The sequence below is a fragment of the Mesoplodon densirostris genome, chromosome 3, assembly GCF_025265405.1.
Source record: "Mesoplodon densirostris isolate mMesDen1 chromosome 3, mMesDen1 primary haplotype, whole genome shotgun sequence".
In the NCBI taxonomy this organism is placed as follows: domain Eukaryota; kingdom Metazoa; phylum Chordata; class Mammalia; order Artiodactyla; family Ziphiidae; genus Mesoplodon; species Mesoplodon densirostris.
This window is the reverse complement of record NC_082663.1, coordinates 156,295,887-156,367,975: the sequence shown is the minus strand read 5'-3', so window position 1 is coordinate 156,367,975 and position 72,089 is coordinate 156,295,887. Positions and strand designations below refer to the sequence as shown.

The following is a 72,089-nucleotide window of genomic DNA, read 5'->3' as shown; positions in this document are numbered from 1 at the left end:
ACATTTCAGTTAAATTCCCTTTTTAATTAAGCCATTCTGAGCTGGGGTCCTGTCACATTGCTATTTGAAAGTATAAGGATCCAAAGGCAACTAGAAAGGTGGAATCTAATGAGATGATGCTCAATGAAGGTAAAAGAGACACCCTGCTCTGGGGACCATGATTCTTCCATGATCTCTGGAAGGGGATTTGGAGGCCACAGTGAGATATGGCTGTTGAAAAAGCCAAGGGGGCCTATGGCTGTTATTGGGGTGAGGAGGGGGAGAAGAGCTGCCTAGGCACACCTGATGGGTATAAGGCACCACACATGTTTTCAGGTACACTGATCTCCTTGGTCCTCGGAGTGGCTGGGCCAGTTCCCTCCAGCCCAAGCAGCCTCTTCCACTTACTGCAGGGTGATGTGGAGGTGTCCTCATTTTTTGTGTATGCCACGATGTGGAAAGAGCTGGAAAGCAGGACCCTACAGTGCCATCACCAGTGAGGAGGCCACTCCAGTCAGTCACTTTGGGATCAGAACAGCATGCACTTAAGGGTTAAAGACCACAAACTACAAAGCATGGGACTGAGCCAGAGAGAACCCCAAATGCATCAACCTTGCCTTTGACTACTATGGCTAGATGCAGGGCTGGAGAGCAGGACCCTGAGAGAAACAGAAATTTTGCAGCTGGAGAGTGTTCCCAAAGTGTGGAGCAGTGAGGGGGGCATGGTCATGAAAACTGCAGCAGGACAATGGATGACTTCCCCCTCCCTCCACCCCCACCCTGTCCTCCTCTAGGGTAACATTCTAGGGCACCTATCTGACACTGTTAGTTGCTCCCCAATAGCCATTCCTAAGCTCCCTTCCTCACAAAGCTACAATTTTGTTCCACTGGCAACATGCCCCGACTCAGAGGATTCACCAAGCTTGGCCAAAGTCTCCTGTGGCAACCCCATCACCCATGACAGGATGATGGTGATCACTGGCCCTGGTTCTGGCTGGTGGCTATAAAGGAAAGTTCCCTAACTCAAATAAAAAAGAAAGCCTCTCGAGAAGATAGCTTTTTCCTGCCCTCTTCCCTTCTACATTGGCTATTCTTGTGTGAAGACATGTGCTTGGAGCTGCAGCAGCCATCTTGTGACCACGAGGAAAGACCAAGGGAATGGCAGCATTGTGTCTGTGTTGAGGCGTCAGGAGGACCTAGATCCGTTTGCGGTGCCCTTCGACCGGCCTGAGACCCAGAGTCAGTTCCCCTTGATTGCCCAGCACCCCCAGGCCACTCCCGGGGCTCATAATACACCAGAAATACATCTACACGTGGAACAACTCCTACAGAACACCTACTGAACGCTGGCAGAAGACCTCAGACCTCCCAAAAGGCAAGAAACTCCCCACGTACCTGGGTAGGCAAAAGAAAAAAGAATAAACAGAGACAAAAGAATAGGGACGGGACCTGCACCAGTGGGAGGGATCTGTGAAGGAGGAAAAGTTTCCACACACTAGGAAGCCCCTTCACAGGCAGAGACTGCGGGTGGTGGAGGGGGGAAGCTTTGGGGCCATGGAGGAGAGCACAGCAACAGGGGTGGGGAGGGCAAAGCGGAGAGATTCCCGCACAGAGGATCGGTGCTGATCAGCACTCACCAGCCCGAGAGGCTTGTCTGCTCACCCGCCGGGGCAAGCGGAGCTGGGAGCTGAGGCTCTGGCTTTGGTTGGAGCGCAGGGAGAGGACTGGGGTTGGCGGCGTGAACACAGGCTGCAGGAGGTTAGTGCACCATGGCTAGCTGGGAGGGAGGCCGGGGAAAAGTCTGGACCTGCCGAAGAGGCAAGAGACTTTTTCTTCCCTCTTTGTTTCCTGGTGAGTGAGGAGATGGGATTAAAAGTGCTGCTTAAAGGAGCTCCAAAGACGGGCGCGAGTCATGGCTAACAGCGTGGACCACAGAGATGGGCATGAGATGTTAAGGCCGCTGCTGCCACCACCAAGAAGCCTGTGAGCGAGCACAGGGCACTATCCACACCTCCCCTCCTGGGAGCCTAGGCAGCCTGCCACTGCCAGGGTCCTGGGATCCAGGGACAACTTACCCGGGAGAGCGCACGGCGCGCCTCAGGCTGGTGCAACGTCTTGCTGGCCTCTGCCACCGCAGGCTCACTCCGCATCTGCACCCCTCCCTTCCCTGGCCTGAGTGAACCAGAGCCCCCCAAGCAGCTGCTCCTTTAACCCCATCCTGTCTGAGCGAAGAACAGACGCCCTCTGTCGACCTACACACAGAAGCGGGGCCAAATCCAAAGCTGAGCCCTGGGAGCTGTGAGAACAAAGAAGACAAAGGGAAATCTCTCCCAGCAGCCTCAGGAGAAGCGGATTAAAACTCCACAATCAACTTGATGTACCCTGCATCTGTGGAATACATGAATAGACAACGAGTCATCCCAAATTGAGGAGGTGGACTTTGAGAGCAAGATTTATTATTTTTTCCCCTTTTCCTCTTTTTGTGAGTGTGTATGTGTATGCTTCTGTGCGAGATTTTGTCTGTATAGCTTTGCTTTCACCATTTGTCCTAGGGTTCTATCTGCCCTTTTTTTTTACTTAAAAATTATCTTTTTCTTAATAATTATTTTTATTTTAATAACTCTATTTTATTTTATCTTATTTTGTTTTATGTTATCCTTTCTTTCTTCCTTCCTTCCTCTTTTCTTTCTTCCTTCCTTTCTTCCTTCCTTCCTTTCTTTCTTTCTTTCTTTCTCTCTTTCTCTCTTTCTTCCTACTTTTTCTCCCTTTTATTCTGAGCCATGTAGATGAAAGGCTCTTGGTTCTGCAGCCAGGAGTAAGTGCTGTGCCTCTGAGGTGGTACAGCCAACTTTACGACAGTGGTCCACAAGAGATTTCCCAGCTCCACATAATATCAAATGGCGAAAATATCCCAGAGATCTCCATCTCAAAACCAGCACCCACCTTCACACAACGACCAGCAAGCTACAGTGCTGGACACCCTATGCCAAACAACTAGAAAGACAGGAACACAACCCCACCCATTAGCAGAGAGGCTGCCTAAAATCATAATAACTCCACAGACAACCCAAAACACACCACCAGACATGGACCTGCCCACCAGAAAGACAAGATACAGCCTCATCCACCAGAACACAGGCACTAGTCCCCTCCACCAGGAAGCTTACACAACCCACTGAACGAACTTTAGCCACTGGGGACAGACACCAAAAACAACGGGAAGTACGAACCTGCAGCCTGAAAAAAGGAGGCCCCAAACACAGTAAGATAAGCAAACTGAGAAGACAGAAAAACACACAGCAGATGAAGGAGCAAGATAAAAACCCACCAGACCTAACAAATGAAGAAATAATAGGCAGTCTACCTGAAAAATAATTCAGAATAATGATAGTAAATATGACCCAAAATCCTGGAAACAGAATAGAGAAAATGCAAGAAGCATTTAACAAGGACCTAGAAGAACTAAAGATGAAACAAGCAATGATGAACAATAAAATAAATGAAAATAAAAATACTCTAGATGGGATCAAGAGTGGAATAACTGAGGCAGAAGAACGGATAAGTGAGGTGGAAGATAAAATAGTGGAATTAACTACTTCAAAGCAGAACAAAGAAAAAAGAATGAAAAGAACTGAGGACAGTGTCAGAGACCTCTGGGACAACATTAAAGGCACCAACATCCAAATTTTAGGGGTTCCAGAAGAAGAAGAGAAAAAGAAAGAGACTGAGAAAATATTTGAAGAGATTATAGTTGAAAACTTCCCTATTATGGGAAAGGAAATAGTTAATCAAGTCCAGGAGGCACAGAGAGTCCCATACAGGATAAATCCAAGGAGAAACATGCCAAGACATATATTAATCAAACTGTCAAAAATTACATACAAAGAAAACATATTAAAAGCAGCAAGGGGAAAACAACAAATAACACACAAGGGAATCCCCATTAGGTTAACAGCTGATCTTTCAGCAGAAACTCTGCAAGCCAGAAGGGACTGGCAGGACATAATTAAAGTGATGAAGGAGAAAAAACTACAAACAAGATTACTCTACCCAGCAAGGATCTCATTCAGATTTGATGAAGAAATTAAAACCTTTACAGACAAGCAAAAGCTGAGAGAGTTCAACACCACCAAACCAGCTTCACAACAAATGCTAAAGGATCTTCTCTAGGCAAGAAACACAAGAGAAGGAAAAGACCTATAATAACAAACACAAAACAATTAAGAAAATGGGAATAGGAACATACATATCAATAATTACCTTAAATGTAAATGGATTAAATGCTCCCACCAAAAGACACAGACTGGCTGAATGGATACAAAAACATGACCCATATATATGCTGTCCACAGGAGACCCACTTCAGACCCAGAGACACATACAGACTGAAAGTGAGAGAATGGAAAAAGATATTCCATGCAAATGGAAATCAAAAGAAAGCTGGAGTAGCAATTCTCATATCAGACAAAATAGACTTTAAAATAAAGACTATTAGAAGACACAAAGAAGGACACTACATAATGATCAAGGGATCGATCCAAGAAGAAGATATAACAATTGTAAATATTTATGCACCCAACATAGGAGCACCTCAATACATAAGGCAAATACTAACAGCCATAAAAGGGGAAGTCAACAGTAACACATTCATAGTAGGGGACTTTAACACCCCACTTTCACCAATGGACAGATCATCCAAAATGAAAATAAATAAGGAAACACAAGCTTTAAATGATACATTAAACAAGATGGACTTAATTGATATTTATAGGACATTCCATCCAAAAACAACAGAATATACATTTTTCTCAAGTGCTCATGGAACACACTCCAGGATAGATCATATCTTGGGTCACAAATCAAGCCTTGGTAAATTTAAGAAAATTGAAATTGTATCAAGTATCTTTTCCAACCACAATGCTATAAGACTAGATATCAATTACAGGAAAAGATCTGTAAAAAATACAAACACATGGAGGCTAAACAATACACTACTTAATAACGAAGTGATCACTGAAGAAGTCAAAGAGGAAATCAAAAAATACCTAGAAACAAATGACAATGGAGACACGACGACCCAAAACTTATGGGATGCAGCAAAAGCAGTTCTAAGAGGGAAGTTTATAGCAATACAATCCTACCTTAAGAAACAGGAAACATCTTGAATAAACAACCGAAACTTGAACCTAAAACAATTAGAGAAAGAAGAAAAAAAAAACCCAAAGTTATCAGAAGGAAAGAAATCATAAAGATCAGATCAGAAATAAATGAAAAAGAAATGAAGGAAACGATAGCAAAGATCAATAAAACTAAAAGCTGGTTCTTTGAGAAGATAAACAAAATTAATAATCCATTAGCCAGACTCATTAAGAAAAAAAGGGAGAGGACTCAAATCAATAGAATTAGAAATGAAAAAGAGAAGTAAGAACGGACAGTGCAGAAATACAAAAGATCGTGAGAGATTACTACAAGCAACTCTATGCCAATAAAATGGACAACCTGGAAGAAATGGACAAATTCTTAGAAATGCACAACATGCTAAGACTGAATCAGGAAGAAATAGAAAATATGAACAGACCAATCACAAGCACAGAGATTGAAACTGTGGTTAAAATCCTCCAACAAACAAAAGCCCAGGACCAGATGGCTTCACAGTGGAATTCTATCAAACATTTACAGAAGAGGTAACACTGATCCTTCTCAAACTCTTTCAAAATATAGCAGACGGAGGACCACTCCCAAACTCATTCTACGAGGCCACAATCACCCTGATACCAAAACCAGACAAGGATATCACAAAGAAAGAAATTTACAGGCCAATATCACTGATGAACATAGATGCAAAAATCCTCCACAAAATACTAGCAGACAGAATCCAACAGCATATTAAAAGGATCATACACCATGATCAAGTGGGGTTTATTCCAGGAATGCAAGGATTCTTCAATATATGCAAATCAATCAACATGATAAACCATATTAACAAATTGAAGGAGAACACTGTATGATCATCTCAGTAGATGCAGAGAAAGCATTTGACAAAACTCAACACCTATTTATGATAATAACCCTGCAGAAAGTAGGCATAGAGGGAACTTTCCTCAATATAATAAAGGGCATATATGACAAATCCACAGCCAACATCATCCTCAATGGTGAAAAACTGAAAGCAGTTCCACTAAGATCAGGAACAAGACAAGGTTGCCCATACTCACCGCTCTTATTCAACATAGTTTTGGAAGTTTTAGCCACAGCAATCAGAGAAGAAAAGGAAATAAAAGGAATCCAAATCAGAAAACAAGAAGTAAAGCTGTCACTGTTTGCAGATGACATGATACTATACATAGAGAATCCTAAAGATGCTATCAGAAAACTACTAGAGCTAATCAATGAATTTGGTAAAGTAGCAGGATACAAAATTAATGCACAGAAATCTCTGGCATTCCTGTACCCTAATGATGAAAAATCTGAAAGTGAAATCAAGAAAACACTCCCAATTACCACTGCAACAAAAAGAATAAAATATCTAGGAATAAAACTACCTAAGGAGACAAAAGACCTGTAAGCAGAAAATTATAAGACTGATGAAAGAAATTAAAGATGATACAAATAGATGGAGAGATATACGATGTTCTTGGATTGGAAGAATCAACATTGTGAAAATGACTCTTTTACCCAAAGCAATCTACAGATTCAATGCAATCCCTATCAAACTACCACTGGCATTTTTCACAGAACTAGAACAAAAAATTTCACAATTTGTGTGGAAACACAAAAGACCCCGAATAGCCAAAGCAATCTTGAGAAAGAAAAAGGAACTGGAGGAACCAGGCTCCCTGACTTCAGACTATACTACAAAGCTACAGTAATCAAGACAGTATGGTACTGGCACAAAAACAGAAATCTAGATCAATGGAACAGGATAGAATGCCCAGAGATAAACACACGCACATATGGTCACCTTATCTGTGGTAAAGGAGGCAGGAATGTACAGTGGAGAAAGGACAGCCTCTTCAATAATTGGTGCTGCGAAAACTGGACAGGTACATGTAAAAGTATGAGATTAGATCACTCCCTAACACCATACAGTAAAATAAGCTCAAAATGGATTAAAGACCTAAATGTAAGGCCAGAAACTATCAAACTCTTAGAGGAAAACATAGGCAGAATATTCTATGACATAAATCACAGCAAGATCCTTTTTGACCCACCTCATAGAGAAATGGATATAAAAACAAAAATAAACAAATGTGACCTAATGAAACTTCAAAGCTTTTGCGCAGCAAAGGAAACCATAAACAAGACCAAAAGACAACCCTCAGAATGGGAGAAAATATTTGCAAATGAAGCAACTGACAAAGGATTAGTCTCCAAAATTTACCAGCAGCTCATGCAACACAATCCAAAAATGGGCAAAAGACCTAAATAGACATTTCTCCAAGGAAGATATACAGACTGCCAACAAACACATGAAAGAATGCTCAACATCATTAATCATTAGAGAAATGCAAATCAAAACTACAATGAGATATCATCTCACACCAGTCAGAATGGCCATCATCAAAACATCTAGAAACAATAAATGCTGGAGAGGGTGTGCAGAAAAGGGAACACTCTTGCACAGCTGGTGGGAATGTAATTTGGTACAGCCACTATGGAGAACAGTATGGAGTTTCCTTTAAAAACTACAAATAGAACTACCATATGACCCAGCCATCCCACTACTGCGCATATACCCTGAGAAAACCATAATTCAAAGAGAGTCATGTACCAAAATGTTCACTGAAGTTCTATTTACAATAGCCCAGAGATGGAAGCAACCTAAGTGTCCATCATCAGAGGAATGGATAAAGAAGATGTGGCACATATTTACAATGGAATATTACTCAGCCATAAAAAGAAGTGAAATTGAGTTATTTGTTGTGAGGTGGATGGACCTAGAGTCTGTCATACAGAGTGAAGTAAGTCAGAAAGAGAAAGACAAATACTGTATGCTAACACATATATATGGAATTTAAGAAAAAACATGTCATGAAGTACCTAGGGGTAAGAGGGGAATAAAGACACAGACCTACTAGAGAATGGACTTGAGGATATGGGGAGGGGGAAGGGTAAGCTGTAACAAAATGAGAGAGTGGCATGGACATATATGCACTACCAAATGTAAAATAGATAGCTAGTGGGAAGCAGCCGCATGGCACAGAGAGATAAGCTCGGTGCTTTGTGACCACCTGGATGGGTGGGATCGGGAGGGAGATGCAAGAGGGAGGAGATATGGGAACATATGTATATGTATAACTGATTCACTTTGTTATAAAGCAGAAACTAGCACACCATTGTAAAGCAATTATACTCCAATAAAGATGTTAAGAAAAAAGAAATTAAATGTAAAGTTGTGAGAGGAAAAAAAAACAAAAAAAATAAAAATAAAGTGACAGGGTAAACAAAACCAAACCAAAAAAAAAAAAAAGAGAGAATGGCAGAGAATGACCTGGCACCCAGTCATGGCCCAGTCATGGAACTAACCCAGGATCTGCAGGCTGACTTCCAGGATTCTCAGGTTATGCAAGATAATTCAATGACTGTACTGTTTAAGGAATCACACTTGGGGATTTTGGTACTGACCATCAAAGACTTACTGACCACCACTTTCCTCTACATTACCTTATTTGCTCATCAGTACACAGGTAGTTGCGACCATCGTATTAGGGAAGAGGAAGCTGGAGCTCAGGAAGTTGAAGAGGTTAGATGCCAGGGCTAGTAAATAGTGGGACTGAAACTCCATTTATCATCTACCCCTCTCTGCCTGCTGGTATAAATTCATTCAGCTTTCAGATCCCCGAACTTCAGGAGCAATGTTGCAAATCTTCAAAGCTAATGTGTAAAAGTCCAATTCAACAATTCCAAAATATATTTGTGAAAGGAATGTCCCAAAAGTTGGCTCATTCTAAATGTGCTGCTATTATTATAAAGTTCTCCTAAACTTCTGCAAAAAAAAAACAAGAAAAAAAAAGAGTGGAGAGATAAAGTGAGCATGCCAGGAAGTAACTATAAACTTCTTTGGTTTGGGAGCCAGGAAATGTCAAGGAAACAAATGTAGCTATGATTTATACTCCATCTCCAATTGTGCCATGGGATTCAAAAATTGGCATTTTTATTAAAGCATACACCTTAGAGCAGTCCTGATAAGTGAAAAGCTTCTACAGAGGCCAAAAAAAGCTACATTTGATTCTGGGTTTTATGGTAACTTAACCAATATATATAGTTGATGGTAGGGAAGGAAAGGCCTTGAATTTTACCCTGAGTCTCTGGGTTTTTCTTGTTTTCAAACTGATTGGTCTGGAGAATGGAAGACCAACAGCCAACAATAAATCCATTGTAAACTGAAAATAGTTTCCTCTGAATACAACAAAATATTTCATTAATTCTTGCATTAAAATTTTTGCTGTAGTATAGCAGCTATTTTATTTACTTTAAAATTTAAACTTTTGTAATACTGTAACTACAGGTATAACTAATGGGGGGGTTGATTACCGAGGCAAGCTCTTTAAAGCACTTTAAATGCATAATATCATATGCTTGTTTTGCATTTATATTTTTGGGTCATACTGAAGATGCTACTGTTAATGACGCTTGCTCAAAAATCTTGCTTTTATTTTCTGAAAACCATTTATTTATTTTGTACCATGGGAAGGGTCTTTAATAATGATGAGTTATCATGAATATTCTTTTTTTGTAGCTTCTATATCTACCTTATCAGGCACATCAGCCAGTCCCAAATAAGTTATTTCACAGTTCTATTCCCAAGGAAACAAAGACAGTGGGTCCCATATTAACAGTGGCTTCTGTTGGCTTATTTTTTCCTTATTTTTTCTGACATTAAAGTTGTGTATGGTTGGTAAGGATTTCTATTCTCTGAAAAAAAGCTTGTTGGTAAAAGGACAAGCTGCAGGCATCCTCACATACACAACTACTTCAGCACAGGCTGAAAGGATGCTTCACTGAGAACAAATTAGAACTGAAAAACATGTTCAAGTACAAAGGTTCTTTCTTTAAGAGATTTTCAGTTCATTATTTATTTGTCCTTCATATCGAAGAGTTTTTCTAAATGATCTTCACATCTATTTAAACCCAATTACCAACACCCACTATGCACCTCCCATGAGTCCCCTCATCTCAGCCAGGGACTCTCAGGATCACTGGCCAGGCCATGCACATTTCCCATCCAGTGACATTTGTAGGAAGAATGGCTAGGAGCAGGAACAGACTGGTGCCCTGGGAAAGAGATACCTTTTCAGAGGGACACTCAAACAGCCAGAAGCTGAACCCCAACTGCATTCATAGTGTGGCATCTCAGATGCTCCAAGTAGAGACTCCTCAACACCAAATTTGGTTAGCTAGTAGCACGAAGTGTTAAGATGTGTCCTATGCTAATGGTATAGCCTGCAGAATGGTATAGCGAATTTCAAGTGGAAATCCAAGGATTTCAAATTTTCCCTTCCCCTTACTAATGAAGAGGAAAGAAGTGCGGGGGGGGGGGCGGGGGGAGAGTGGTTTGGAGAGAGAGAGAGAGAAACAGAGAGGGAGAGAGAGGGGGAATACTCTGCCCAGTAATTCCTTGGAAGCAGGATGAAGCCTCCTATGATCTGCATAGTTCAGGACTTGAAAATCTCAGCAGTGGCTGCTTTCCCAGGACTCCCCTCCCTATTAATGGACACAATTTGCAAGTTCCTTCTAAAAGGTTTTACTGGGATTTCTGACTTACTCAATCAAAGCTTGCAGTTTATTTTTTATTAAGTAAAAGGGGCCCCGCATTCAAAAGAACAGCCACAGTTATAGCACTAACAGGGAGAAATTTTACTGGTCCTCCATAAATCAATTCAACATCCTTGTCTCTAAGGATTTGCCAAAAGGTAATGGGCTGCAATTATGAAAACATCACCAGGAGTTGCCAGCAGGGCTCCAGAGAGATTTCTAAAGTCTGCAGGCACTTTCAAGAGGAACATAGGAAATCATTCCATGAAGCAGCAATTTTGCCCAAAACCAAATTAGAAGAGATGTGATACTGGCTTAAATTAAAGTGACTAAGAAATAGGTATGGTGAACACAAAGGCATGGTACAGTCTTCTCCCATTCACCTTAAAGAATCCAAATTAACTCAAAAATGGATACACAGCTACAGTAATAAAGATCACATCTGGGCACAGCTCAGGGGAAATGGTAGTAACAGCCCTGCCCATCCTCTCCTCTACCTTGAAACACTGTGGTGCTATTCATACTACAGTTGAGGATGCCCCTTTGGGGAGTATGCTTGCGACCTTGGGGTAGCTGCCTTTCCTAGGAAGAAGAGGATGGCTCAGGCAAGGGAGGCCAGCACAAACAGGGGCACTCTGGCCAGTCTACCACCACTGTTCTATGGGGAGGTGCCCTGCTGGAGGTTTTGATCAGCATGATGGGTGAGAGATTTGAAGTCCCAAATGTGGCTCCTGCTTTGAAGACACATAGCAGCAACCTTAACAGAAGTGTCAGAGAGTCTCATATGATGCTTCCAGCAAGGAAACTCAGCATCTGCTGTGTCCACAATGCCCAGGTGGCATCGCCTAGGTGGCGTCGACCGAATCCAGAGTCTGTATTTTTTGGCCCGGACTGTTTTTTATTCCCCTCACCCTGCCAAGCTGATGTTGGCACCCCCTCAGGTCTGGGTTGCCCTGGGTGAGCGCTGAGCCCAAGCAACCCCAGGCACAGCACAGCATCTCCAAGATGGACCTGTTCTAAAACACTTTCCTGAGGGGCCGTAGGGTGGACAGGGCAGGTTGGATTGACCATGTCCCTCCAAGGGCCCCGGCCAGGTTCTGACTGAGGTTTCCTGCCACCAGGAAACCTCCGTTCTGCTCGGGGCCCCACACCTCTGCAGGTATATCAGCGTTGGGAACAGTAGCTGCTACCAGTGACAGAAGTCACCACACACTTCCCGCAAGAGCTTCTTCATTATCCCGGCACAGGTAGGAAGGCAGGCCCTTAATGCAGGCGGGAAGCCACCGGTCCGAGCGCACACACACGTGGAGACTCGCCCCCAGATCTGTTATTTCAAAGCCCGCAGTCTTTCCTCTTCCTCCCCGCTGCTCATCCCCGAAACAGCCCTTCTAGGTTGTTTTTCACGCAGGCCGACCCTGAGGCTGGAGCGGGAACAGCAGGACCCCTCGGCCGCCAGCACCCCAGCCTCCCTCCCCACCCCACCCCACCCCCGACCCCACGCAGGCTGCTCGGTCGGACTCGGGCGCTCATGGCTGGCCGGCGGCCGCTCCTCACCGCGACGGCTCCCGGTGCACGGACAATCCCAGCCCCATGCTCGGCGACTTACCTCGCGCAGCAGGTGCTCCAGTTGCGGCTCGGCCCAGGCGACCAGGGTGTCCGGCGACCACGCGCGCCACAGCAGCTCCCGCTCTTCCTTGAGCGCCGCCACCCGGCCCTGCAGCGCGGCAGCCTGGACACCCAGCAGCAGGCAGGCGACCACCGAGCCGGCAGAGAGCAGCAAGCACAGCGCGCTCACCGCCCAGGCCCCGACTCCCATCGCGGGGAGCCCCGCACCGCCGCCGCCCGTCCAGTAGACCTTCCGCGCGTCGCCGCTGGCGCCTTGGCCTGGACTCATGGTGTGCTCATCGCGGGTTGACTCTCAGAGAGGACGGTGCACAGAGCCGGGGTCGCTGGCTGAGCGTGCTGGAGAGCCCGAGGCACGAGGTCGGCCCGGCACGGGGCTTGGCCTCCGGGCAGCAGCAGCCCGCGGCGCACGCCCCCTTCCCTGCCGCCAACTCCTCCACAGCGGCCACTTTGGGCAGGTTCCTCTATACAAATAGACCCTGCCAGAAAAGGGGCCGGGACCCACCCAGGGGAGGAGCGGCCAGGCCAGCACCGCGCGGCAAGGGGGCGGGGGCAGAAATGGAGCTGGCTCCTCGGAGCCCCACAGCGCGTACCTGGCTGACCCCGCGCGCAGCACGCACCTCCGCCCTCACCTGGACGCCGGGCTGCACCCACTCCCGCGCATGCACCTCTGCGACTCTGCAGCCCGAGTTCCAGCTGCGATCCCAAGAGGTCTGTGGTGCACCCAGAGACTCAGAGCGCCTTCTGCAGCCTACCCCTGGCTGTGGCATCATTCATTTGTTGGGAAAATTCCCCTCGACTTGTGAATTAACCTGACACTTTGAAGTGTCAGAAGTTTTGAAGTACGAAACTTCAAACCCTGTGGAAAACTTAGTGAATCCTTTCTAGATGGTGCCCTAGCGCCGCTTGGTGGTGGAAAGCGACCTCTTGTGCATTCATATTTACAGGTGCAGTCAGGGTCGGGATTGAGCCTAGTGGAAGGATGCCTCTTAGAATATTTAATACTCTCACCATTTATTATGTGCCAGACATGTGGTGCTGGAAAGAAATTGTAAGACCTTGTTCCTGACCTAGAGAAGTCTTTCATTTGAGAAAATTTAGGCTTTAACAAATGCAAAAGATAGGGGGAAAGAACTCCAACTTTTGATGAGCTGATGGCTTAATTCTGTAGTGGAAACACAACCTGGCCAAAAATAATCATCTAGTATGCACCACATTTAACCTATACTGCGATTCTGATGCGAATGTACACCCCAGGGGTAAAGTAGGAAAGCCTGAATGAGAATCAAATGGCCGGAACTGTCTTTTTCAAGAAAGGGGGGCAAGGCTGGAAGTCAAGCACATTCTCTGCTGGCTCAGATTCCTACCAGGCATATTGTATCCTAAAATGGGTCCCACATAACTCTCCCACTAACTCCAGTAATAATCAAATAAAAACAACAGACTTGCTTGGACCTTTGTAATTTGGGCAAATCCACAGCCGTTTTTGAAAACAAGACCTGTTATATCTTCCCACTCTCTGGGTATCTTTGGATTTATTAGCGTCTTTGGATAGGTTACTTATCTCTTAACGCTGTTGAGGACCTTCAGCTGACATATTCCTCCCTAATTCCTGAATTTGGAGGGGAAAGTTACCTCCAAGATTGGAATAAAACAAATGGTTGGCATCTCACCTCTGCAAATTTGTAGCTGTGACCTTAGGTAACTTGGGGTCACAGTTAAGTGGTTATACAGAGATAGGTCTTGCTAAGATCTAGCGTAAGCCCAATAAATTGTCTGAAAAGTACTTGCTCAGCAAACTGGATTGTCTTCTTTGAAAAGAGGCCAACACCATGTTACAAGTTGGCACATCATTCTTGCTACAAACACATAGTTAAATTGCCCATCACCTGTAAAGTATTGTTCACCATATTCCAGAAGCTTCTGTGTATTAAACAAGCCAAGCTCCTTGGTCTCTTTGGCTTCTGCCCTTGCCTACAGCCTCACTATCTGGAATATCCTGCTCTCAGATCTTTGAGCAAGATCCTCCTTCAGGTCAAGGTCCTCAGGTCCTTAAACCTCACTATCTCCAAAAGACCTACCCAGACTGTCCAATCTAAGGAGGCTTCACTCGCAGTCCTCAGAAGGATTACTCAGGAAGATCATTTATCACTGTTTGAAGTTACCTTTTTATTAACAAGACAAAGTTATCCATTTGTCTTGTTCACCCCTGTTTTCTCAAAGAGCAGTACAGGATCTGGCAAATATTTGTCAAGTGAATTAAGGAAAGGCGAAAATATGTTTACTGTCTACAGCTTAATTTAAAAGACAAGGCAGAAAATACTCTATTTTGTAAGCTGGGGTCCTGGAAGGAACAGATGGCATCCTCAGACTGAAGACAGTCTGATTGTAGAGACTGTCTACATGGTGGGGCAGATAAAGTGAAGCCAACAGGGGATGTTGAAGAAGCACTCTGGAGTATAAACAGTGGGAGGCCATTACCATCTCTAGCTACAAGGGGGAGAAGAAGGAACTATGTAGGAACCCTGTGAATGCTCGGAGCTAAACAAAGGTCAGCTCAACAGGATCTGTGGCCTTTGGTCAAGGGATTCCACCTCTGCAAAACCATGGCTTGGAAGGTAAGGAGCTGGGGGATAATCTCTCTCTCCTCTTACTCTCTGATCTGCTGGGCCTCCCACTGACCAAACCTACAGGGCAAGGGAGCCCAGATGATGCAATGCAAAGAAGTCAGCCTCCTAAGGGCAGAGAGCTGAGTCAGAGTGGTGGAGAGCAGATCTGGGGGGTGGGCAGGAATCCACTGCATTCCCTAAGATGCATATAGATTACCAAGGTCAATCTACCTACTGCTGCCTCTGAAATGGCTAACCTGTCAGCGATAGGCACTAGTCCTCAGGGAGACCAACTGGCTACTTGGTGGCAAATCAACTACTTTGGACTCCCTTCATCCCAGAAGGGCCAGCAATTTGTCCCTCACAGGGGTGGATAGCTATATTAGGTATGGGCTTGTCCTCCCTGTTTGCAGAGCCTCAGGCAGCACCACTATCCATACAGATTCCCCATTCCACAGGTCGTGGAGTCCTATATAACAGAGCATCTGACCAGGGAACCCACTTTACAGCAGAGGAAGAGGGGGAGTGAGCCCATGACCATGGAATGCACTGGTTGTATTACATCCTGCACCAGCCAGAAGCAGCCAGCCTCACAGAACACTGGAACTGTCTTTTGAAGGCACAGGTGAAGCACCAACTCAGAGTGTTCAGAGACAATATGTTAAAAGGCTGCAGTGCCATCTTTCAGGATGTGGAATACGCATTAAATGAGGGACCTCGGGCTTCCCTCCTGGTGCAGTGGTTGAGTGTCTGCCTGCCGATGCAGTGGACACGGGATCATTCCCCGCTCTGGGAAGATCCCAAATGCCGCAGAGTGGCTGGGCCCCTGAGCCATGGCTGCTGAGCCTGCGCATCTGGAGCCTGTGCTCCACAATGGGAGAGGCCAAAGCAGTGAGAGGCCTGCGTACCACAAAAAAAAGAGGGACCTCTACATGACACTTTTTTTCCAATAATGCATGGGTCCAGGAACCAAGGGGTAGAAGCAAGAGTAGCTCCACTCACCATCACGTCCCGTGACTCACTGGGGGATTTTGTGCTTGCTGTCCTCACAAAGCTGGGCCCTGCAGGATTGGAGTTCCTACTTCTCAAGAGTGTTATACTTGCAAGGCCACAGAGCAAGGGTCCATTCAACTACAAGCTATGGCTGCCCCCCAGGGCACTTTGAACTCTGTGTCCAGGGACCTGAAGTCTAAGAGTCACCATTTTGGCAGGAGTAACTGACCCTCAACAGTAGGTAGAGGAGGCTGCTTTTATACAGTGGGGACAGGGAGGAATATGCCAGGCACCTTCTGGCACTCCTTTGCCCATCCTAACTGTAAATAGCAAGTGCAGCAACCCAGCCTGATAATTGTCAAGGGCTCAGACTCTTCAGAATAAAAGGGCATTATAAAATATTTTATTAAAAAGGGATTACTTGGGTCAGATAGGGTTGATAACCACTGTATAAGATTATAAATAATGTTGATAATGAAGAGGTTCAGATATATTCAAAATGCTCTGTTTAAGAAGGCAGGGGTACTTAAACTTTTTTTTTTAAATTTCCAACAAAAATGGTTCAAATTAAGATTTAAGTTTTAAAAGGATAAGTTTCAATTACATGAGGAAATTGTTACTTAGAAAAGGCAGTATGATATTGTGGAAAAAGCATCAGGTATTGATGTATAATGCCTAAATTCCAGTTCTGGTTCCACTAATAGCTCACAGCTACTTACTATTTCAGACCCCCAGTTTTCTAGTTTGCAAAATGGATATACCAACAGGGACTAGACTTACTCTATCTGAAACTAGAAAACTACACAAACTATATGAAACGGCAGTTTTCAAGATACTGGACATCAGGCAATGAGGGACAGTGACCCTTGGGAGATGGGGGAAAAATGAAGTGAGCCCAAGGATTGTCCCACCTTACTCTATGGAGAGATGTTTTCAGGCCACAGTGCAGGAAGGGGGACCCAGGCAGAGCCACCCTAAGGTGAAGGAGCTGCAAGTCCAAAGAAGCTGAGGCAGTTAGAATTTGCAGGGTAGAGGACTGGAGAGCAGAGCTGCACACAGAAAGAGAACTCTCCGCCTGAGATCATCACATTTGTGAGGAAACTACTGGGGCCAGGACAGAACCACTCAAAAGGATTAGACTCTAATTAGAGAGGAAGCAATCCCCACAGCCCACAGGCCAGGGATAGCTCTTCTTCCCACCAGCCAGCATGGAAAACCTTATAATTCAGAGGGCATTGGGTAGAGTACTCAAAAGATTTTGCATCAATAGTGAGCATAAACTAGCCCTAGACTAAATGCTGCTCTGGTCCTGCCTAATAAAGCTTAAACCCCAAACCTGAAAAGATCAAAATGATTCAAGTAATTTAATCATGTTCCATAATAAAGTTCAAGTGAATATAAAAATACCCAATAACCAACAAGGTAAAACAAAAAGCCAAAATTACCAGGCACACAAAACAGCAAGAAAATATGACCCATGATAGGAGTAAAAGCAATCAATCAAAACCACCTCAGAATTGAAAGAGATGATAGCATTAGCAGATAAGGATATTAAAGGTTATACCTGTATTCTATATTTTCAAGGAACTAAGAGGAGAGACTGAACATGTTAAGTAGAGACAAAAGATTTTTGTTAAAAGATCTAATCTAGAGGCTAAAATGACAATGTTGAGATGAAAATTAAACTGTATGGGATTAAAGGTAGGTTAGACACAGCAGGAGGTTAACAAAGTTGCAGTAGATGAGACTTCCCTGGTGGCTCAGTGACTAAAAATCCACCTGCCAATGCATGGGACACAGGTTCAAGCCCTAGTCCGGGAAGATCCCACATGCCATGGAGCAACTAAACCCATGCATCCCAACTACTGAGCCTGCACTCTAGAGCCCATGAGGCACAACTACTGCAGCCCATGCACCTAGAGCCCATGCTCTGCAACAAGAGAAGCCACTGCAATGAGTAGCCCAAGCACTGCAACGAAGAGTAGCCCCTGCTCTCGTCAAATAGAGAAAGCCCGTGCACAGCAATGGAGATCCAACACAGCCAAATAAATAAATAAATATTTCTTTAAAAAGGAAAATATAGCAGTAGAAACTATCTAAAATGAAACAGAAGGAAAAAGCTTGAAAAAAAGAAGAAAAAGAACATGTATTATCTCTTTAAAAGATAATAGATGGGGCCTCCCTGGTGGCGCAGTGGTTAAGAGTCCGCCTGCCGATGCAGGGGATACGGGTTCGTGCCCCGGTCTGGGAGGATCCCATATGCCGCGGAGCAGCTGGGCCCGTGAGCCATGGCCGCTGGGCCTGCGCATCCGGAGCCTGTGCTCTGCAACGGGAGAGGCCACAACAGTGAGAGGCCCGCATACCGCAAAAAGAAAAAAAAAAAAAAAAAAAAAAAAAAAGATAATAGATGGCTTAAGGCAAAAATAGCAATGTATTGCAGGGTTTTAACATATGAGTAAGTAAAATGTCTGGCAAAATGGTATAAAGCCCAGGAGGGGAAAATGGTAGTTTACTGTTACAAGATTCTTTTACTGTATGTGACATAGTATAATGTCAATTACAAGCATACTGTGATAAGGATGTATACTACAAACTCTAAAACACATGCTAAACACACACACACACACACACACACACATGGTTTAGCTAATAAAGTAGAATTATGAAAAATACTCTGTTCAAAATAAAGCAGAAAAAGGAAAATGGGAAGAAATGGGAAAAATAGGAAGATGGTAATCTAAACCCCAAAATATCAAAAATCCCATTAAATATAAATGGTCTAAACACAACTAACAGGCAAAGACTGTGGCACATATATACAATGGAATATTACTTAGCCATAAAAAGAAACGAAATTGTGTTATTTGTAGTGAGGTGGATGGACCTAGAGTCTGTCATACAGAGTGAAGTAAGTCAGAAGGAGAAAAGAAATACCATATGCTAACACATATATATGGAATCTAAAAAAAATTTAAAAATGGTCATGAAGAACCTATGGGCAAGATGGGAATAAAGATGCAGACCTACTAGAGAATGGACTTGAGGATATGGGGAGGGGGAAGGGTAAGCTGGGACAGAGTGAGAGAGTGGCATGGACATATATACACTACGAAATGTAAAATAGATAGCTAGTGGGAAGCAGCCACATAGCACAGGGAGATCAGATCAGTGCTTTGTGACCACCTAGAGGGTGGGATAGGGAGGTTGGGAGGGAGGGAGACGCAAGAGGGAAGAGATATGGGGATGTGTGTATATGTATAACTGATTCACTTTGTTATAAAGCAGAAACTAACCAACCATAGTAAAGCAATTATACTCCAATAAAGATGTTTAAAAAATATTGTCAGATTAGATAAAATGCAAGACACAAATATATACTTCCTACATAAAACACTTCATAGATAAATAAATAAATGGATGGAAAAAAGATGTAACATGGTAACATACAAATGGAAATAGTATCTATTTGTGCTCATTTCATATAGTTCCAATAGGAGTAAAACCAAAAGGATAAGAAAATCATTTATAGACTATAGAATACTGTATAAATCAAGAATATAGGGTATAAATCAAGAAATGGTGAAAATAACAGCTACTTTATATAAATTACCTTATTTAATCCTCACAACCACTCTTGGGAAGTTAGGTATTAGTATTTCAACTCATAGATGAGACTACAGAGAATACCTAATTTGTCTACCTATACAGGGAATCCCAGGGTCTAAATTCAATCTGACTCTGCAGGCAAGCATTGTCACACAAGTCATATTGTTCTCATGTGTGCAATTATTGTGAGGACACACAAAATAACTGTTCCTAAAAATCATTTGAAAAAAAATTTAAAAATTAATAGCAAGATCTTTAAAAATTAAACTCCTCTATTAATGACATATTCTAATCATTTAGGCCTGTTATTATCAATCATTCTCTAAACTGTACCTACCCATGTTGCCTTTAGTTAAGAGTAAATCCAGCAGCATTTAAAAGCACTGGGTTTTTTTTTAAAAGGTATCTAAATTGGAAGGGAAGAGGGAACACTGTCATTATATGCAGATGACAATTATACTCTATATAGAAAACCATAAAGAATCCACACAAATGCTATTAGAACTGATAAATGAATTCAGCAAGGTAGCAGGATATAAGATTAACATACATAAATCTGTTGCACTTCTTTACAGTAATAATGACATATCAGAAAGAGTAAGTAAAAAACCAATTCATTTTATAATCACATAAAAAACAAAAAACAAAAAACAAAAAACCTAGGAATAAACCTGACCAAGGAGGTGAAAAACGTATTTGCTGAGAACTGTGAAACATTGATAAAAGAAACTGAAGATGACTCAAAGAAATGGAAAGATATCCCATGTTCTCAAAGTGGAAGAATTAATATTGTTCAAATGTCCATACTATCCAAACCAATCTACAGATTTAATGTGAGCCCTATCAAATTACCCATTACATTTTCCACAGAATTAGAATAAATAATCCTACAATTTATACAGAACCACAAAAGACCCAGATTTGCCAAAGCAATCCTGAGGAAAAAGAACAAAGCTGGAGGCATAACCCTCCCAGAATTCAGACAATACTACAAAAGCTACAGTAATCCAAACAGTGTGGTATGGGCACAAAAAAAGACATGGATCAATGGAACAGAATACATAGCCCAGAAATAAACCCACCCACTTATGGTCAATTAATCTTCGACAAAGGAGGCAAGAATATACAATGGAGAAAAGGCAGTCTCTTCAGCAAGTGGTGTTGGGAAAGCTGGACAGTCAGCTGCAAGTAAATCAATGAAGTTAGAACACTATACAAAAAAATAAACTCAAAATAGCTTAAAGACTTAAATATAAGACATGACACCATAAAACTCCTACAAGAGAACATAGGCAAAACATTCTCTGACATAAATCATAGCAATGTTTTCTTAGGACAGCCTCCCAAGGCAAAAGAAATAAAAGCAAAAATAAACAAATGGGACCTAATCAAACTTATAAGCTTTTGCACAGCAAAGGAAACCATAAACAAAACAAAAATACAACCTATGGACTAGGAGAAAATATTTGCAAATGATGTGACCAACAAGGGCTTAAGTTTCAAAATATACAAACAGCTCGTACAACTCAATAACAAAAAACCCAACTACCCCATCAAAAAATGGACCTAAATAGACATTTCTCCAAAGAAGACATCCAGATGGCCAACAGGCACACAAAAAGATGCTCAGCATTGCTAATTATTGGAGAAACGCAAATCAAAACTACTGAGGTATCACCTCCACCAGTCAGAATTGCCATCATCAAAAAGTTTACAAAAAATAAATGCTGGAGAGGGTGTGGAGAAAAGGGAACCCTCCTACACTGTTGGTGGGAACATAATTTGGTGCAACCACTATGGAAATCAGCATGGAGGTTTCTCAAAAAACTAAACTAGAACTACCATATGATCCAGCAATCCCACTCCTGGGCATATACCCAGAAAAGATGAAAATGAATTCTAATTTGAAAGGATACATGCACCCCAATGTTCATAGCATCACTATTAACAATAGCCAAGACATGGAAGCAACCAAAGTGTCCATCGACAGATGAGTGGATACACACACACACACACACACACACACACACGCACACACACACACACACACTAGAATATTACTCAGCCATGAAAAAGGAATGAAAAATGGCATTTGCAGCAACATGGATGGACTTAGAGCTTATCATACTCAGTGAATAAGTCAAAGAAAAATATCATGATATCACTTATATGTGGAATCTAAAAAGATGATACAAATGAACTTATGTACAAAACAGAAATAGACTCACAGACATAGAAAATAAATGGTTACCAAAGGGGAAGTGGGGTAGGGATAAATTAGGAGTTTGGGATTAACAGATACACACTACTATATATAAAATAAATGACAAGGACCTACTGTATAGCACTGCGAACTATATTCAATATCTTGTAGTAACCTATAATGGAAAAGAATCTGAAAAGGAATATATATATATACACACATATATATGTATATATATTACTGAATCACTTTGCTGTATACTTGAAACTAATACTTCAATAAAAATAAAATTCAAAGCTCAAGATTAAAAAAAGGAGCACTGTTTTTTTTTTAAGTTAAAAAATACCTTAATTTTCATTTATATTTGTAATGGGAAACATTTTACGTCACTGGGAGGAGGGGGTGCATGGGAACTCCTCCAAATATACAATTAATCTTTAATCTCATTACATGTAACTGCTGTTGATAGTACCTAAAGAACTAGACCTATGAGGTGTCTGCTCCTTTGGGATATTTAGGATTTAGTATTAAATATCCCAAAGGGACAACAAATTGTCCCTTTACAATTAAATCTAAGTTAAAGTCTTTTAATTATATATAACTTCTCCCCAGAATTGCAACATTTAAAAACAAACTAAAACCAGGAAAGGAGTGAATATAAGAAAATATATCTGAATAGTTGACCATTCTTGATTGGTTAAAAAAAGAAAAATTCTTTGAAAATTCTTTGAAAATTCTATTCCCCCTTCCAGTTTCAGTGAAATGTCACAATAAAAACTGCTATGATAGGTAGTCAAAAGTAGAATTCTTGGGCTTCCCTGGTGGCGCAGTGGTTGAGAGTCCGCCTGTCGATGCAGGGGACGCGGGTTTGTGCCCCAGTCCAGGAAGATCCCACATGCCGCGGAGCGGCTAGGCCCGTGAGCCATGGCCACTGAGCCTGTGCGTCCAGAGCCTGTGCTCTGCAACGGGAGAGGGCACAACAGTGAGAGGCCCGCGTACCGAAGAAAAAAAAAAAAAGAAAAAAAAAGTAGAATTCTTGATAGTTTTGTAATTCCTGGTGCCCTAAAGAGGAACAACCAACATTACTGGGAAAATTTAAAAAAATGAAGTCACCTGGGTTAAAGCATTTATAGAAAGCAAAGTAACTGCTATTTACTAGGGGTTAAAGCATTTATAGAAAACAAAGTACATAACTGCTATTTACTAGTGGGTCTACTAAAAGCCAGGTAATCTGCTAGATTAAAAAAAAATTAAATTTTTGGCTGTGTTGGGTCTTTGTTGCTGAGTGCGGGCTTTCTCTAGTTGTGGTGCATGGGCTTCTCACTGTTGTGGCTTCTCTTGTTGCAGAGCACGGGCTCTAGGTGCATGGGCTTCAGTAGTTGCAGTGCGTGGGCTCAGAAGTTGTGGCGCACGGGCTTAGTTGCTCCGTGGCATGTGGGATTTTCCCGGACCAGGGATTAAAACTGTGTCCCCTGCATTGGCTATTAGATAACAGATATTATCCTTCAGTAATTCCAAGTAAGGAAGTACAGTTACTTTAAAGTAACTTACTCCTCCAAACACAGAGAAGACCTAGGACTAAAGTTGAAACCATGCTGGTAAGAAGTCTGAGCTCTTTTAGTTCATTGAACTGCTACCCCAAAGAATTAACAGACAGGTAAGAAATGAACAAAAAGGGTCGGGATGATTCTTTGTATTTCAATTTCAATCTACAGGCTTGACTAGATCCAATTTCAATGTTTTTGTTTTAAAGGCAGTGATACCCCACAGGTGCTGTGTATTTCCTATTGCATCACCTCAGACGCATATCAACACATCTATCTGGTTGCCAACCTGAGGTTCAGCCTGATCCCTTCATTTTAAAGTTCTCCATCAGTTTTCCCCTCATGGTTTTAGCATCCACTGATGATTGGTGCCCAAATATAGTATTTCATAAAGAGTAGCAACACAGTGTATTTCTAACATCCCTTCTGTATTTATCAGAAGGAATACTATAAAAAAACTTCATTAACTATCAGTTTACAGGATAAGTGGGGACCAGAGGAAAGGACACCACTCCAATGAAATATTGAATATGGGAAATTCTCTAAAGACAAATGACCAAGTTTCAATTAGCAAAGAAATAAAGAGAGGACAAAAAGGCACATAGTGATTAAGAGATCTGAGACAAATTAGCTATGTGTGGACCCTGACTTGGTACTGATTCAAACTAACTTAAAATAACTCTTTAGACAATCATGAAAGTTTATAGACCCTACCAGATAAGGAATTATTTTGTTAGGTGTGATACTCGCATTAGAAACTCATGGTAAAAGATATACAGTAAAGAAATATGGATGAAATGGTAAATGACATTTGTACTTAAATGCAACAGGAAAATAAGTTGGGGAACTGATGAAACAAAATTTGCAAAATGCTTTTGATTTTTTAAGCTGGGCTATATATATTTAGAGGTTCATTATTCAACTTTTGCATTTTATTTTAAAAAATCACTAACATAAAACTGGCCGCAAAGGCTAGACTGGCCAAGGAGTTGTAAAGCCAACCTGACTTAAAACTTTACCTTCCCTCTATGAAAATATGGAAAAAATAAAACCAATTAACCAACTAATTGATCATTTGATCAACTCTTTTAAGAATTAAAATTGTTTCTACCTATTTATTTGCAAACGTGCAATCTACTAAGCCAACCATTACTGACACTATGAATACTGTTAAAGACTCATGAATTCTTCTGTTCTATTTGAAAAGGTTGCCTTTTTTTGTTGTTGGCTGCTTGGCATGTGGGATCTTAGTTCCCTGACCAGTGATTGAACCAGTGCCCCCTGCAGTGGAAGCAGAGTCCTAACCACTGGACCACTAGGGAATTCCCTAAAAATGCAGCTTGTTAAACGAAGTACTAGATGTTCAAATTTACAAATTTTTTAAAACTTATTTATTTTTGGCTCGGTTGGGTCTTCATTGCTGCGTGTGGGCTTTCTCTAGTTGCGGTGAGTGGGGGCTACTCTTCGTTGCGGTGTGGAGGCTTCTCATTGTGGTGACTTCTCTTGTGGAGCACAGGCTCTAGGCATGCGGTCTTCAGTACTTGCAGCACATGGGCTCAGTAGTTGTGGCTCTCGGGCTCTAGAGCTCAGGCTCAGCAGTTGTGGCACACCAACTTAGGTGCTTCCACCATGTGGGATCTTCGCGGACCGGGGCTCGAACCTGCGTCATCTGCATTGTCAGGTGGATTCTTAACCACTGCACCACCCTGGAAGTCCCTGGATCTTTAAATTTAAAATATCTTACTTGCACCAAATTTTGTGGGAATCAGAAATTTCAAACTGGAAATGAGTTAAAAAGCCAGGCCACTAACTGACAAAGTGTTTCTTCATTCCAGGATGTCAAGATAAGTTTAAATATAGGTTATCTGTCTATCTACTTAAAACAGAGTATATTTTCAAATTATCATACCATTGTAACCATTTTGATGGTTGAAGCTATGTATCAACGACTAAAGAAAAACGTGAGAAAAATGGAATCCAAGTAATTAAACTATTAGCCATTACATTCATTTCATCCCATTTCACAGAACCATGAACAAGAATCAAACTGAAGTTTTTAACTCAGTAAGGTGTATTATCACAAGAAGGCACAATGCTAGAATCTAGGATACCTGAGTTTAAGTCACAATTCAGCCGCAATTATTAGGAGTCGTGGCTGAGTCATTTCTAATTTCTCTAGCATCAAGCCCTTCAAGATTATTCAGAGGAATTGTTTTCAGCTGTACGAACTACAAAACTCCACTGGGTACTTTTCTACTGTCAACTGCATAAGTCAATTTTATTCGTCTACTCCAAAAATTTTGATGAATGCATGGATGAGAACACCTGAGCAAATAAGCAGTAGCAGAAAACACTGGAAATAACCTATTTAGCTGCACTTTTAAAACTAGGTTTGACGTCAATGGAATTTCAAGAAATAGTAAACTATGAGACATCAAATCATGAGGGAAAATACCCAGTTACAAACGATCCATATTTATACACTGGCCATTCTAAACCTTTCCTGTTAGTGCTGAAGCTCCCAACACTGTCAAATAAAAACCTGGCACTTTCAGAAATTGAGTCCAGAAGTACAAGGAAAAAGGCAAATAAGAGTAGGAACCTGAGAGTTCACAGAAGATGGGAAGGAAGGTTAGCAGGAGACACTCATATGATACCAGAGGTACCATCCTCACCACTAAACGTTTCTTCTATGCTACCTAATTCACTGAAGTTTCACTTTAATTCCTAAACTTCCATGAGTTAGGCCTGGGAACTAGCAAATACCCTTAGTGAAGAATGTAAATACTTTTCAGCAGGCAAAGGGGTTAGCAATCATTAACTTCTTAGTAAGAAAGAGTGTGGATAGTTTTCTTTCCTCCTATATCCTGAGATCAGCTACTCCAAAGGAATGAGTTTCTGATGGGGGAGAAAGTAAACATTAATTTGAGAACTTGGAGCACTTGTAGGGAAAGGTCAGGAGGCTTAGGTAGTACAGTGGAACTAGCAGTATGGAAATGGAGAGGAAAATAAAGGATGGCTGACTTCTTCATCTCTATAACAAGATTGCTGTGTAAAAGAAAAACCATTTCTTTACATCACATGCTCCTTTAAAAAACCTTATAACATATAACATAGTTGAACTATATGTGGACTGCATCAGAGGCCTAAGAATAATTTATGCAGTGATTCTATGGCAAAACTTATTTCAGCTTTCTTAAATTCCTAGTCAACTTCAGGAACATAGCTTTACTATATGTGCAAATGCTACCAGCGGATCATGTAGAGAAACCCACTTGGTATCACCATTTGTCATACCAAAAAATTACATGCATTTTATGTTCAGAATACAGATAAAACTCAAATCTTTGGTAATGCACTTCAGAAATGGGATTACTATTAACAAAAAACTTTATCTGGATAAGCAATCATGAATTCTACAACAAAAAATATCTTTACCTGGCAGACTGATCAATAGTTTTTGAGTTTTTTTTTTTTACTAAATTAGCATTTACCATGTAGTTTTGTTTGTTTGTTTGTTTTTTTGTGGTACGTGGGCCTCTCACTGTTGTGGCCTCTCCTGTTGCGGAGCACAGGCTTCATACGCGCAGGCTCAGAGGTCATGGCTCACAGGCCTAGCTGCTCTGCGGCATGTGGGATCCTCCCGGACCGGGGCACGAACCCATGTCCCCTGCATCGGCAGGTGGACTCTCAACCACTGTGCCACTAGGGAAGCCCCTACCATTTAGTTTTTCATGTGTAAACAGGTAAACAGAAAAAATACCTTCAGACAAACAAAAAGTTCATTATGTTAACCAATCAGGGTCTGGAAATTTCTGCAGTTTTCTTCCCAAGTGTTCTCCGATCAAATCATCTTTTTTTGTTTTCCAGTAAACAGTAACATAAATACAAATTGTTTAATAATAACCATAAAGTCTCATAGGCTGAGGTTTAAGTATTTATACTTCATATGGTAAGGAGACAGATATTGGACAATTTCTAGACTCCTAAAGATTTGGCATTAAAAACAAAAACCTCAGTCATCAGAATTCCTATTTCTACGTTTGTGACTAACTACATAAATAACCATTGGAAAACAGGACTTTCCAAGCTAACTTTCCAGTTAGACTTTAATCTTAAACGAAGTGTGTATGTGGTTTTATTAATCTATTACGATGCACAAGTTGGATGTCTTTCCATGAATGCTACTTACCACCACTGACATCACCCAATGAAACAGAACACAATACTTACAATTTAATGAAATTCCAACAGCAAACAGTTCCTATGGGTTTTGATTTCTAATACCTGACTACCTAAAGTTAATAAAACTTATTACCTGTTCAACAATTATAGAAAAATCTTTTAAAGTTAAGGAAAATTTGAGGTAAATAAAGAATATTCATTTAAGAATGAAGTAGTCAAGATTTCCTTTTACTCAAAAAAACAAAACAAAAAACAAAACACAAAAATCACTTCCAAGAGTCAACCTGCAGGTACAAAAAGGCAAGATCAATCACATTTATCACTGGACACAAAGGATATTCCAAAGGTCTTTAAAAATGGTAATTCATCTCAAAAAAGGAAAATTAATTTTAGCTTTTATATTTCATTCATTTTCAATACCATATTTGCTTAACAAGATAATTATGCAATTGATACAAAACATACAGCATTTACACTTAACTGTACAAAATAATTTAAGGTTTATAAAAATATTAGAATGTTTAGAGTTGACTGACACAGTCTTAAATAATCTCTTCTAGAGAAGTATAGTAAGACCACTGATTTCCATTTTATTTCTTTTTTAATAAGTCAAAGAAAGGATGCTGCAATGCTTCATCCAAGGTAATTCTTTTCACTGGATCATATTCTAACATTCTTTGAATCAGGTCAAACAGTTTCTCATGTTCTTCATCATGACAGAGCATAAATTCCTGAGGGGAAAAATGACTTTGTTTAAGAAAGACAATAAAATATAGTTAAAACAGTTTTTTTTTGTTTTTTTGTTTTGTTTTACCTTTAATGGTTTGTAGCGTCTCGTAACATATCTACCAGCAGAACTATGTTCCTCCCAATCCAGCTGATTATGATGAAAATACTTCTGTTTCCTATAGGAAAGAGAAGTCTGGATTAAATTTTAAGAAAAAAAAAACCCAAAACCCACATTCTTACCCTGCCCCAAACAGGGGATTGGGGGAAAAGATGGAACCATAGACATCTCTCTATATATACATAAACATACAATTTCTAAAAATCTCAGCAATAATTATATCGGATACCTTATATGGTATTTTTCCTAAACTTGTGCCCTCTGAAATTTTAGTATCCCACCTAAGTTGTACCATATGTGAAACAATGCCAGCTTCAAAAACAGAGGTTCCTAGATCCATTCCTGTAAATTCTGATTTCACTAGATCTGGAATGGGGCTAGAAATCGTTAACAATTCCCTGGATGACTTCTGCGGTGAAGCTATGTTTTGAAACCACTTATAGTATTCTTGTCCAAAGACGTACATGTGGTTTGCAACAGTCTGGAATTCAAATTTAGATAGGACTCCAAAATCAAGCTCTTTTTACTACTCTATGTATTATTTTTAAATCAACCTAGGAAAACATTTATGCAAAGGTTAACTTGAGTATAAAACCACCACTTTATTTACTGGATCACAAAGTAAATATTGCATTACTTTTCAAAAACTTGACTTCATGAAAAAAAATTCAAAATCTACAGTCTTTGGAATAAGCAATAACAACAAAGATGGGTTTTCTATAGTTTGAATATAGGCCACTGCATGTACCCAATAAGGACTTTAATCTTAAAAAGCATACCTTGTTTTCTGAATCATGTCTGTTGGTATGGGTCCTAATATACGTTCCATCATTGCCAGGTGTTCTTTACTATGATGAGTCTAAAAAAATAGAAAAAAGAAACTTAGCACTTTCCATTTCCCTACATGCACATAAAAGGAAAACACAAGAAAACAGTGTTTCCGGGACTTCCCTGGTGGTCCAGTGGTAGAGAATACACCTTCCAATGCGGGGGACGTGGTTCGCTCCCTGGTCGGGGAACTAAGATCCCACACGCTGCGGGGCAACTAAGCCTGCCCACCACAACAAGAGAGCCCACGAAGCACAAACTACAGAGCCCACACACTCTGGAACCCGCACACCACAAGTGGAGAGAGAAAACCCATGTACCGCAACAAGAGAGAAGCCCACGTGCTGGAATGAAGACCCAATGCAACCCAAAAAAAAGTAAATAAATAAATGTTAAGAAAAAAAAAGAAAATAGTGTTTCCATAAAAGGACTAGATTAGACAGCTATACAATTTATATTACACTCTACTTCAAAGATGGAATAAAACTGAATGAGCTACACTGATTGTCTGATTTCTGAAATGAATTGGTAAGGTTTGTATAGCTGATTGAGGAACAACTTTTTAAGTATATTTTACAGAAGTACAGTTGATTTACAATGTTCGAATAATTTGTTTAATGTAAAACAGAACAGTTTTTCCTTATTTGTATTACTTGCACTGTTTAACTGAGGGATGACTGGGAAGATTACCAAAAACCTGGCTACTCATTTTATCAGTTGCTTAACTAACCTCCATTACCCAATGGATAGCAACTTTGTAACACTAATCCTAGACAATAAAAATACAGTCCCAATAATTCTTACAACCACCTTGAGCTAGGAATGTGGGAACATAACTTTCAAAGAGGTTAAGATACTAGCTCAAGTTCATATAGCTCATCAAGGAGGAAACCTGAGCTGTGAACCCAAGTCAAAACTCATATTCTTAAATTACACAGTAACAGAGCTTTGGCTAAAGTAGAATAAATTGTTAAACTAAATGGTACACTCCTAAGCAGAGGCTGGAAAGCTTCTTCTATAAAGGACCAGATAGTAAATATTTTAGGCTTGGATGGTCACAGATGGTCTCCACCACATATTCTTTTTCATTTTTTAAAGCAGGCATCAGATAGGATATAGCTTGCCAATCCTTGCTCTGAAGAGCAGAGTCTATGTGCAATGCTTTTTAAATCCATTAACTACTGTGCCTAGCACACTGCTTTCAAAATGTTCTTAAGTCATGACAGGAATAAATAATACAAGCTCCATTATCTTCAAAAAGTTCCTTAGTTGAAGACTATTTTGGAGGGTGGAATTAAAATATAAACCACATCTCAAACCAAAGTTAATCATCGACGCTTAAGATCTCAGAATGATTTACAATCATAAAACCATCTGAAGGATTTTATATGTATCAGAATGAAGAAAGCCAGTGGTAGTTTGATAGGGATTGCATTGAATCTGTAGATTGCTTTGGGTAGTAGAGTCATTTTCACAATATTGATTCTTCCAATCCAGGAGCATGGTATATCTCTCCATCTGTATCCCTATCAAACTACCACTGGCATTTTTCACAGAACTAGAACAAAAAATTTCAAAATTTGTTTGGAAAAACAAAAGACCCCGAATAGCCAAAGCAATCTTGAGAACGAAAAAAGGAGCTGGAGGAATCAGGCTCCCTGACTTCAGACTATACTACAAAGCTACAGTAATTAAGACAGTGTGGTACTGGCATAAAAACAGAAAGATAGATCAGTGGATCAGGATAGAAAGCCCAGAGATAAACCCACGCACATATGGCCAACTTATCTTTGATAAAGGAGGCAGGAATGTACAGTGGAGAAAGGACAGCCTCTTCAATAAGTGGTGCTGGGAAAACTGGACAGGGACATGTAAAAGTATGAGATTAGATCATTCCCTAACACCATACACAAAAATAAGCTCAAAATGGATTAAAGACTTAAATGTAAGGCCAGAAACTATCAAACTCTTAGAGGAAAACATAGGTAGAACACTCTATGACATAAATCACAGCAAGATCCTTTTGGACCCACCTCCTAGAGAAATGGAAATAAAAACAAAGATAAACACATGGGACCTAATGAAACTTCAAAGCTTTTGCACACCAAAGGAAACCATAAACAAGACCAAAAGACAACCCTCAGAATGGGAGAAAATATTTTCAAATGAAGCAACTGACAAAGCATTAATCTCCAAAATTTATAAACAGCTCATGCAGCTCAATAGCAAAAAAACAAACAACCCAATCCAAAAATGGGCAGAAGACTTAAATAGGCATTTCTCCAAAGAAGATATACAGACTGCCAATAAACACATGAAAGAATGCTCAACATCATTAATCATTAGAGAAATGCAAATCAAAACTACAATGAGATATCATCTCACACCAGTCAGAATGGCCATCATCAAGAAATCTAGAAACAATAAATGCTGGAGAGGGTGTGGAGAAAAGGGAACACTCTTGCACTGCTGGTGGGAATGTGAATTGGTACAGCCACTATGGAGAACAGTATGGAGGTTCCTTAAAAAACTAAAAATAGAACTACCATATGATCCAGCAATCCCACTACTAGGCATATACCCTGAGAAAACCATAATTCAAAAAGAGACATGTACCAAAATGTTCATTGCAGCTCTATTCACAATAGCCCGGAGCTGGAAACAACCTAAGTGCCCATCATCGGATGAATGGATAAAGAAGATGTGGCACATATATACAATGGAATATTACTCAGCCATAAAAAGAAACGAAACTGAGCTATTTGTAATGAGGTGGATAGACCTAGAGTCTGTCATACAGAGTGAAGTAAGTCAGAAAGAGAAAGACAAATACCGTATGCTAACACATATATATGGAATATAAGAAAAAAAATGTCATGAAGAACCTAGGGGTAAAACGGGAATAAAGACACAGACCTACTTGAGAATGGACTTGAGGATATGGGGAGGGGGAAGGGTAAGCTGTGACAAAGCGAAAGAGAGGCATGGACATATATACACTACCAAACGTAGGGTAGATAGATAGTGGGAAGCAGCCGCAGAGCACAGGGAGATCAGCTCGGTGCTTTGTGACTGCCTGGAGGGGAGGGATGGGGAGGGTGGGAGGGAGGGAGATGCATGAGGGATGGGATGTGGGAACAGATGTATATGTATGACTGATTCACTTTGTTATAAAGCAGAAACTAATAAAAAAAATAGAAAAAAAAAGAATGAAGAAAGCATGCACTGTGCTCAACTTTTTCCTTGACCCTATAGCTTACTACCACAAAACCAGACACCACCCCCTAGAAATGTCCGACAGCTATGTTCTAGATATCAAACTTGTCTACAAACTCAGAGTACTTTTAACAGATCTCTACGGAGTAGACAGAAGTTTGGTGAGGTGCCCCATAGCAGTGAACACATATATTCTGCAACAGCCACCTAAGTGACTTATAATTCATCACAGCTTCCTCCCTCCTCATCCTGCATTGCCATAACCTCAAAGCAACCTTGACAGTATTAGCCAGGAACTTCCTAACCACCCTCACCCCATCCAACAACACACCTTGATCAAATCACAACCCTCTTAAAGTTCTCCAATGGTTACATCACTTGAAGCTTTCAAGACTTTTCGTTTTCCGACATAAGCAAAATTATGAGGAAAACAAGTAGAGACCTAAATAACATTTTCTCCTTTTTGTTCTGCCAAGTAAGCCAATAACTATTATCATTTCATAGAAAGAACATTTTAATACCAAAAAAACAGGAGAGATAATTTCTAAATGAAAGCCAGAATGGCAATCCTACAAAATTATTTTCATTTTAGCCCAGTCTGCATTTGGAAACCACTGACACCTAGGATAAAATAAATACCTTTCTATGGCAAACAAGTCCACTATGAATCAGTACTTGCCTACTGACACCATTTTCCTATTTATCCAAGACACTCCGGCAGTACTATTCATCCTTCCTAAACTAGAGTAGCTTCCTTTATGCCTCTTGCATTTATGAATACCATTTCTTCCTGATATGGCCATCACACACTCTAGTTTTCTGACAAACTCTTACTCTTCCTTATAGCTTGGATTAAACTCCCTACTCCTCGGTGATGCCTTCTCTAAGGAAACTTAACCGTTCACCTTTTCTGGGTTCCCTTCTACATTGTTCCATTATAGCAAGTATCACATTGTACTGTACGTTTTCCCATGTCTATCCTGTGTATGTCTTCCTTGAGGAGAGAGATGCTGTCTTTTCATTTTTATACACACAGTGCTTAGAAATGTGCCTAGGGTGTCATACATGCTTAATACAACTTACTGTTTCTGAATTCTTTTAATAAAAGTGCAACATAACCAGAGCTGAATTAAAACTGACCATAGTAACACTAATGTAAATTTATGAAGGAGCATCACAATCAAATGGATCATATGAAGTCAATATGGACCATGTGTTTAAAAGGTCCACATGCAGAATGAATTATGATCATTCACTGAGAGTATTTCATTCAACTATGGTTTTAGAGAAGGATGACTATTTTGCACATGGAAGTTTACATCTTAAGAATAATGACACTATGGCAACTTTCCAATATGGAAACAAAAACTTTAACATGCCTTTAACATTAAAGCTCATTATGAATCAGTAAGTAACATTTACTAAATACATACCTGAAAGACTGTGAAACCAAGGTAATATTCAATAAGAATGCAACCTATGCTCCAAACATCACATGGCTGAGACCAACCTAAAGCTATTTAAAAACAAAACCAAACATTTTAGTATGCAACAATTTTTAATTGCCAATACACAATATCTTTTCCTATGTGGGTGCTCTCTTTATATAGCCCATTTAGGACAATATGAGAGTAAATTCAGGGTTTACATTTTTAGTTTTATATCAAACATTATTCAGTATGCTTTCAGACTCCTCCATATCCTTGTATCAAATTACAGTATCTTAACCTGGGGGAGGAGGCATTTTATGGAAAGTAAGAGGGGTTAGCAAATATTCCATAGTCTCTGAATTGCTTGTGCAATGAGGAGCACTGTTATACCCACTTAACGGTTGTTCTATGAAATTTTACATTTTATTAGTGCAAACATAGGTCAATAATTATCCTCAGAGTGTAATTACTAACCCCTTAGCAATTACCATCAGCTTGATATCTGAGTTTATTTCTTCCATTAAAAGAACTAGTAGTGTCACATAAATTATGTAAGAATTATAATGGCTATTATAAGCAGTGTCACCCATAAGCAGAATTATACAGATATTTAAAGTTCACATAGAGAGGTATCTATATATGTACTTTCAGATTGTCTATACATGATCATATATTTTCTCCTTCAGAATTCTCAATAGTAACATTATTCAGAAAAGAAAAAAACACGTAGCCTTAACTCTCTATCTGTTTAGAAAGGAAAAGAGTAAACCATACAGATGTTTTAACTTTTTAAAGATTAAGTTTTTAATAAAAAAAAATGTACAAATAAAACCTACTTTAAAAGACATTTCAATTACTTTCAGTAACATTACTGAATTTAAAGACAAAGGAAGAAACAATATATTCAAGGAACTTGACTATGATTTAGCCATTTTTGTTAACCCTCATGGTACTTATCGCTTGAACAAAAGGATAATGGAGCATGGTTTCTACTTACAGTAACACATACAAAATCTGCAAATGATAGAGCTTGGATCTAAGGTGAAAGTTTTCTTTTCCAGCGACTCCTGTCTCCCAGTCCAGCTTTCTCCCAAGTGACTGTAAACTACCTCATTCTCTTATGGCTCAGCTCTCATACTCTTTGGAATTTCACATCATTCACTTTTACCAACTTCTGTTTACTACCAACACCCAAGACATGAGACCAACTGCCCTCCTCAGTGGTGGCACCTGACAACATCTTCCTCTGCAACCTAATTCTGCCTTAATCCTCAGGAGTAACACTTCACAAACACACAAAGAACCCTTCTAATCTTCCCATCTGTTCATTTCTTTTCCTAAAGACCAATAACCCCAATTTCAGATTTATATCAACTATCCCCAGCCTGGCCACACATGGGAGTGTATTATTACTAAGAATCACTGTATCTTACGCAATCTAGGAGGAGGCCATTAACTAACTGTAAGATACACCACTGTTTTATGAACCAATAACAAAGAAAAAATGCTGTTTTGTCTTATGTTTCCTCACATGTTAAAATGTGGAGAAAAATCTTCTTCTTAATATTGATAAAACACAGCAAGTTATCTCTTTTTAAGCTCTGAAAATACCTCTCTGTCCACAATCTCATCCCACACTCTTTTCTTTTACCTTCATTGCAGGCTTCAGTCCTCAACCATGAATACACTTTCTAAACTACTGCAACACAGAAGCTTCTTTCAGACCATACTAAGCAGAAATCCTAGTAACATCAGTCTCAAAGATGAGTTCCAAACCTGTGCTATCCTATGTGGTAGCCACTAGCCACATGTGGTTATTTAAATCTAAAAGTTTAATTCATTTAAAATTCAGTTCCTCAGTCACACTGGCTATACTGAAAGTACACAGTAGTCTACGTGTGGCTACTAATGGCTACCATGTTGGATAGTGCAGATATACAACATTTCTATCATCATGGACAGTTCTACTAGCCAGCACTACATACTGTTCTTAATTTCCCGTCCCTTTTACTAATTCTTTACTCTAGGTAAACATCATTAGTTTGCTTTCACACTCATATTCTCAACTACCAAGTCCTCTTAGACAAAAGGTAAAAAGTGGAAAAGACTGATTCCACAAAGATGTTTTACTATCCAACCTCGGTTGAAACTTACTTTTGGCAAAGTAATATGCTTATACCATTTAACTATCTCCCAATATCACCTGATCTGAATTTTTCCCACTGTCTCCAAGCCCCCAAATCCATCTCTGACTTCCTTGCTCTATCAACATGACTCGGTTTCGAACTTTTAAATTTTGAGGCATAAGATGCGCACTCCCTCACTGAGTTCCCTTTTATTAATATTGAAAAACCCTGCACCTTAACTAATTTTCCTTTCCATGCTTTCCCATGTCAAAGATGATCAAAGAAGCTCTCCTCTTAGACTAGCCCCTCTTTCTTCTCCTCTTAACCTCCATCCACCCTACATCTAGATGTCTGCCAGCCAAATCTTTAGCATTTTCACCAGCACCATGCTTTGTGATGAGACGAAAAGAGGTGCCCACATCGCTTCAAAATCACACTGCTCTCATGTACTTAGCCAATACAGCTTGTTCTCTTATGATCTTGTAAGACTGACTTGTTCAAAAAGAACCACCACCTGGAATATCTTTACAGATGATATCACATTTTTCCCACTCAGGAAAATTATTTATAGCAATGTCCAGACAGCTTTTATGAAAACAGAAAACATTTTCTGTACACTGCTAAGAAAATTACAGCTATCCCCCAACTACCTGCCCCCCAATAAAAGCTATAGAGAACAAAAAATCTCTTTTTCAATTAAAATATCAGGAAGTCTGGTATCTACTAACCCAAAATGACCTCTGGAGCTCTGTAATGCCGTGTAGATACCAAAGTGTTATGATGTTCATCATCGTATGTTGCACTTCCTAAGTCAACAATTTTGATAGCTGTGTTTTTCAGTGTGCGTTCATCACGTTTCTAGAGATACAGATAAGTAAACACACAGACAAATAAAGATATGAAATATTTTATAGCACTATCCAAAAGGCTTGCACATGAATTCTCTTTTTGAATTTCAAAATAACTCCATGAGAAAGGCAAAGGATTACCCTTTTTGGGTTAAACGTCAGGATGTAAAAAGCCTCAAAGGTAAAATTCCTCATCCAAGGATCACCAAGCTAAATTAATTTTAAAGACAACTACCAAAATTAAAACAAGTGTAACTTACCATTTTTGAATTATACTTGACTACATAGTCAGACTCCACAAATAAAATATTTTCAGGCTTCAGATCTGTATGGGTTAATTTATTATGATGCAAAACTACAAAAGAACAAAAAGACATTATTAGTTTCACTTACAAATTTAATCTGTACTGGGGGAAAGTAGAATTAGTAGTAGAGTGAGGGATCAAAAGTCATTTCATCTTTACTTGCAATGTGCATTTTTAGTGACAATGTTTTGATATGTTGCTTGTCCAATAAAACCTTTAATTTACTGGTATTTAAAAATATAACAAGTATACTTACAATTTATTGACTGACAGATCTGATATGCCATTTGCCTGATATGGTCAATTTGAAAGGGCAGAAAGCTATTTTCTTTAATGAAATCATAGGTACTAAGTCCCAGGAGTTCGAACACAATACAAATATGACCATGATGATCAAACCATTCTAGCATCGGGACACATCGGCTGAAACAGATCAGAATAAAAATAATTCAGTTCACAGAATTCTGATTATTTCATGTAACATAATGGATCACAGTTCCAAGTTTATTACTTACAAGACATTATTGGGATCAGTACTATTTAAATGCTCTAATACTTCGATTTCTGAATGAGCTGCTTCACGATATTGTCCCACACTTTTTATGATTTTCACTGCTACATGTATGCCACCCCTTAAAAACAAAATGAAAATGGTAAAAGTACAGAAGGGCGTTGAAGACATGTATCCTCTAAAGCAGCTGTCCCCAACCTTTTTGGCACCAGAGACCATTTTCACGGAAGACAATTTTTCCATGGTTGGGGGGAGGGTGTGATGGTTCAGGTGGTAATGCAAGCTATGGGGAGCAGCAGATGAAGTTTCACTCGCTCTCCCACTGCTCACCTCCTGCTGTTAGGCCCAGTTCCTACCAGTCCACGGCCCAGGGGTTGGGGACCCCTGCTCTAAAGCATCATCTTATTAACTACCAATCACTCTATGCTATTTCCTTAAAATAATCTTTCAGGATATATTATAGCAGATCTATAAACATTTTTTCAAAACATTTTGACAAAATATACATTATACAGAGTGATGATTTCTCTTAATACTTATGAACGTTAATGTTTGTTTCCAAAAGTTTAAATTTACCTAGATTTTATAAGTAGTTTTTTTTAAAAAAAGGATAAAAATATAAAACTTGAACATACTACTGCTGAAAACATTCACTCATTTACCAGGCTAGACCGACTGTGCCATATGTTGCATTGGAATCACTGTTAAAAAGAGCTTGTCCCATGTACCTCACAGTCTAATGGAAAAGACAGACACTTGAACAACTTATCATAAGGTTAGAAGTGCCTGGTATAAGGAATAGAGAGAAGAAAGAGCCTAACCATCAGAAGTAGGGGAACTTAGACTTCTTCAGAGAAGAAAGACAACTATCAGTTTGTTAGATAATTCTGGCAAAGGAGACACCATCAATAAGTCATCAAGCCAAAAAACTGTTTAGTGCATTCACGGATGCGAATAGGTATAAATAGCAACCATGTAGGGCAGCGTGTTTTAGACCGTGGCATCTGTAGTACTTCCTAAAAAGTACAGAGGGAATTCCCTGGTGGTCCAGTGGCTTAAGACATGAGCTTTCACTGCCGTGGGCCCAGGTTCAATCCCTGGTCGGGGAGCTGAGATCCCGCAAGCCATGTGGCACGGCCAAAAAAAAAAAAAGCCATAAATGATTTTGAGGAAAAGGATTTCCAAATCTTCAGCTTCCTTCTGTCCTCTTTTCTAAACCTGATCTTCTTCAATACAAGCCAGCAGTCAACCCTGCATTTTTCACTATGGTCTCCACACATTACAAAAGAGAACCCCATGCACGTGAAATTAATATGGCAAGGTTTGTGCCCCAGGCTGTTTATAAAAAAGAAAAAAAAGTCTTTGAGGCAAAAATTTTTCAAGTGGCTGGATAGCAAACCTATTCTGAACTCATTTCTTTTGAAAAGGTCCCAATGAAGTTGTGGGCTGATATATAATCATCAAAATAAATTTTTAATGATTTATCTCCCTATGTTGTATAGCATATATCTCAAGACTTAAAAGAATTACTATAAAACTGCTTTGACAAAACTTCTTCTAGTCTCATCTATTTCATCATATGGACAAGTTTTCTAATTGCTAATAAGCTATAAAAATGAACAGTGCTAATAGTTATAAAAATGAAAAATGGATAATGGTGTCAGCTAATGCTACTATAGTAATCATATTGCAGTATATAAATGTTTCAAACCAACGTTATACACCTTAAACTTACAAGCTTTCATGTTACTTGTCAATTAAAAAAAAGAAAAATGGAAACTTAATGCTAAAACAGTAAGATTTATCTATGGTCACATGAACTCATTTTTTCAAGGCCCCAACCATCTCAATAAAAGATATATTTTCAATTACATTGTATGTTTTAGGTCTAATAAGTATCAAAATTTGTAACAGATTTGTACTTGATCAACTGAATACTGTTCATTGGAATATCTCAAATACTCAGTCTTGGAACCTCAAGAAATTTTTAAAAGACCTAAATGGGACAACTAGTGAAATGTGAATCAGGTTGTAGATAAGCTGGCAAAACTTGAAAATACATATAACATGTAAATATAGAGAATGATTAAACACTGTAAAATGTTAACATTTGTGGAATCTGGGTGAAGAATAGATGGGAATTCTTAGCAACTTTCCTAAGTCAAAGTATTTCAAAATATCTTAAAATTTTACTTTATGTTCACATTTTTGTCATAGAGAGGAAAGGGTGATAATAAAAGACACTTAGGATAATATTCTTTATGAAAAGTGAAGTAAAAGTTACGTTCAAGATAAAGCATTTCTAAGTATTCAAGAAAGGTTTATTCATGGATGACAGGAGGTATCAAGCTGTTGTATTTAGATTCCCCCAAACATATTTAGAAAGAGAAATATGTTTTTTTTTAAAAAAATCAGCATTTACAATAAGCTGGAAATTACATCCTCAACTATTTTATGATGAAAAGTTGAGATGTCAGTTTAGAAATGTGCAGTTTCCACTAAACTGTTTTAAGATGTTCACTTACAAAAAAATTTGCAATCGCAGAATAGAGGTCCTAGAAGAAAACATGAAAATGAAGCAGAGAGGCTCAAATAACAAAAAGTTTAGTATAACTCATTAAAGAATCTGGACTTTATTCTGTAGGCTTCAAGTAATATAATTTATTTATAGTTTGAGAAGCTAACCCTAACGTGCAAATATTATCCTTTGGAAATAAAAGTTTTTGAACCAAGAAGATTAGACATGCGAATTTATTGTCTCTGCAATTCAAAAGTAGGGTAAAGCACTCCAAATCTCTTATAGAAAGCTAAGGACCTAAGTTCTTGGAAAGTCTTCACTTGAACACTGACATTAATTTCAATGAACTCCATCTGATAAACATTTTCAGCATTCTTGGTCAAAATCCATACTTATGGTAAATAAATCATACACAGTTCAAGAACTTTTGAATACTTATACCTCCTAGGAAAACACATAGCTACCACTTAAATTCCATTTCATCTAAATTATGGATCCTTCTCCACCAAAAATATCAGAATGTTCAAAAAAGAAAAACAACAAACTTACATGCCATGATCAATGCACTCTACAACTCTGCCAAAGGCCCCTTCTCCCAAAGTGTTCACGATTTCATCTAAAGTGAGCAGGGAGAAAGAAGTGTAAGTACATGAGTACAAATTATCAGTTATTCAAATAATGAATGCTTAAGTGTGGATTTTTTTCAAATGCTCTCTATTAAAGCATAATTAAGGTTCCAGCACTCAAATTATTTTATTTTCAGCTGCTACAAAAATAATTTAGATAGAGCTATCTTTCTTGCTCTAATCTCAAATTCCACTGATTATTTTGGAACTTTAGAGTAGAAATATTTAAACTCTATAGAAAAGAAGAAATACAAAAGAACAAACAAACCCACAAAAAACAAAACAAAAAAGCAATGAAGAGTTCTTTAGCCCCCCCGCTGACAAACTATTCTTAAAAAGATTCTGTCTGCAAACTTTAAAAAGTGTTGAAAAATATTCTATACATCTTGCTTTTAGAACGTCTCCACTTTGACAGATAAGGTGACCCTCTTCATCATCTTCTATACTCCTGGATCTTTTCCTTTGGTGGCTCTTCTGGAACGGCAAGTGGGCAGCACCAAGATCGTCCAGCCAATCAATATAGCAGAGTGAATTCAGGGCAGAATACGCAATTCATTCAGCGGGGAGATATTCAGGCATTCAGATAAGAACCAGGCCACGAACAGTTGGCAGGAGCAATTTCAAATTCAGTCCCCAGAAATTCACAGGACACAGTTTATGTTACAGAAGAAAAACATGGCAAGATTTTCAGATAAGATACTTAAAGTGGCAATAGAATAAACAACACAATTGTCTCTAAAATACTGACTTAATTGAAGTCTGAAATTTAAAGAATGCAATGTCATGATCTATTAATCTCATTATAAAATAGCCTATGCAGTGAGTTGCGATGCCTAGTTTGTCAGGAAAATGTTTTAAAATGTCAAGATTAGTTCAAATTGATACTTAGCAATATTTTTAAACATACTTATTAAAATAAAAGGGGAAAATAAAGGCTAATGTCAATGTTTGATCTAATCAATGATAGTTCTACTGAAGAAAACTTGGGGAGGAAAATAATAATTCATAGTTTACTGCAAACAAGTGAAGATTCATGAGTGTAAAAAAAAAAGGGCAGGCTTTCTGGACAATAATTTCCCCTTCAGCACCCACTTTCAGAACTCCAATGGAACTAATTGCAGATTGTGCTATACACAGGGTAAGTATCCGCCAGTGCAACTTTCTACATTTCTCTCCAAGTACTGGGAAAGGGGTTTCTTTTAAAGTAAAAAATGTTTAAGATGAAAGAAAAGATGGGTGCTTCATCTTTTCGTATGATTATGTTATAAAAGATAAAAATATTTTTAACATTAAAATCAAGAACCTCATGATCTGGTCTGCAGAAAATGAGTAAATGTGGGCCAATGAGGACTAACTAAAAAATGCAGATTAGTTGTAAGAATTTGGAAGTTTCCTTTAAGGATTCAAGTAATATAAACACAATTATATTCATATAGTATTATAAACTTTTTCAAACTTATTGGCTCAGTAAGAGCTTTTACACACAAATAAGTATCCACCCAAAATGAAAACAAAATCAATCATACCGAACGTGACTGATTACTTGAACAGTGTCTATTACACTTCCTTTTAGGACTGCTTCTCCAGCTTCGGACTGAAGATTTACTGCAGTGGATTCGATAACTGCTTTCAATGTCTCTGTGATAACGTCTAGGAACATATCTTTTGCAGTAGTCATTTCTGTATTCATCCATGTTAGGAACATATCTTTTGCAGTAGTCATTTCTGTATTCATCCATGTTAGGAACATATCTTTTGTGGTAGTCATTTCTGTATTCATCCATGTTAGGAACATGTCTTTTGCGGTAGTCATTTCTGTATTCATCAATGTTAGGAACATATCTTTTGCAGTAGTCATTTCTGTATTCATAAATGTATCTCGGGTCCCGATAATATCTCTCATTCAAGAACCTTGCTCCTAAATAATGACTGCAAACACATTAAAGGATTTAAAATTATTCTCTTCATTCTAGAACGTTATAACGTTTAACCACATTTTAACGTGGTTAAAATAAAACATTCTCTCAAGAATTCCTGGTTTAAACAGCTAACTCAATAAAAGAAAAAAATACAAATTGATGAATTAGAATTTATATTTAACTCACAAAACTTAAATAATTTTACTTTAATCAACAAGTAAATGGGTACATATATCTCTATTAATATATACTGCTATGAAGGAACAAACCTTGGGTCAAATCATTCAACATATTCAGTGTTTACTTGATTAAGTGTCCCTTTACCTTCTGGTGAAAGTTAAGACCAAAAATTCACAAAACTGCTCTTCTGAAATTCATCAATCTTATGATATATGCATCTGTAACTAAGCTCTCTTCCTTTTTGCAGAGCCATACACAACATGAGGCAGGCAAAACAGGATTCCTTTCCTTCTTAATGTAAGTTAGGTATCTCTGGCACACAGAGTTCTTTCACCAAAGGTGTATTAGAGCTAAAAGGAATCTTAAATATATTTCAGGCCTTTCATTGTACAGATGACTACACTGAGATCCCTAGAAGGAAAATGATTTGCCATGGTTGTAGAGCACATTCTAAATCCTATTGTATGTGCCAGTATTATTACACACACCACCTATTCCATCTCCTTTTCTCTATTTCGAGCTTCCTGTTTCTTTCTGAGAAACAGACAGCACAGCTTTTGAAGGCTGCTTCATGTGCCAAAAATATCTAAAATATATCCCCCTCAAATGAGAAAAGGTTCTTGTAATTGCTTGCTTAGGATTTCCCAAACCCCTACTTCCCTTTGCATTTTGAATTTCCTGTCACTCCTGATTGTGAAATAAACAAGAATTCAGGGAAAACATCATCTGGTGCCATAGTGCTTAACTTCTTTTTTTTATTATTTTTATTTTTTTTTGCGGTACGTGGGCCTCTCACTGTTGTGGCCTCTCCCGTTGTGGAGCACAGGCTCCAGATGCCCAGGCCCAGCAGCCATGACTCATGGGCCTAGCCATTCCACAGCATGTGGGATCCTCCCTGACCGAGGAACGAACCTGCATCCCCTGCATCAGCAGGTGGACTGTCAACCACTGTGCCACCAGGTAAGCCCCATAGTGCTTAACTGCTGAATCTACAGATCCCTTTGAAAATCTGATTGAGAGGTATGGACCCTCTCCCCTAAGAAACGCACAAATGTGTAAACAAAACTTGGCAAGGAATTTCAGAGATCATGGACCTCAGGAAGTCAATGGATTCCAGTTAAGCAGCCTTGATTTGATGGAAAGAAAAAGACAGAGTCAACTGACCCAGCTTCCCGACCCCCTCTCTACCTGGGATGAGTATCCTTTTCAACAGTGTGAAGCTTCAAGAGGGATGCACGTGGAGCACTGAGGGAGAGAGGGGACACCTGCCCAGTCAGACACACCAGCTAAAATAATCCTGACAAGCAATGGAGTGACAGATGTTAACTAGACTTCCCTCACTAACCTCGTTCTTTTTCCCAGAATATGTTGTCATTCTTTTTCTCAGGAGGCTGGTTTATGCAAAAATAAAGAAGCATCTCTAAAACTGCTACTCAACAGGGCTGGCATCAAATCCAGGCTGGGGAGATGCAGAAACCCCCTTTCCCCAGTGTCAGCCTTAAGTTCTAGCCATTGGAGAAACAACTCAGGATATTAGGGTCTAAATCTGGGTCTAAGTCAGGGATCTGATGAGTTGCTTGGAACCGTTAAGGGAGAGATCTACAATACGTCAAACTAGAAATTACCATACTCTAAAGGGCATCTGTTTAATTCTGTAAGGCATCCTTCCCATAAAACTCTAAAATGTATTGGAAAACTCTAACACTAATAATCCTTAGCTGGACTAGTGCATGAAATTAGAGCTGCTGATAATCCATAAATAATCTATAGAATAACAAATATGGAGTGAAGTAATACTATGAGGATAAACTAAAAAATGAGGACCTCTTCAACCTACAACAACCAAGGCTTAGAGATTATATAAACAAAGTCTACAGAATTATAAAGGCTATATGGACAGAGTGAACAGGATGAACAGACTGATTGAATTTCTAAAAATAGTCAATGAATGTCCAGTGAATATTTCACTGTAGTTCTTTAAAAGAGCCAAGACTAATGAGGCTATGGGCTTTCGTTTTTATTTCCACACAGGTCCTGTGGAAGATAAAAAATATATAAGGCAAAATCCCTGCCAACAAATAACTGTTCAATTTGAGATTACTCACACAAAAATAAAACAAAACTCAACAATGCAGGAAATGCCAAAAGCCTGGATATGAGTGCTTAGGAGAAAAAACTCAAAATGCTTAAAATGATCAGGGAAGATTTCGTGAAAAAGAAGGGAAGAGTTTCATCTTATAGGGACATCAGGATTTGGACAAAGTAGGAAGTAGAAGAAATGCCAGGAAAGAAAAATGGCATATTACCATCTTACATTTATAGAGTACTTTTAGCCAGAATGGTTTAGAGATGAGTTTGTCTACATGTTACTTAGGAAATAGTAAGTAGACAATTTCAGCAAGAGCAATTTTCACATAGGGGAACATAGGCAAATAAATAAGCTGGGAACAGATCATCCAAAATCTTGCATGCCAGGTTAAAGGGCTTAAAACAGTGTTTCTCAAAGGGTGGTCTGTTTATTAACAATATCAAAATACTGAATTTTTAAAAATGAAGATCCCTGGACCCCAGGTCAGATTCACTGAATAATCTGGTAATATGCATTTTAAACATACCTCCAAAGTGATTCTATTCACACTAAAGTTTGAGAATCACTGGTGTAAGGCTTGATACTCTATGTTACAACAAGATATTTAAGGATATAAAATGTGTTCACAGTGTTCACAGCCACATCAGTCTTCCTGTGTAGAATTAATTGATTAAGCCTGTAGGAAGGGAGCAATTCACAGGCTACTTACAAATCAGAAAGAAAAGACACTCTGAAATATATAGGAAAAAAGGTAAGATAATTGATATACAATAAAAGCACTGATAAATCATAAGAAAAATATACTTTAATAGAAAAAATAGGCTAAGAATATAAAAATAATGTTCACAATCAACTAGACTTCAATTAAAAAAATATTCAAGTGTTCAATAAGCACATGACAGAGGACAAATTCAGCAGAAATTTAAACATTCAAATGAAAAGAAAACACTATTCTTGGCATTTCAAAATAGGCAAGACTGGTGACAGCATGTCGTAGGGAGTGTAACTTGGTACAAACTTTCTAGAAAAATATGTGGAAAAATATGTGAATATGTAGCAAGAGCCTTATAAGAGTTCACACCCTTTCACTTGAAACTGTCCCTTCTTAGAACCTATTTTCAGGAAATATTCAGAGGCAAAGATTTGTATACAACGGTATTTTTCGGAAGAAATAATAAGAAATATCTTTACATCCAAATGGGGGACTAGCATCCTACCAAGAGCAACTTCTTTATATGCTTCTGTATTTTTCATTTTTTTCCAATAATTTTACAAAAAACACTGTTATAAAGTTTTGAATCTTGAAAAAGACTATTAGATTACTCCAGATTATGGAGAGCAATTACCACCAGACATCTCTGGTGCCAATATCAAAGAAGAAACTATTGGCCTAGTGGTTATTGCACTGACTCAGTATCATCTTTATGTGGTTAGTTATGAATATGAATAACTGTTCATCATTCATATCACTTCCTTTCGACACATACAATGCATAATAAATCCATGAATGGTTAGTATTATATGTTAAGCCTTACAGAGTATTTTGTAGTTATCTTAATATAGGGTACAGATATTCTTGTATAATACATTAATTAGCTCAGGTCATTGAAATCCCGGCATAGATTCTCCCTCTTCCCTCCATATGGTAGTGTGTGAAGAATGATTAGCCCGCACTGATTAACAAGCTCACTGTTCTACAGAACAAGTCAGTTTTGGCGTGGAGAAGGAAAAAAATGACATACTGTTTTTTAAAGTAACCCCAGTTGGCTAATTTAGAAAGCAATCTGGCAAACAGTCCCAGTGGAACATCTGCACAAAACAAGGAGAAAACATAGAACCAACAAAAACAAATGAGAAAGGGAAATTAACGGAGGACAGAATGAAAGAAACTCTATTCACCTAGGCTTTGTTTAATCATTTAGGAACTTGAAAAATTCCTTCAATTCTATATAAACGTAGTACCTCCAAATTTTACACTGGTAAGAATACAACAGAACAGGACACATGCCATTGGAAATTTTTATTGAGGCCCTTCTTACAACAGCCAAGCTTCTAAAAATCCCAAACATATCCACTGGCCTTATCTACAAATATAACCTGTAGAATACAGTATAAGCAACTAATCCCCAACACACTTTAACATTCTCACACACCACATGCTATTTTTCTCATCTGGATGAACCCTTCCCCACCCTTCATTAGCTCTCATTTGTGGAACCCTAAATAAGTGCCCCAATGTACAGCTCTCCCTACTACATACAAGTTAAAGGCACTCACTGGTCCTTTAATCACTTACTTAACTTTCGTGTGTCTCATTTCCCACAACTATATTACTGGCAGCTGGGACTCCATCAACTGTCTCCTACAGCTCCCAAATGGACACAGATATGTGAGAGTAGGAACTCTGTTCTATTCACAGCAGTGTCTAGCATATAATAGGCACTCAGTAAATATTTTCTGAATGAGTATTTGTTGACTGATTTATAAAACAATCTGACAGATGAAAGCTATATAAGCTAATGACAAGTCATTAAAACTATTAGTGTTAAAATGGTACTAGTTCAAGCGTAATTTACCAATAAGATTCTTTAAGCTGGTGATGTGGTTTACAATGTCTGTTCTCTTGTGTACTACTGTGGGATCTCCTCTTCCTTTTGTGACTTCCACTGTAGCTTTCATGTCCCCAGCTTTCTCTGTTATCCCAGTCAGGGCAGTGAGTTCTTTTGGAATGCCTCATCTGTTAATGGAAATGAAAAGTGAGTTGTGGAATTTACAGACGGTTATGTTTAGTAAATAAAATATTTCACATTAATATTAATCAAATAGAAAAACCCCAGCACATGGGGTCATACTGGTTCTAAAATCTTCATAGGTAAAGGTTCCTAAAATCTTCGTAGGTAATGGTAATGGTTCGTAGGGATAGTGTATGGAGGCACTATCCCACTGGTATGTCAGATGATTCTAAGTGACATACACACCTAGTACTAAATGATAACACTGTGAAACCTTAATACATTTTCTTTCCATTCTTCTGGATAAATTCTCAGCTTGGTGCATATCTTCAACTAACACTTGCTACTGCCATTGAAAAAAAAAAGAGTCAGGATTCAGGCTTACAGCCTTCAGTAGACAACAATATCTAGCTAGAAATTAATAACTTTTTTGGTTTTATTTTTATCATTACGTTCTTTCTGTGGTAAATTATTACTACTCTCTTAAGTTATTGATATAATCAAATTATTAAGTTATTGATGTTAACTTTAAATGTGAACTAATTTAAAACAAATATCACAAGTGTCGTGCAGCTTTGTTGAAATACTATGATACAAATAACTGAAGTTAGAGAAACACTTAGGGATAGAATATAGGAGATGAATGTTTATTTTCAGATCATCCTGCAACCATTCTTAAAATTAAACACATTTGTTGTAGATCTGGGGTGACTAAAGAAATGAACCTATAAGGATGAATATGGTCACACTGAAATCAGATAATTGTGACAATTCCTTGACTCCATCTACATCCTCACAGGTTCCATTCAGGATCAGGATCTGTGTTCTAACAATGTCATCCCTATCTGCCTCTTCCCATCTTAATTCTTTCACAAAGTAGTTAAGTTTTTAACAGTGATGTCCAAACTGTTGAAGAGGGTGAGGTTCACAACTCAGCAAGGAGCTGAAAACAGGTAAAAGGGAGCAAAACCAACTTAGTTAACCTCCTTCAGTTAGCCCAAATGACTCAGTAACAAGCAAACAAATTCAAGTAAAAAATTTAAAAGATTTCAAATGAATTAAAAGACTTTAAAATGAGGCATCTCCTGGGAGGTATTCCCTAAGAAAATGTAGGTATCATGCCATCAGGGACCGAAGCCACCAAATATTTAGATCTTTTAACTCACTTCTCTTGTTGATTCTTAGGTCCAACAAAAATCCTAAAACTCTAGTCAGGGTTCTCACTGGAAATTGATAAGTGAGCATTCTGATTTACATAGTCATTTGAATATGGAAAACTGAAATAAATGACATTACAAACTAACCTCAGCCAAAAGACCATCAGAAAAGCCATCAAAAAAAAATTATATTTCTAGTGGAATTCTTCTAACCCTTCAATTACCCAAATTGTATTTTAACCACATAGGAACTCTTTAAAATTGTTTAGTCAAGCATTCTTAAAACATAGCAAGCAAAATTACAACATCTGATGACTGAGGTTTATTACCATGATTATTACAATGCATTTTTTGCAAAACATGTGTGTCTGCTTCAGTTTTTTTTTTCCTTCTACTATCAGTAGGCCATAACTAGCTCACCAAGGCAGAATTCTTAAATAACCACAGTTATCAATATGCAAATATTAAAATAAGCATCTTGGAAGAGCCAAAGGTTTTTATTTCTCTAGCCAAGTTCATTACTTTAAATTTAATTCAGCTGATAGGAAGCAGTTCCCCACCACCACTACTACTCTTCAGAAATATTTTCTCAGGAGGCCAAGAGAAGAATCCCAGATCCAGGTTATACAGATTAGGTTCCTTTGCATACAAAAAAAAAAAGAAAAACTCTCTAGAATTATCACACTATTTCTTATTAACAAAGAATCCTACATGTTAGAATCATTGGACATCCTTCAATAAAAACATCAGATACAATAAACATCAGATGTTTATATCCATCTTAGAAACCTGATTCTCTACTGCACTTTAACACCCTATATTACCCGATAATTTGACGTTATCTATATAAAAATATCTATATAGGTTAAAGTTATGATTAGATGGCTCCAAGAGTACTGTATGTAATGGATAACAAGAAGCCTGTGGGTGTATGTATGGAGCACAATCATACAAAGATAGCTATAAAGTAAGACCAGGTGGTTGATGTGGTCAGTTTGGAGCACTGTTTGCTAAGAATAGTATAAGCATTTCATTGTTACTTAAGTAATCAAGGACGGGGTGATCCAAAAGTATCAGAAATGCACATCTGATGCAACAATACTATGCTCCACTTTAGGAAAAAACCAGTTCGCACAAAGGATGAGCCTCTCCGTATTTACCTCTCAGAAGCACGAGCTAAATTCCACCACCTGGACTCACAAACTAGCAGTTCATCGGATGCCCAGGCCCCACCCCCCGCCTCTCCACCAGGGCACCTGGCCAGGGCCTTTGGCGCACTCAGAGGCAGAAGCCTGACCTCGGAAAACCCCAGAATGTTACAAACGGCCGAGGCCAGGGACCCAGAGTAAGGCTTGATCTAGGACAACACTTGCCCCAGGAGGCTCTCGCAGGGTCTCACTCTGATGGGCGGGACGGGTCACGGGCCTAAGGAGCCGTGATATGAGTGGCCTGGCCTCTCTGAGACGAGTCAGCGGCAGAGCCGAGGCCTTTCCACCCTAGGATTTTAAATCTACCATGACACCGGGGCAACTTTAGGTTTCAAATGCCACGAGCAGAGCTGTGCCCCGAAGAAACCCCGGTCGCCGAGGCCCCGAATCCCGTCGTTTTTCTGACACCTGGCTTTCGAGACCTAAAAGATTGGGAAACCGCCCAGCCCAGAACACCCTATCCGAAACCTTACCTCCTCAAAAGCAAAAGGCCCTTTGGCCAATAACTGTCACCAAACCGCCATCTTCTCTCCCTGTCGCTGCAACAAACACCCTACAAAATGGCAGCAAAACCATCTCCCCACAACCCCACCGTCGGCCTCTAGCACCACTTATATAGGAGGAAGGCGCCTATGTAACAGAGCTCGCGCGCTCACGACCCTCCCCTAAGGGGCGGGGCCCAGTGTGACGTCAGGGCCGCGCCCGGCCCTCCACCACGCTGCTGCGTGGGCGGAGCAGTCCCGGCCCCGAGATGGGCGGTGGTTGAGGCGACTCCTTAGATTGTTTTCATTGCGGGAGAACCTGGGTGAAGTCGGGAAGAGACGACTTAAGCCTGTGGCACGTGTCTGCTGCTACTCGAGGAGTTATTATGAGTGCAGCACCTCTCAGCAGAGCCAACCTTGGCTCCGTTTCCTGCTCTCCCGCCCCAGTGGGCCGCAGCACGGCTGAACTGTCAGGCAGAGCCACCGTGCAATAGACAAACCCCAAAACGTCTCGGTGCTAGTCCTAGGCTGGTGCTGGGGTTAGCTCAGTGAACGCGATTGTGTAGTCCATCCCGCTTGGAATGTCCTGTCTAAAAATGGATTCTGATAAATAAGATGTCTTAGGAAACAAGCTCAGAGGTGCTTATCTTTTTAAGGCCTGTGTTCCTGATAAAAACAAAAAAAAAAATAAGTTTCAGTTGAGACTCCTTACAAAATTTTTCCTGTTGTGGTCCCTGCATCCTGGGCAGATTCAGTAGCTGAAATTTTCCCTAACAAACTTTTCCCCATTATTTATTCCTGTGAGTCAGTTTTATTTAACCAATGCAGAGTAATGTCTGAGAGCTAGTGAGCCCCGTTAAGGGGCTTGCTTACCTCAAATAAGGTATTTCGCAGTTCTAAGGATCCCCAGACAGTTTCCCGTTGTGAGCGTGTAGAGTGAGAAGAGAGAAGAGGGCCAAAATCTGAGCCCTGGGGAGCACTTAAGGGACAGAGGAAAAGAGCCTGAGAAGGAATGATCAGCAGGAGAGGAGAACCAAGAGTTTGGTGTCAGAGTAAGCGAGAGAAGGGTTTAAATGAGGGAAAGGCTGACAGTGACAAATGCTGGGAAGGAGTCAGGTAGGGTTGGTCCTGAAAAGTGTCAAGGGGATTTTGTGTTCTGACAAACATTCGATGGATAAAAGAGAAAGTCAGAAATCAGATTTGGGAGGGCACGATTGGACTCTTGCAGGCATAAATCCAATAACATGTGGGTTTGTACCTTGTACCTTGTTAGGTGAAAGGAGGGCCCTGTCATTTCAAGATCTAATATTGTAGAAAACTTCTGCCACCTACTTTGGATAAATTGAATTGTTATGGAGATTGTACCCCATGTTAAGAAGTGAAGAAGTGAAGTTGAAAAGATAATTGGAAAATTGGAAGTGAAAATTCTTTATGCTGTAGAATGAAACAGACGTTATTCTCCTCACCTGGAATAGCCACCATTTATGCATCTACAATTGTAAATCTTACCCATCCTTTGAGGTCTGTCTCTAAGATGCTATCTCTGACTACATGAGTTCCCACCCATCTCCCTGCTCTTGACTACTCTGGTTAGAGATGAGGTCCTTAATCAGTTGGCCAAGGCACACTGGTGTGCCTGGAACCACCAAAATATGATGACCAATTTTGCCCATAGTGTGAAATGTATTGGTTCTACAGTTAATTACACCTACTATTTCAGGGACATCTATCAGTTGGAATGTTTAGCTGAGTAGACTGGGCCATCTTGCAAGGTAAAGTGGGACTCAGCTTGAGGCACATAGAGGCATAAATTAAGCTGGCAGCAAAGAAAAGTTCCCCTTTTATCCTGGCACATGAAGGATCTTTGTCTTGTGAGGCTAAAAGAGAATGTGGTCAGGACAGTGCACAGTTTTGCTCAAACAACAATATAAAGTTAAAAGACAGCCAAGTGGAAAGGCCCCCTACAGAGGGATTTATAGACATCACAAAACAACGTTACCCAGTAGTGGAGTCTGCTTTGTAGTTGCTGCTATCTTACTTTAGTGTCATTTTGAATATTTAAGTTTGTCTGCCACTTAAATATTAAGGTCTAATATTTGAAAGTGTGTCATGATCAGGAGGAGGTCGACAGGTATGGTGCTCCTATTTACTCTCTGTGGCTTATGTGCTTTGACTGGAGACAAGGACCTGATTTATATTATCTTTGGTATCTCAGTGGCTACAACCCAGTACATATTTGTAGGTTGTTTATGGAAGCTGCTTTTGGTTGTTTTGCTCAGTTGGGTTAAGTTGGATTAAATCAAAGGTTGAAATTTACTCCCAGAATCCCTGGGCCAGTTAGCTTAATAATCTTACCTGGCACCTTAACCCTTTCTATTAAGTCAGTTACCTGGAAAATGAATACTTTGTGTCAGAGGACTTAATAAAAAGTCTGTCTAATTTCTCAGAATCTACTACTAACACCAGAAAAACTGTCTAATCTGGTAACTTCATCTCAACACAAGAACAAGTATGTCTAAGAAAACCTTAAGTTAAACCATATATAAAGAATATCTTAGCTTTGAAGAGCAACCAGAGGAACATTCTTATAATATATTTGAGCACAGATATTCTACAAGTTTAACTTCAGACATAGGAAACAGTCATCTCTGAAAGCAGAGTTCCAGAGTAAAAGTCTAAATTTTTGTTTAAATTATGTTTAAAAAAAGATTGTCAGCTATATGGAGAAACCGTTACAAAGCTATAAACCTTTTTGAGTTTATAATTTCTAAGTTGCTAATACTGATAATTACTAATCTGTATTTAATTAGATTTTTTTGTGTTTTTAGCTATCAATTAAATACTCATTATGTGCTAACTACTTTGTATACATGATCTCATTTAATAATCTAAACAACACTGTAAAGTGATCATTGGTTACTTGCTTGCAGTCAAGTTATCAAGTACCAGAACTGAGATTCAATCTCAGGACTTACTTGCTCCCAAGCTCTTGTGTTTAACCCACTCTACTGGCTGCTTCAACTCATACAGCAAAGTACAAAGCAACTTACTTTACTTAGTCATTAGGGAAACCAGGCTGAGTTCATCTTTCAGCAAGATCAAAGGAGTTCATCATAAAAAAAGCACTTTTCAAGGTGATATATCATCAAGGGCTCCTCATGATGAAACAATGACTCAGTTTATCTCCAGCACATCAAGGTCATCAAAGGTCCCAGGGTGCCTTATTCACTGTTCAACAGCAAGTCACAAAGGGTCTCCCGTGCATCCCATGCTGCCTAAGATGGATAACATCCCAGGTTTCTCCAATATTTCCTGAGACTGGTTGTAAGGAGATTCACACAGCACACCATGAAGCAGGATCCAATCATCAAACAGTGCCAGAAACATTCCCTGATACACAGTGCACTTTGCAGTGTATCAAAGGTGGGGAGTGGAGGGATGCCAGGAGTGATTTAATTCAGAGGTTCTTTTGGGAATAGGATAAGCTGATCTTTCCAATCTCCTTGTCAATTTTCACTACCTCTAATGAAAGGGCTTTGGAACTAGGTTAATAAATTAGTTTCTCAACACCTGCTACCAATAGTCTCAACTATCAACCATCCAGTGAAACCACTGAAGGGAAAATATATTTGCCTAAGTAAATACCTAAGTTCTAAATTTCCTATGAATATTGTAGAATCCTACATAAGCATATGAAAACATGTAATATATAGTTGCCTCCAAATCTTCTGGGGTTAACTTTTATTTTAATGTATAAATATCAAGCTTCTATTTCATGTAATTGTAGGAAGTACAGTATACTTCAGAGTATTCTGATGATTTCTATAGAGGTGTTAACTTCTCTGGTGGCTTCCTGTCACCTCTCACTCTAAATTCCCATTCCTGGCTCTATCCCTCAGTTCCCTTATACCATCTCATCTGCAGTTGCTGTCCTTGCTTCGTAACATTTTGTACCAAGTATTGACACAGACTTCTCCTTGATTCTCCAAAGACTAGGTAGCTTTTATGAGGAATAGGCTTAAAATTTTGAGAATACCAGAGGGTGGGTACAGCACAGAAACAAAAAGAACTGAAATTTTGTATCAGAATTCACAATTCTGAAGGTCCCAATCATTTCTTATCACACATAATTTCTTACTGGCTTTCATCTCCTTAGGACTCAACTAGGGGAATGGATATAAGTAAAATGGATATATACTACACATTAGTTAAAAGCAATGAACAATTTTGCTAAATTTATGCTAAACTGACATATAGCAATATAAATAGACCTAAAAAGTTAATGTTGAATGAAGAAGAAAATGTGATTTATAAAACAACATCATTTAGGCAGATATTTAAAAACTGCAACTACACCACATGTTTTCGAGGATACGTATATATTGAAATAAAGGTTTGAGAGTAGACTGGAAGGACAATATATTAAATACACTAGAGATGTGCTTCTCAGACTTCTGAACTTTAGCCTAGGAGACCATTTAGGCTATGCACTCAGTTTACTTTGTAGCTTTGTTGCCCTGGGTCTAATTTTCAACACAGTCTTCCCTGTGGCTACAGGAGACAGCTGAGTCAATAGTGTGCCTTAAGTTGACAGCTGGCTGACCTGATCTTCTCAGTTTCCTTTTTCAGGGCTTTTAAAACAACTGACCAAAGGTAAACAACTCAATAACTCTTACAACTGCAATTGTCCCCATACTATTCAAGTGCCTCCAGCTATTGCATAAGCCGATGTTTCACCTCCATCTGAATCTCATCCCAGTTCACCACCAGTGAGAGTTTTTTCCTGGACCCAAAGAGCTATGTTCTTTATTCTGTTTCACCACCTTCTCTCTCCTAGAAGCAACAATAAGGGACATCCTTGCCTTATTCTTGTTTGTAAAGGGAATGCTTCCAAAGTTTTAGTTAGGTTTCATGTTGTAACTTTTCTTCTCAATGTATTGTGGAAATAGGTCCATACCAATTAATACTTATATATAACCAATCCTCATTATTGGTGGATTTAGCTACTCATTAAAATTTATTTGTAACCCCCCAAATCAATACTCATAGTGCCTTCATGCTTATTCATGGGCATGAGCAGAGCAGCAAAAAATTTCTCAATGTGTACATTCCCAGCTGAAGTCAAGCAAGGCAATGCTCTGCCTTCTTTTCCAGTTCTCATACTGAAAAGAAGTGCCTTTTTCACAGTCTATTTAATAGTACATTTTTGTGCTTTTTCTTGGCGGCTTCCCTGTTTAAAATGGCCACTAAGTGTAGTGCTGAAGTGCTATGTAGTGTTTCTAAAAGCAAGAAAGTTATCATGCACCTTATGGAGAAAATATGAATGTTAGATAAGCTTCATTCAGACATGAGTAATAGTGCTTTTGGTCATGAGGTGCATGTTAATCAATCAACAAGGTATATTAGATAAGGTTTGTTTGTTTTTGTTTGTTTGTTTGCTTGTTTTTCTGTACGCCGGCCTCTCAATGTTGTGGCCACTCCCGTTGTGGAACACAGGCTCCAGACATGCAGTCCCAGCAGCTATGGCTTATGGGCCCACCCGCTCCGCAGCATGTGGGATCCTCCCAAACCAGGGCATGAACCCGTGTCCCCTGCATCGGCAGGCGGACTCTCAACCACTGCACCACCAGGGAAGACCTAGATGAGGTATTTGTAAACAGAAAACCACATTTCAAAAATTATGGGCTGATTGGCTGATGAAAGTATTGTGAACCAGAGGCTCACAGAAACCCAACCTTATTTCTCCTAGGATTGATGAGTAACTAGTCACCAATTCAGTGTTTTCAGCAACGTTATAAAACCTAATTCCTGCAAATAATGAGAATCAACTACATATATTAAAATAAAAGAAACATTACATGGGACATACTTCTACTACAAAATAATTTATTATTTATCTGAAACAAACTCTACATATCTAAATTACATCTCTTTAATTATGTTTCCCTGATGGTTTGGATCTCAACAGTTCCTGGTTTTGTAGAATTTGCTTATCCATTTAATGCAGTTATAATCTGTGTTCCATTTAAATTGTACATAACCTTTCATTTTTTTAAGTTTTTTTAATCTGGACCATTTTTAAAGTCTTTATTGAATTTGTTACCATAATGCTTCTGTTTTTTTTTTTTTTTTTTTTTTTTTTGGCTGCAAGGCATGTAGGATCATAGCTCCCCGACCAAGAATTGAACCTGCATCCCTTGAATTGCAAGGGGAAGTCTTAACCACTGGATGGCCAGGGAAGACCCTTATTTCATTCTTTTGTCCACTACTATTCTTTAGTGAAAAAAGACTCTCATAATCAGCATTATGACCCACTATACTGAACATGTGTTGGCATAAAATTGGTAACTGAGAATTGACCTACCAATTTGATTTGTTGAAGTGCATAATACTATCTTTCCATTCTTCAGTATTACTTAGCATCTCTTCATCAAACTCTAGGTAAAAAAAATAAAGTTTTTCAAGTAATAAAATCCATTTCAAAAGATAGTCCTGGCAATTTCATAAAAATTACCTACGTCAAATGAGAAATTCTTTTCCATTTTAATGAGGTCCCTCTTAAAAAGTGTCTTGACACTTAACTCTCTAACACCATACACAAAAATAAGCTCAAAATGGATTAAAGATCTAAATGTAAGACCAGAAACTATCAAACTCTTAGAGGAAAACATAGGCAGAAAACTCTAAGACATAAATCACAGCAAGATCCTTTTTGACCCACCTCCTAGAGAAATGGAAATAAAAACAAAAATAAACAAATTGTACCTAATGAAACTTCAAAGCTTTTGCACAGCAAAGGAAAGCATAAACTAGACCAAAAGACAACCCTCAGAATGGGAGAAAATATTTGCAAATGAAGCAACTGACAAAGGATTAATCTCCAAAATTTATAAGCAGCTCATGCAGCTCAATAACAAAAAAACAAACAATACAACCCAAAAATGGGCAGAAGACCTAAATAGACATTTCTCCAAAGAAGATATACAGACTGCCAACAAACACATGAAAGAATACTCAACATCATTAATCATTAGAGAAATGCAAATCAAAACTACAATGAGATATCATCTCACACCAGTCAGAATGGCCATCATCAAAACATCTAGAAACAATAAATGCTGGAGAGGGTGTGGAGAAGAGGGAACACTCTTGCACTGCTGGTGGGAATGTGAATTGGTACAGCCACTATGGAGAACAGTATGGAGGTTCCTTAAAAAACTACAAATAGAACTACCATATGACCCAGCAATCCCACTACTAGGCATATACCCTGAGAAAACCATAATTCAAAAAGAGTCATGTACCAAAATGTTCATTGCAGCTCTATTTACAATAGCCCAGATATGGAAACAACCTAAGTGTCCATCATCCGATGAATGGATAAAGAAGATGTGGCACATATATACAATGGAATATTACTCAGCCATAAAAAGAAACGAAACTGAGCTATTTGTAATGAGGTGGATAGACCTAGAGTCTGTCATACAGAGTGAAATAAGTTAGAAAGTGAAAGACAAATACCGTATGCTAACACATATATATGGAATTTAAGAAAAAAAAATGTCATGAAGAACCTAGGGGTAAGACAGGAATAAAGACACAGACTTACTTGAGAATTGACTTGAGTATATGGGGAGGGTGAAGGGTAAGCTGGGACAAAGTGAGAGAGTGGCCTGGACATATATACACTACCAAACATAAGGTAGATAGCTAGTGGGTAGCAGTCGCATAGCACAGGGAGATCAGCTCCGTGCTTTGTGACCGCCTGGAGGGGTGGGATAGGGAGGGTGGGAGGGAGGGAGACGCAAGAGGGAAGGGATATGGGAACATATGTGTATGTATAACTGATTCACTTTGTTATAAAGCAGAAACTAATACACCATTGTGAAGCAATTATACTCCAATAAAGTTGTAAAAAAAAAAGGATTCCTGAGTCGAACATATGACTAATTTGTTTATTGATAACTTTCACTTGAGTTAATCAGTTAGATATCCTATCTTCACTATGTGACTAGACTCTGCAGGAAACTTCTGCCTGAGCTCTTCTGAAACCAAATTTCAACACACGTACATCATCACAAATAATAGCAGTTTCATTCAGAGATGATGAATCATGTCTTCAGGCAAATAAGAACATTGGGAAGCTTTTTCCTGTATGTTTCTTTGAATTATCTTTCTCCTGTTTTCTTATATTATTTGCCTTTATTAAAAGTGTTATATGATTATGCTCAAAAAATTAGAAATAAATGAATTTTAAAAAGAAAAGTAAAAAATAAAATTAAAAGATAAAAAAATTTAAAAAGTAAAAATTTCCCTGATGCCTCCGCTATTATTGTCCTTGCCCCACAGAGAGCTACAGTCAACCCCTGACTCCCCAGGAGGCCCTCCAAGACATCTAGGTAGGTCTCTGGACCTGCTTTGTCGGACCCACGTCTGCGTGTGTTCCTCTCACCAGCTTCTGCTCCTGAAGCTGGCCTGGAGCATGTGTGCTAGTGTAAGCCATCTGGGGCACTGTCTTCCATGGGCATGGCCACAGGGGATGGCACAACCCACTGGGACCTGCATGGCCAAAGGAGGCTTTGGAGGGGGATGGCGCACAGCCCACTGGGGCCTGCATGGCCAAAGGAGGCTTTGTCGGGGGCAGCACGCAGGCCGCTAGGACCTGTGCTGCCTGGCGGAGGCTTTGACTGGGGTGGGGGTGGGGTGTTCCTGGTATTTGTTTTGGATATATCTCATAACTTTTTTGTGCCTCTGTCCTCTTTTACTTTCTTCTTTTGTGTTAAACAGATATTTTCAAGTGAGGAATAAAATATGCGTTTTAACTTAAAAAAACAATTTCAGATTAATGTTAACTTAATTCCAATATTACACAGAAACTGTTCAAATATGTTTCTCTTCCTACCCCCTCCTTTGTGCTATTTTCATGTAAAGTATATCTTTAACATTATGAGCCCCACAATGTTTTATAATTGTTTCAGGATATGTGCTGCTGAAGTGAGCACTATAATTATTGTTTTATGCAATTGTTTTTCAAATTATTTGAGGAGAAAAGGGTATGCATCATATCAATAGAGTGAAAGATAGAAACCACTTAATCATTTCAGTAGACACAGGCATTTGACAAAATTCAATGTGATAAAAGCACTCAAGAAACTATGAATACAGCTTCCATTGTGGTGCAGTGGTTAAAAATCTGCCTGCCAATTCAGGAGACATGGATTCCAGTCCTGGTCCGGGAAGATCCCACATGCTGTAGAGCAACTAAGCCCATGCACCATAACCATTAAGCCTGTGCTCTAGAGCCCGTGAGCCACAACTACTGAAGGTCATGTGCCTAGAGCCCATGCTCCACAACAAGAGAAGCCACTGCAATGAGAAGACTGCACAACACAATGAAGAGTTACCCCCACTAGCCACAACTAGAGAAAGCCCGCGAGCAGCAATGAAGACCAAATGCAACAATAAATAAATAAATAAATAAATAAATAAATAGAAGGAAACTATGAATAAAGGGAAGCATCCTCAGCCTGATAAAGAGCACCTATGAAAATTCATGGTTAACATGATCCTGAATGGAAAATGACTGGATGATTTCTCCCTAATGTCAGGAACAAGACAAGAATGTCTGTGCACATCATTTTCCTTCAGCATTGTACTGAATGTTCTAGTCAGGGCAATTTAGACAGGACAAAGTTATAAAAGGCATCTGTATTGAATAAGAAGAAGTAAAACTATATCCATTCACAGATGACATGAAATTATGTACAGAAAATCTCAAGGAATCCAATAAAGCATTATTAAAACTAATAAATGAGTCCAGCAAGGTCATAGGATACAAGATCAATAAATAAAAATCAATTATATTTCTATGCACTTTAAATGAATAATCTAACAATGAAAATAAGAAAACAGTTCAATTTATGATAACATTGAAAGGAATCAAATTCTTAGGTGCAAATTTCACAAAAACAGTGGAAAACTTGTATACTGAAAATAACAAAATATCATTGAAAGAAATTAGAGGGTCTAAATAAATGGAAAAATATCTCATGTTCATCAGAAGATGAACAGTATTGTTAAGATGACAGTACTCCCCAAATTAATCTAATGATGCAATGGAATCCGCATCAAAATCCCAGCTGGCTTCTTTGTAGAAACTGACAGGCTGTTCCTATAATTCATGTAGAATTGCAAGGGACCTTGAATAGCCAAAACAAGCCTGAAAAAAAGTTGGAGGATCCATATTTCTCCATATAAAAACTTACTACAAAGCAATGGTAATGAAGATGGGGGAAGGGTAAAGGCATACAGGTAGATATCTAAAACAGTAGAATAGAACTGAGCATTCAGAAGCTCATAGGTCCATACTCAACTGATTTTTGACAAGGGCATCAAGGCCATTCAATAGAGAAAGAGTAATTTTTTCAATAAGTGATGTTGGAACAACTAGATTACCACATGTAAAAGAATAAAATTGGAACTTTACCTCATAACTTATACAAAAATTAACACAAAATGTATCAAAGACCTAAATGCTAAGAGCTAAATCTATAACACTCTTAAAAGAAAACATGGGGGTATATCTTCAGGATCTCAGATTTGGCAATATATCCTTAGACATGACATCAAAAGAATAAGCAATAAAAGAAAATAAATTGGGCTTCATCAAAACTAAAAGCATTTGTGCTTCAAAGGACACTATCAAGAAAGTGAAAAGGCAATCTCAGAATGGAAGAAAATATTGGTAGATTATATATGTGATAAGGGCATTGTATATAGAATATGTAAAGAACTCTTACAACTCAATAATAAAAAGGCAAAGAACCCAATTTAAAAATGGGTGAAGGATCTGAATAGACATTTTTTCCAAGGAAGATATACAAATGACTGAGAAGCACATCAAAAGATACTCCACATACTTTCAAGATTCTCTCTTTGTCCTTTGGCAGTCTGACAGTGATGTGTCAAAGTGTTGTAACATTGATTATATCCTATTTGAATTTCATTGACTTCTTGGGTGTGTAGATTCACGTTTTTCATCAGATTGAGAAATTTCAACCATTATTTCTTCAAATATTTTTTCTGCCCTTTTTTCTCTTGCTTCTCCTCTGGGACTTTCATTACACGTTGGTTGATATGCTGAATGGTATCCTACAAGTCTCTGAGACTCCATTCATTATTTTTTTTTCATCCCTTAACTTTCTGTTCTTTAGACTGAATAATCTACATTGATCTACACCAAATTCAGCTGATCCTTTCTTCTGCAGCCTCAATTGTGCTGTTGAGACCCTCTAGTAAAATTTTCATTTCAGTTATTTTACTTCTCAACTCCAGAATTTCTATTTGGTTGTGTGTGTGTGTGTGTGTGAATTTTTGTCAAGCTTTCATTTAACTCTTTAAATATGGTTTCACTTAGTTCACTTAGTTCCTTAAACATATTTCTAATACGTATTTGATGTCTCTATGAATTGCACCCAATATCTGGGCTTCCTTAGGGACAGTTTCTATTGACTGCCTTTTTATCCTGTGTATAGCCACACTTTCCAGTTTATCTACACATCTTATTTTTGTTGTTGTTGAAAACTGGACATTTTAGACAATATATTGTTCTGATACCACCTCCTGGGGTTGTTGTCATTTCTGGCTTCCTAGGGATTACCTTGGGTCAGCATAGCTTAGTAGTCAGTCAGATTGAATGCTGCTGAAACCACACTCCTTCTTGAATGTGACTCGAACTCAGCCAAAATTCAGATTGGGACTTGAACCCATGATCCCTAACTTAGGAGATGACTCACACCCACTGTCTTTTAATTGAAACTGCTCACCTGGTGTCAGGACTTATTGCAGCTCAGGTTCTTTTTTCTCAATGCAGAAAGAATTCTGTGTGAGGCAAAGTGATAGGCAGAGTGAGCTTATTAGCATAGGATGCTTGTGAGAGATACAAATGGGCAGGCAAGGGAGCACAGCAGCCCCAAGAACAAAGCAGGCTATGTTTTTATAATCAAAGAAAACGTGGGGAGGGGAGAAGATCACCTTCTTCCTCATTTTGTGGTAGATATCAAGGCTTACATCATTAGTTCCTCCTTTGGCCCTATATGGTCTAAATGGGACTGTCATGGTACTATTTAAACATACGTATATTAGCAGAGGGGTGGTAACATATACTAAAATATGGTACTTCATATCAGGTTTCAGTATAATGTCCCCTTTCACCTAGTTTTTTTCCCCTCTCACCTATATTCCTGCCTTGGCCACATGCAGAAATGCTACTCTTCAAGAACCATTAACTCCCTGAATTCATGTAACAAGATTCAGAACCCATATCTACTGTCTTGCATTTTAATTATCAGGACTTGTGGCTTGAGTGTGCCTGGTGCTTGAATGTGCCTGGTCTTCCTTCAAGTAGTGTAGATTGTTGCTAGGTTACTGGATTCTTTTCTTGCATGGTCATTAGCTTACAACAGTCTTGCAGACTCCCTTAAAGTTCTCCCTCTGTCTTCAATCCTCCAGTGGGATATTCAAAATAACGATTTAATTATCCTACTCTATCACTTTGAGTTGGTTAGGCTTCCATTCAGTGCAAAGGTGATCTATGTATGGGTTAGGGAATGCATTCAAAATTCAGGGAGTTAATAAGTCTGCCTGGTCTTTCACTTCTTGCTTGCACAGGGTCTAAATGTCAGTCAGATATGAACAGTAGACTGGGGTCCTCTCTGGTGTTTCCTGTGTGTGAATGTAGGCCTACCCATGTGCACAGCGTTCCAAATCAGCAGGAAAAAGTCAGTTTTCATATCCTTATTTGAACTGTCTTATTCCCTTCATTTTAAACTTTTGGCTGGTCTGTTGCTTGCCCCAATTGTTACTACAGCCTTAGGCAGCTTCCGTGTTGGCCTTTGACTGTTTGCTACCAAGCACTATTGTTTTTAACAGAGCTGTGGACATGGGGCTTTTCCTTAGAACTCCAAATCATATCAATCCCTTCTGGCACCAGCAAGGTCTATAATACCATGTTGCTGAGTCAGGGAAAGTGAGGATGGAACAAGTTCCAAGTTAAAATGTCACAGACCCTATTGTTCTTACCGAGTCTCAGTAGTTTTTCTTGAATAAATGTTTCTCAACTTGCGTACCTTTAGTTAATTTCCAGAGTTCTGAAATGGTTGTTTCTTGTAATTCATCAGTTTTTTAGTTGCTTCTTTTGCAGAAAGGATTTGTCAAGGTCTTCTATCTGCTCTTCTGGAAACTCTTCAGGAGTATAATTAAAATTTTTCTAAAATTTATGTTTAAAACATAAAAAGAACAGGTAAAATTAATATTAAATTGTTTTATTTAATCCAATATATCAAATTATCATTTAAACATGTAACTTATATAGTTTTTCCAGCTTTATTGAGATATAATTGACATATAACATCATGTAAGTTTAAGTTGTACAATGTGATGATTGCTACAAGTATATATTGTGAAATGACCAAAGGCAATTACGGGAAACATTTGAAATCCCCAAACTTACCTTTCTTAAAACCCTACTGAAGAACCTTACCTATAAAACTTCTAAAACTGAACAAAGCACTTATTTTTATTGGTATTCTGAGGTTTCCAAATGTTATCAGGGGCCTATAATTGCCTCTCTGCAAACTAAGATTTTAAGATTAATTGAGGCAAACAAATGATTAAAGAAGGAAAAAATAGCTTCTGAAGCCTCACGTTCTTCTTCTGCAGCCTCTTTGTCTCAGGCTCTGCCTTTAGCGCCATCTTGTTCCCCTCCTCTGGGACCTTGTGCTCAGGCCCTGCCTTCAGGGCCATCTTTTTCCTTCCCCTTTATACTGCCTATTCCTCCTCTGTACCCTCAGTTCCTCCACACTAACTCCCTCGCTGAACTTCCCTTTCCCCCTGAAAATCTCCTCACCCCATTTCTCTCTGAATCTATCAAAACCTGTCCCTTTAGAATTTAGCTTTCTGAGGATCCAGATGTTAAACCCTTAATTTTAAATATTCCTTGGGCTAAAACTGAACTGCGAGCCATAGATAAAGAGTTTCCCAAAGTAACCAAAGATCCTCACAGATTTACAGAGGAATTTAATATAACAATCTTACAAATCTTGTTCTCTGACTTACATCAGCTAGGTCATATGCTTGTTGGTGAAGGCCAGGCCCAGCATTGGATGAAAATTGCTGACTGGGAAAGTCCTGAAAGGTCTCTAGAATTAAAAGCAGGAGAGCAACCGGCTAACTTATATGGTCAGGCCAAGGCAATTTCTAGGTGACTTCATTGGGCAATTCCTAGGGCTTTTCCAAAGCCTATTGATTGGAATAAAATTCAGGCTTACACACACAAATCTGATGAATCTGTTCATAGCTATTACAATCAACTTCAGATTATTTTAAAGAAAATTTTGGTCTTCCTTCAGATGTTGATCCCACCCAGGTAGATTTAACTGTTTATTAATGGTCTGAACCAGGGTCTTTCCTTTCTAGTAAAAAAGAAAAGGATGGAATAGGAAATGATGTCCACTCCAGATTTAGTTAATCTTACAAACCAGCTCTCTCACACTCTAGATGAGTCACCTAAAAGGAAAACTGCCAAAATTCTGAATCGTAAACTTCAGCAAATAAAGTTCCCTAAATGAAACAAAAACCCTCCTAGTTTCTGCTATTAGAGCAAAGAGCCAGGGCACTGGAAAAGAGATTGTTACAGATTCAAGCCCTTCAGTCACCATCAGCCCTCTAACCAGGCTTTCCAACTTCCTCCCAATTCCCAGTTGTGGTGCTCCAAGGAACTACAGGGTCTCTTCTCAATCCTCCCTCTTAATCAGCTTGGAGAAACATTCCTTCAGATTTGGGATGGGTCTCTTCTCATCCTAACTGACACTGCAGCCACACTCTTGGTGCTCAACCCCACTACTATAAAGCAGCTCTTGCCTCGGAGTACTAATACAGTTCAAACAGTGGGCATCTTTAATGAACCTCAAGAGGTTGCTGCCTGTGAACTGATTCCCTTTCGTTTAGGCCCTTTGAGAAACACACACTCTTTTCTCCATAGTTCCTCTGCCACTCTCCATTTATATTAGGCTGAGACTTCTTACAGAAGCATCATACTAAAATTTCTCTCCCCTGAAAGGGGAAAATAATTTTGGAATTTGACAGTAGTTATCAAAGCAGCCAACCAGATGAATTAAATGACTCTGACATCTTTTATCAGCTCTGTCTCTGAGCTGATTCTGGAAACACTGATCCTTTGTCCCTATTGAATCAACAACCACCTCCCTTATAGGCAAAATCTCCAACTGATATTGGCAAAATTCACAGTGCATCAATTCAAATAGATCCCTCAAAACCTCTCCCAGAATTAATCAACATGCTATAAGTAAAGAAGCCTTTCATGGCATAAAACCCATAATAGGACATTACAAGTCTCAAAGACTCATTATTTCTTGTAATAGTTCCTGCAATACCCTTATTTTACTAATGAAGAAACCCAAGGGCCGAGGGTGGAGGTTTGTTCAGGACTTCAGAGCAATAAACAACATTGTCATCCCTCCACACCCTGTTGCTCCTAATCCTCATATTTCACTAACATCCATTCCCACTGGATGTAAATTTTTTATTGTAATTTGATTTATGAAGTACATTCTTTAGTATTCCAGTTGATGAAGATGGACTCTTGTCTATCATTTTTGCCTTCACTTGGAAGAAAAACAATTCACCGTGACAGTAATGACTCAGGGTTTTACTGAGCTCTTATGTCTCAAAAATTCTCAAGGCTGATCTGGATAATGTAAAGTTCCCAGAAGTTCTATTTTGTTGCAACATGTGGATGATTTGCTTCTTTGCTCTCCTCAGACTGCTTCACAGGAAGACAGCACCCACTTCCTAAAGCTTTTAGTCTTAAAGGGACACAAGGTTGCCAAGGAAATATTGCCATTTGCCCAAACCCACGTTTGATATTTAGGGCATCTGATATCAGAACAAAAGCCATACCGAGTTCCAGATAGCTTTCATGGTGTCCTGAGTTTCCCAAAACCCCAATCTAAGCATTGACTGCAAGGTTTTTTCAGGCTAGTCAGTTATTGCTGAAAGTGTATTCCAAATTTCTCTGTTTTTTAAATTAAAATAAATTATTTATTTTATACAGCAGGTTCTTAGTAGTCAAATTTCTCTCTTAAAGCCAAACCTCTGCGTGTCTTACTCAACAACAACAACTCTGACCCAGTTTTATGGGAAGAGCCAAACAGCATAAACAAACTTTCAGGCCTTAAATGAGAGCTTGAGAAACCCACCTGCCCTTGGGAATCCCAGTTATCAGATCCTCTTTTTCTTTTTTGTATATGAAAAGGAAGGGAATGCCCTTGGGATACCATTGACCCACAGGGTATTACAGCCAGCAGGTGGACCCTGTGGCACACCTTAGGGCCATTACAGCCACTGCCCTTTTGGTTGAGGCCGCCAAGAAAATCATTGTGGGATTCCCTTTAATCATCCTTGTACCTCATGCAGTAGAAACCCTCCTGAATTCTCATCACACTCAACATTTCTCAGTTAGCCACCTCACCTCCTATGAAGTCCTTTTGTTAACTGCTCCTCATATAACTCTTTTATGGTGTAATAACCTTAGCACTACTACTCTTTTCCCGTCCATCACCAATGAAGTCCCTCACAACTGCTTAACGCTGAAGGATCTCCTCTTTCTCTTTCTTTAGAAATTTATTTATTTTATTTATTTATTTTTGGCTGCATTGGGTCTTCGTTGTTGTGAAAGGGCTTTCTCTAGTTGTGGCGAGAGGGGGCTATTCTTTGATGCGGTGCATGGGCTTATCATTGTGCTGGCTTCTCTTGTGAAGCACGGGCTCTAGGAGCATGGGCTTCAGTAGTTGTGGCACACGGGCTCAGTAGTTGTGGCTCGCTGGCTCTAAAGCACAGGCTCAGTAGTTGTGGCACACAGGCTTAGCTGCTCTGTGGCATGTGGGATCTTCCTGGACCAGGGCTCGAACCCATGTTGCCTGCATTGGCAGGCAGCCTCTTAACTACTGCACCACCAGGGAAGCCCTGAAGAACCTCCTCTTGACTTCACTTGATGATTTGCAGGAAATTCCTTTGGGTAACAGTGGTTTCTCGTGGTTCACCCATGGTTCTTATTTAAAAGGTGACAGTGGCAAATATCGTGCTGGGTATTCTACTGCAACTTCCTTTGAGGTTGTTGAGGCAGCATCTTTACTTATGGGTAATTCAGCCTAATAGGCCTACACAGGCTTGAGCTCTTACCCAGGCCTGTACTTTAGCCAAGGGCAAAACTGCCAATACTTATACTGATAGTAGATATGCTTTTGGTGTAGCTCATGCTTTTGGAATGTGGTAGAAGCAACATGGTTTCCTTACTTCCAGCTGAAATAAAATTTAAAATGGCCCCTAGGTTTAGGTGTTATTGGATGCAACACTTTTACCTGCCACTTTAGCCATTAAGATTTCAGGACATTCTAAACTTGACTCTCTAGAAGCTAAGGGAAATTTATCTTACTGACATTTCCACAAGGAATGCTGCTATTAAAGGGACCAAAACCAGCCAAACCTCTGTCATGGTCCAAAGGGATAGTTCCCCAAATGATAACTGAGGAAAACTGGACCAGAGAATTTCAACAATTGGCCTGAAAAAAGGAAAAACAAGACTGGAAATTCAATATTTTTTTTGATAACAAGAGAATGCTCTGGTTTGGACCAAATAACAACCCAGTCTTACTGAAGACTCTAAAATTCCCACCCTGACTGGACCTGTACATCATCTGGTGACCTGAAAGTAAAGATTTCCCAGAATTGAAGCAGATGATGTCTGAGTTCTACTTCTCTCACTATTTGGGGAACTTGCATGTGACTTGCCACGGTTGCAGACCCTGAACTGTAATTCTCTGCTGAATAAACCTATTTTTTTCTGGAGAAATATCTGGCAGTCTATTTGTTTTCAGTCAACACAATTTGGTGACATTTAGTACAATCACTTTTGCACAACCCTCACCACTATGTAGCCCCAGAACATTTTCATCATCCCCCAAAGAAAACCCTGTACCAATGAAGCAATCACTCCTCATTCATCTGTTCCCCAGCACTGGAAACCATTAATCTACTGTCTCTTGGATTCCCCTATTCTGGATATTTCACATAAATGGAATCATACATGGTCTTGTGTCTGGCTTCCTTCACTTAGCATAATGTTTACAAGATTCATCCATGTTGTGGCATGTATCAGCATTTTATTCCTTTTTCTTGCTGAATAATATTTCATTGTATGGATATACTACCTTTTGTTTATCCATTCATTGAGTGATGGATACTGCGTTATTTCCATCCTTTGGCTATTGTGAATAGTGCTTCTATGAACAGTAGTGAACAGGTTTTTATGTGAACAAATGTTTTCAATTCTCTTGGGTATATACCTAGGAGTTGAATTTCTTGGTCTATGGTAATTCTGTATTTAACACCACCAAACTGTTTCCCACAGCAGCTGCACCATTTAACATTCCCACCATTAATGCCGAAGCGTTCAATTTCTCCATATCCTTACCAACATTTGTTATTAAAAAAAATAGCCATCCTAATGGGTGTGATATGATATCTCGTTGTGGTTTTGATTTGCATTTCTTGCATTATGACTAATGATGTCAGACATCTTTTCATTTGGTTATTAGCTATTTGTATATCTTCCTTAGGAAAATGTCTATTCAATTACTTTGCCCCTTTTTAATTGGATTGTGTTTTTTACTTGGATTGTGTCAAATTATGAGTTAAAAAAATATTTCAGACATGAGGCTTTTAGAAAATATTTGCAAATATCTTTTTCCATTCTGTGAGTTGTCTTTTAATTCTGTTGATAGTGTCTTTTGATACACAAAATTTTAATTTTTCAAGTTTTAATTTTGATTGAATTTGTTTGCTTGTGTTTTGTGTCATATCTATGAAAATGTTGCCCTATTCAAGGTCATGCAGAGTTTCACCTATGTTTCCTTCTAAGAATTTTATAGTTTTTAAAATAGTTTTAGCACTTACATTTAGGTTTTGATTCATCTGGAGTTAATTTTTGTATGTGTTGTGAGGTATGGGTCAGATTCATTCTTTTGCATGTGGATATCCAGTAGTCTCAGCACGAGTCATTGAAGAGACTATATTTTCCCCCATTGAATGGTCTTTTTAGTCTTGTCAAAAATCAATTGACCATAGATACGTAGGCTCTCAATTTGATTCCACTGAGCTATACGTTTTTCTATATGCCAATACCACATTGTTTTGATTCCTGTAGCTTTGTAGTAAGTTTTGAACTTGGGAAGTGTTCTTCTTCCAAATGTGTTCTTCTTCTAAATTATTTCCACTATGTGGGATCCCTTGCAATTGCATATGAACTTTAGGATCTGCTTTTCCACTTCTGCAAAAAACGCTATTGGAATTTTGAGTGATTTGCATTGAATTTGTAAATCATTTTGGTAGTATTGTCATTTTAACTATGTCTTCCAATCCATGAATATCAAATATCTTTCCATTTATTTAGGTCTAGGTCTAGGTCTTCTTTAATATATTTCAACAGTGCTTTGTAGTTTTCAGTGTGCAAGTCTTGGACCTAATTGGTTAAATTTCTCCTTCAGTATGTTATCATTTTTGATGCTATTATACATGAAATTGCTTTAATTTCCTTTTAAATTTTCTATTATTAGCATATAGAAATAAAACTGATTTTTACATGTTGACCTTATATCCTGAAATACTGCTAAACTCATTTATGAATTCTAATTGAATTTTGGTAGTTGTTCAGCTTTTCTATATATAAAGTCATGTCATTTGCAAATTGAGAAATTCTTCCTTTCTAATTGGGATGCCTTTTATTTCTTTTCCTTGCCTAACTGCTCGGACTACAACTTCCAGTACAGTGTTGAATAGAAGTGGCAAAATCAGGTCCCCTTGTCTTGCTCCTAATCTTAGGGGGAAAGCTGTCAGTGTTTCACTATTCAATATGATGTTAGCTGTGGATTTTTCATCACTGTACTTTATCATGTTAAGGAAATTCCCTTCTATTCCTGAATTGTTCAGTAATTTTACATGACTGGATTTTGTATTTTGTGAAATGTTTTTCCTGCATCAAGATGGTTGTGTGTGTGTGTGTGTGTGTGTGTTTTGCTCTCATTCTACTAATGCAATGTATTATATTGATTGCTTTTTTTATGCTGTACACATCTTCAATTTCTGGGATAAAGCTCACATGGTCATGGTGCTTTATCCCGCTAGATTTATGTTAATTTGGCTAGGAGTTAGGCAGCCATAGGTGCCAGAGACTTCAAATTCCTCTAGTATCCTTGTTTTTGTCTCCACTATTGACAAAACACTAAACACTCCTCCTCAAGGAGAGTCTGTATCTCTCTTTCTGCTGTAATCCAGTGTTGTTGGTATGTTGGCAAGCTGTGGGGTAAGGGTGGGAGTAGGGATGGGGGAGGAGGATTCTATAATCTTCCAATTAAATCTCAGTCTTAGTAGGCCTATGTCTAGGGCAAATGTTTATCGGGTGGTATAGCTTTTTTCCAAGTTCCTTGCCCTATACTCCCTCTTCTAGTTGCAGCATTCCCAATCTTTTTCCTTGAATCCCCCCCTAACCCCATCTGTTTGACTGTTTTTCCTCCTTAGTGAGACAGGAAGGTTAAAGGGGGCTAAAGTGGGAGGAGTGTCCTTACCTCAGCTACCTTAAGACTCTAGAAACTCTTTTCCCCAGGAGAGTAGGCATTTTTGGTGGAGAAGACTCTGGGTGTATTTTACAATGGTTACTCTTCTTCCACTAGAGCCCTGAGGGAATATTTCTCAGGTTGCCACCATGCAAATCCAACCGGGTTTCTGGATCTAATGACAATGGAAATGTGGGGGACTCTTAAGACTGTGGCCCCCCAGGAGTTTCTCACTCTCAAGACAGTCCACACAACCTTCAGCAATTTATCAAAATGAGCATTTAAATCTTTCTACCAGTTTATGGCTTCAGTAATTTCTGTTCCAGGTAAGCAGATCTTGGCTGTATCTTTCTGGATATGCCTGTCTCTCCAGATTTCAGTGTTGTAATTTGCCCACCAACCTCAGTTCTCAGGAAGATAAAAGAAAAGTCACTGATTTTCAGCCTGCCCAAATTTTTCTTCTTGTAAGGATACAAGCGATCACTTGCAAGCTGTTTACATGTCATAGCTGAAACAGGAATTCCAAACAAGTTTTTGAATGCTAGAAAGTTGAAGATTATGAAATGCAAACAAAATCACAAAAATTCTTTAACTGCTCAAACGTTTAAATGCTGAAGTAATGCAACAGCTTCACAATAAGTACTCCAGTGTCAACAGAAAGAATATCAGGTGTTGTCTGTGCAGAATTATGCAGAAATGTTGAGTATGGGCAAGATAGCCAACACCCTGCATAGAATCCATTGCACTTTGATTCAACTTTGAATAAATTGTTTGCACTTTTGCACATCCACCATAATTTGCATTTGTATTATCTCTATGGAAAGCAGTACACTTCTCATTAACTCAATAAGTGAGCAGCAGCCTTCTAAGCAAGCCTTTTTCAC

The 72,089-nt window shown here is 39.1% G+C and overlaps 1 protein-coding gene across 1 annotated transcript; it reads right to left on the bottom strand.

The window, feature by feature from the left end:
• Positions 1–12,634: 12,634 nt before the first annotated feature.
• Positions 12,635–62,389, bottom strand: LOC132486986 (dual specificity protein kinase CLK4-like). The gene is made up of 15 exons (XM_060094528.1): positions 62,344–62,389; positions 47,516–47,676; positions 42,626–42,680; positions 42,278–42,445; positions 41,135–41,225; positions 40,675–40,741; positions 37,612–37,728; positions 37,353–37,519; positions 37,052–37,146; positions 36,672–36,801; positions 33,821–33,903; positions 29,123–29,202; positions 28,311–28,401; positions 12,950–13,069; positions 12,635–12,820 (listed from the first exon to the last, which is right to left on the bottom strand). Exons 2-15 carry the CDS (start codon positions 47,674–47,676, stop codon positions 12,635–12,637), a joined length of 1,611 nt encoding a protein of 536 aa, XP_059950511.1. The 5' UTR covers positions 62,344–62,389.
• Positions 62,390–72,089: the final 9,700 nt, after the last annotated feature.

Bases quoted from the DNA above. Each gene is read 5' to 3' on its own strand.
- LOC132486986 (XM_060094528.1), bottom strand. From the start codon at position 47,676: ATGAGGCATTCCAAAAGAACTCACTGCCCTGACTGGGATAACAGAGAA. The intron at 37,147-37,352 runs GTAAGTATACTT...GTTCTTTTGTAG, and splicing joins GATCTGTCAGTCAATAAATT to TTTTGCATCATAATAAATTA. The intron at 33,904-36,671 runs GTTAGTAGATAC...GTTTTTAAATAG, and splicing joins AGCTCCAGAGGTCATTTTGG to CTTTAGGTTGGTCTCAGCCA.